At 46.2% G+C, this 72089-nt stretch overlaps 1 protein-coding gene across 1 annotated transcript; it reads right to left on the reverse strand.

Annotated features, from left to right (window-relative positions):
* Positions 1-17305: 17305 nt before the first annotated feature.
* LOC8042792 (cell division cycle protein 16 homolog) lies at positions 17306-50881 on the reverse strand. The gene is made up of 13 exons (XM_029968431.4): positions 50738-50881; positions 50368-50422; positions 50196-50293; positions 50093-50131; positions 49927-50025; positions 47783-47942; positions 42200-42294; positions 32344-32477; positions 32112-32191; positions 31982-32031; positions 30366-30436; positions 27471-27596; positions 17306-17484 (listed from the first exon to the last, which is right to left on the reverse strand). Exons 1-13 carry the CDS (start codon positions 50864-50866, stop codon positions 17328-17330), a joined length of 1293 nt encoding a protein of 430 aa, XP_029824291.3. The 5' UTR covers positions 50867-50881; the 3' UTR covers positions 17306-17327.
* Positions 50882-72089: the final 21208 nt, after the last annotated feature.

The raw sequence follows: 72089 nt of genomic DNA on the forward strand, positions 1-72089 counted from the left end.
GGCTTGAGCTCTGCAACGACTGAAGCCCTGATGACCTGTGCGCAGGCCTTCCAGCACATCGTCCTGCATGCTTAGCGGGGAGACGATGTGACTTCCCTTGAAGAGAAGTCCTTTGACTACCGTGAGCTCTTGAGACACATTGTCATATTTCTGTACCGCAAGTGGCAGTGACACGCCCTTGGGCCACGTCGTAGAACGGTAGTTCCTGACTGTCGCAATAGTTGGATCTTGCTTCTGTTCTTTGATCCTCTCAAGCATGTTGGTTCTACGCTGAGCAGCTCATATTCTGTCAAAGCAACTTCAAGACTTCTTGGGCCGCTGCTGTCCATTACTGCTTGCAGCTTCGTTGAGAGTATATCAGCTGTGTGGATCTCCTTTCCGGGAATGTAGGAGATAGTGTAGTCAAATTCCAGCAGTGTCATTCGCAGACGCTGCAATCATGGAGTTAATTCGTCTATGCGCTTTGATGACAACAGAGGCACGAGCGGCTTGTGGTCAGTTTCCATATGGAATTGCAGACTGAGTAAATACTGGCGGAAATGCTCACATGCCCATGTGATTCCCAGCGCCTCCTTTTCAATCTGTGCGTAGCGTCGTTCGGTTTCTGAGAGCGACCGTGATGCATGGGCGACAGGGAGTCATCTTCCGGATGTCTCCTGAAGAAGGACAGCCTTTAGGCTGTATAAGGATGCATCCACTGTGACTGTAAGATGACCTCGAGGATTGTATTGTACCAGTACCGGTCTGATCGTCAGTGCTTCTTTGACGGAGTTGAAGCTTTTAGGGGCAAAGCTCCTTAGGGTCTAGCCTTGTCCGGCGTCCGTGCTCACATCAATAGACTACTTCCATAAAGCCCTGCATGCAACACGGCGCGCGTTGCACTCTGGGAACTAGTTGGCCAGGGAGGAGGGTGGCATGGTTTCGGTTTCGATCGACACGTCGACAAGAGCTTGTTTTCTGGTCCCGAGAGCGCCATTTGTGGTCTCTAAACTAACCTAAATGGTCATACCTCGAAGCTTTAGCACAATCCCGAGACGTATAGCTTGTCTTAACACATGCTTGTCGTATTTTTGTACTTGAGCCTTCCTGTTAGCGTTCCAATCGAGGTATGTGGACGAGCCAGTGCTGGGAATCTCGACGCTGCGAAGCTCGGGTGCTCGGAGATCTTGCTTGTGTACGAATCAACAAGCTGTAGCAACCAATAGGTATCCATATATCGAGCTGGCACCTTTACATTAGTGTTGTTGACCGGGAAGTTTGCTTCGTGCATCCATAGGCGAAATATTACTTCTTGCAATTACTGTTTTTCTTAATGTGCTTGAGTACGCGAGGTAAAACTCGGAGGTGCCATTGAAAAGCTCAATTTTAACACACTTATCTCTTATCTGTACTGACCCGCAGCACTGCACGAAGTAAGTCCCCCCCACCCACTTGCATTCCACTAATATTCAACATCGCGTATGCGCATAAAGTTATCCTGCAATCATATAGGCAAATTCGCCGGTAGTGCGTCAGACGGGCATGAACCCCTATGCGCACCGCATTGGGGTTCATGCATGCCCGTCCGGCGCACGGTGCGACATTCTTCAGACAAGTGCTCGAACGGATTCAAAGCGCATTTGACGGCTGCTAATGGCCATAATATTTGTTATGTGTTTGCTTTCTTCCTGCCCGAGTATGCCGAGATAATTTCAGACACACCGTTCCCGGCACAGATCTCGGGCGTCAGTAAAAGCTCGTCCAAAAAGGCTTAGCGAGGAGTAGAGGACGCTTGTTAAGGGCCTCCGTCGCTAGCCGATCTCAGCGTTTGTGAAAAGTTAATTTTCTATCAGCATACAATTCTAGTGGGAGATATATGATGACACGAGGAAGACATCATAGTAACTTTTGTGCAGTAGTGAGGTCGAATTTATTGCGTTTTCTTAAAAGTTTATGCGTCAACGCTGGGTTCAGCTTTGATACTCCTGTGAGGATGCGGCTTGCTTTTCGCCCAATGAAGTAACGAGAAGCGGACATTTGGCAAACAAAATGCGTGTAAGGATCCAGACGAACAAATTTCAGTTGTAGTTCACTGGTACTAGACGGGATTACTGACATTGAGCTCAAAGATGCACTGGTGGGGTGAGGTGACTAAGCCACGACTTACTACGTTCGCATACACACGCACAATATCCGGTGTTTCGGGAACCAAGGAAAGTGCCCCGGTCTTCGTTTTGTATCGCTCGAGAATGAGTGTATTGTACGTTCGTGAAAAGTCAGATAACCGAAAACGCAAGCAGCGCGTTCTGTCGCGGCGTGATAGCATGAGATGAAGCTGCTCAGTCGAAACCGAAACTGAGTGGCCAACTAGTTCCCAGAGTGCACTGCGTAGTATTTCGCCGCGATGGGGCGCGTCGGTTTTGGAAGAAGTCCATTGCCACCCCACCTGTCTTCCTTAAAAAAGAAAAAATGTTTGCGCTGTCGACAGGATTCGAACCTGCGCGGGGAGACCCCAATGGATTTCTAGTCCATCGCCTTAACCACTCGGTCACGACTGTGTGACGAATAGGGGGCTCTGAGATGTGGTAGTAACTCAAGAACTGGGGATGTCATGGATGAAACGTTGCATGTAGCCGCTCAACATCTATATAGGAGAGGGCACTGCAGTCAAATGCGTATATAATCGCGTTAAACTTTGCATGCATTGGCTCAACGTTTATAGACGAGAGGGTGCTGCGGTCAAATGCTCAAATATGTATATAACCACGTTCCATAATACACATTCTGATATGTATTGCTAAGCGAAGAGGAAGAGAAAGTCGGAAAGGAGCTTCCATCGCGCGCTCAGAGAAAGACCATTCTTACCGATGCCATGAACTGTGGCGGACCTTCAGTTTAAACTTGTAAATAAACGTGTGTCTTTATCGGGAAGAATGTATCAAATTGGCGACGAGGATAGTTAGGCGAACCCCGAAGATGGACGATTACGGCATTCACGGACGTATTCCGGAGTATAACCCCGGAGGTAACTGGAGTTCGTGGCTCGAACGCTTAGAATTCTATTTTGAAGCCAAGGACATCACCAGCCCCGGGAAGAAACGAGCAGTGCTACTGACATTGTGCGGTGAGACGACCTTTGACATCGTACGGGCCTTACTTGCACCGAAAAGACCTTCGGAAGTCGAGTTCGAGGAAATCTTGAAACGCCTCAACGATCACTTTGACCCGAAGCCAGCGGAACTGCTCAGCCGTTTCAAATTCCACCAAAGAAATCAAGCGCCTACAGAGACCATTTCTGAGTACGTCGCCGCTCTCCGAAAGATAGCAATACACTGCAACTTCGGAACGGTGACAAACATCATGGCCACAACCACAACCACGGTGACGGCCACGACAAGTGCCAGTTCGTCAAGTGGGGAGGCACAGGCGGCCCAAACGCCACAAACGCCGCAAACTCCGGGGGCCGTTTCTTTTACGGTACTGCCTCTAGAGGTCATGCTACGCGATCGATTCATCTGTGGCATTAAGGACACGCACCTTCAGCAGCGCCTGTTAGTCGAGCGGAACATCACGTTCCGCTCGACTTCAGCCTACACGATGGCCTTGGCGACGGAGTCTGCCACCAGCCAGCAACGCCAAATACAGGCTAGCAAGGAAGGCAAGGTACAGAACTCCACGGCAGTGAAATCCGCAAAAGACGACAAGCAAGCGAAGAAACCCTGCTTTCGTTGTACAAGCATGCACTCACCGGATGACTGCAAGCACATAAAGGCAATATGCAACTTTTGCCACAAGAAGGGACATTTGGAAGAGGCGTGTTTCAAGCGTAAGGCCAAATTCCAAGAGACTTCAATAAGTCGTACGCATCACGTGACAGAACCGAAACACGAGACCCATGGTGACCTGTTCGCTGTTAACAGCGTTACACAGGGAGACTCCTCACGGATCATCGCGGAACTTCTCGTAAATGGTCGACCTCTCAGCATGGAAGTGGACTCCGGAGCCTCACACACAATAATCAGCTCCGACACGTTTGAGCATCTTCGGCAGGGACGGCCACCTAAGCTCGATCAGTGTGACCTCTCCTTGAGCGTCTGGGCGGGAGACCGCATGCGCCTGGCTGGGAAGTTGCCTGTGAATGTACGATTCAAGGACAAAGAAGCTCATTTGGAACTTTACGTGGTTAATGGAAAGGGGGCAAGTCTTCTTGGTCGAGACTGGTTTCCTGCGTTAAACATTAAGGTGTCCGGAGTATACGCAGTGTCTCCAAGAACTCTGGAAGATCTTCTGACAAAACATAAACAAGTGTTCCAGGGTCAGCTCGACGGTCATGTCGGCGAACCAATACACATAGACCTACGACAAGATACATCTCCAAAATTCTTGAAGTGTCGGCCGGTTCCCCTTGCCCTGCGTACCGCCGTACACGATGAGCTAAAAAAGCTACAAGCGCAAAACATTTTGGAGCCTGTGAAATCATCGCCCTGGGCAACACCGTTAGTGATCGTCCGCAAGAAGAACGGCTCACTACGGTTGTGTGGAGATTACCGGTGCACAGTCAACCCCGCACTTAAGCCAAACGCATATCCCCTTCCCACGGCACCGGACTTGCTGTCCATTGTACGAGGAGGGAAGATCTTCTCCAAAATAGACCTCCAGCAAGCGTATCAGCAATTGCGCGTCGACGAGACCACGGCGGAGCTACTGACTGTGACAACAACAATGGGGCTCTTCCGCGTAAAACGAGTTCCTTTCGGAATTTCGGTAGCGCCTCTGCTGTTCCAACAGTTTATGGATACGCTGTTGGCAGGTATCGAAGGCACCGGAGCATACCTTGATGACATTATGGTCACAGGGTCAACCGAAGAAGAACATCTACAGCGTTTGGAAGCCGTTCTTCAACGCCTCGAGGAAGCTGGACTCCGCGTCTCTCAATCTAAATGTAACTTCAAGGTTCTGGCGATAGAATTTCTAGGTTACCACGTTGACGACAAGGGCGTCAGACCAACAGCCGAAAAAGTCAAGGCCATCACCGAAGCACCGGAACCGAGCAACAAAAAGGAACTGCAAGCTTTCCTTGGCATGCTGAGCTTTTACAGCCGCTTTCTGCAGGACAGAGCATGCACCGCCGAAAGGTTGCATCGACTCCTTGACAAGGATGCCAGGTGGTGCTGGGGCGAGAAAGAGCGCATGGCGTTCAGACAGCTCAAGACACTCCTGAGCTCAGCACCAGTGCTTGCGCATTACGACGACAAACGACAACTTGTTTTGTCTTGCGACGCTTCGCCCTACGGCGTTGGGGCAGTATTGTCGCAGCTGAACGACGAAGGAGCGGAAGTTCCAATTGCCTATGCGTCGAGAACACTGGGCAAAAGTAAACGGAACTATTCACAACTAGACAAGGAAGGACTAGCCCTAATCTTTGGCACAAAGCACTTCAATCAGTACATCGCCGGGCAACACGTGACTATCTACACCGATCACAAGCCCCTCCTTGGAATAATGAGCCAAGGTCGGCAGATCCCTGCAATGCTCTCACCCCGCATGACCTGGTGGTGCCTGCTACTTGGAGGCTATGACTACGATTTGCGCTACCGGCAAGGCAAGTCACATCAAAATGCAGACGCACTCAGCCGTTTGCCGTTGCCAAGTAAGAAGGACGAAGCTGCACCTCCAGGAGATGTACTTCTCCTGGAAGCTATAGAGTGTCCACCACTAACAGGCCAACACAAAGCACGACTAACCAAAGAGGACCCGACGTTGTCGACGATCTACCAAGGTTTACAAGACGGTACCACCTCAAACTGGACTGGAGATGAGTTCATGCCATGCAGGCGTCGGGAACACGAGTTGTCAACACATAATGGCTGTGTAACGTGGGGAGCACGTGTAGTTATCCCGCGAGCGGCTCGCGAGCAAGCTCTGAAAACACTGCACGCCAATCATTCAGGTATTGTTGCTATGAAGAGCACTGCCCGAAGCCATTTCTGGTGGCCGAGACTGAACGCAGACATCGAAGCCACCGCAGCTGTGTGTTCCCCTTGTCAACAACACCATCGCTCCAAGCCGACAGCACCAGCACCTGACTGGTCAGCTGCTACTCGACCCTGGGAAACTATCCACATTGACTTCGCCGGACCAATCGAAGGAGTTTCTTATCTGATCGTCGTCGACGCATACTCTAAATGGCTGGAAGTCAAGCCAATGCAATCTACGACGTCCACGCGCGTCATCGATGCTTTGCGCACTGTAATTGCAACTTTTGGAGTGCCAAGGATCCTCGTCTCTGACAACGCACCGAATTTTGTGTCAAGCGAAATGAACGAGTTTTTAAAGAAAAACGGTATTAAACACTATACAAGCGCGCCATACCACCCGGCAACTAATGGTCAAGCAGAACGGATGGTGGGTGAAACAAAGAAAGCTCTGTTGAAGCTTACGGAGGGAACAGTGCAATGCAGGATCGCCAGATTCCTTTTCCGACAACATACGACAATTTCCTCTGCCACGGGGAAGACACCCACCGAGGCAATGTTCGGTCGACGAATTTACACACCCCTCGACCTCATGAGGCAATGGGAAACTGGAAACGAAGATCGAGAAGTTTCTACAGATGGAGTGACAGAAGATTATTCTACAGGACAAACTGTCTACATAAGGAACTTTAGTGGAAGTCCTGCATGGATCCCAGCAGTAATAGTGAAACCTATGGGGATTCGCTCATTCCAAACAAAGACAGTGAACTCAAAACTTCAGCGTCGACACGTGGATCACATTCGCCACCGACGAGAGATCACAGAAGCTGTGAATGTGGACACATCTCCGTTCATAGCGTACCCAAACGTCGAGGTCACTAACGAAGCATCCACGGTAAAACCACTGGAAGCACAGGAAGGCCACGGAGCCTCCATGGACAACACTACGGACGTCCAGGCGGACATCGGCCCCAGAGCTACAACTAGATGCGGTCGCAATATCAAGCAGCCAGCACGTTTGAAGGACTTTGTGTTGAGCATTAACCCAGAAGGGGGAAATTGATATGTATCGCTAAGCGAAGAGGAAGAGAAAGTCGGAAAGGAGCTTCCATCGCGCGCTCAGAGAAAGACCATTCTTACCGACGCCATGAACTGTGGCGGACCTTCAGTTTAGACTTATAAATAAACGTGTGTCTTTATCGGGAAGAATGCATCACATTCTCTTCCTGACATGGATAAAAACGAACGAAAAGCTCGGCATGCTGCGGCTCAGCGTATCAGCCCCACCAGAGCTTCACCCCAATCAACATCATTCACCACGTGGAGATGCGGTCATTTTTTCTTGTTGAGGCTCTCCCCAGCACCAATCAGCATCATGGTGAAGCAAAGGATGAAGCCATTTCGTGAGTTGAGAGAGTCTAGGGAAAAATTTGGGGATGGCGCCACGAGAACGCTCTACATGAGAGCGCCGACGGCCAAGCGCGCGACAGGAGAGAGCCGCAACACGAGAGCGTGCGACAGCGGAGCGCCGCAACAGGTAGTGCACGACACGAGAGCGCTGCAACACGAGAACGCATGTCATTAGAGCGCGCATCACGGGAGCACTGAGCAACAGCTGCAGTCACCAAAGTGCTTTTCTCCGTACCAGAACGTTCAAGTATCGAATCCCTTTCATCTTCTCAGCCCAGCACGTGCACGTTCGTCGCTTCAAGAAGAAAGCAAATCATGCACCATACACACAAACACTGAAAAGGGAACAGGCCTAAAGCCTTTTCTAGAAAGGTTGTAGTAACTACCGTATTTACTCGCATATTGGTCGATACGTCGTATAGGTCGACCCCCTAACTTCGGGACCCCCGAAAAAAAAAAAAAGTTGAAAAATATAATACCGGGATTCGCGTATTGGTCGACCCCTTAGTTTTGATGAGGCGATTTTTGAAAAACAGGTCGACCTATACGCGAGTAAATACGGTAGGTTCTTATAGATTAGATTATCTGTTACGCGACAACCAGCGCTGCACAATATATGAGTGCAGTTTTATATTTTGTCATCATTTATAGGAACAAAAAGATTGATTTCTAGTGTGTTCCAAATTTGACGTTTCCTCGAATGAAACATAATAATGATGTAACACCTGCACCGAAGCGCAGGTGTTACCATGCGCAGACGCGCACATGGTAGGCTCCTGTAGTTTTACTCTCAGTAAAGAACATGAATGTTTAATCACCCCAAAAAAGCTCGCTGCAAAACCAATTTTTGTTTTCACCAATATTGATATGTGGACCGAATTTTTGTTTCTGTAGGACAAAAATGACAAATAAAATAGCCTCGAGAGAAAAATTAATGACGCATTTCAAAAGGAGCATTCCATAAGCGGCAGCGATGACAACTGCGGGGTAATGTATTGTGTTACGACAGATAACCTGAACAAAATAAATTATCTTAAATGGTGTGACTGCAGACTGATGCAATCCACACGCTTGTACCACTTTGCCCTTAATTTACATACTCAGCCAATTAAATGACATTAAACATTCGAAATGCGATTCCATTTGGTGTCAATTTCAGCTCCATGAAAACGTGCTTGAAGGCCCCAATATCGATCATACCCAAAGCACACACACACGCGCTCTCGTGACGCAAGCTCTAATGACATGCGCTCTCCTGCCGTGCACTCTGGTGTCGTGGTGCTCTCGCACGCTCTCCCTTTGGCGCTATAGTGTCGCGTGCTCTCGTGTTATACAGCTTCAAATTTGGTATGTTCGGATGAGGCTGGCGAAAAAAAGGCGTTTAAATCAGGCCAAAGATAAGGTACGTTAGCAGTGAACCTGCATGTCATTCGGCATGCGTCTGTCGTGTCGGCATTCCGAGCAGAGACCCTCGCACTCAGTCCTCGCGCTGGCTTCCTCGTCGTCTGCCCTGTGGCACCCTCTTTGTGCTGTGGCTCTCATGAGAGCTCTCTCTCTCTCGCTTTCTCCAGGGAAGCCAAAAGCGCGCCCGTTTCATGGAGCAGAGCGCTGCTGCTTGTCTGAACACATGATATTTTACCCCTGCCGGGAGTAATACAGGGGCATTCGAGGAAGAGGTTTGGTTGGCACTGGTGTCCAGTCAGTGAGGAGACGAGCGCTGCATCAGTGTTCGGCTGCCAGTCGGCCTGTTGACTTCCTTCGCTAGCACCTAAGTGGATATGTTTAGCTGCCAGCTATGTAATACATTTTGTGTTAATAAGCTCAAAAAAAAAAAAAACTACCTCCCAATTTCACCAGAAGTAAACACTGAGAACACGAACCCCAGTAATAATATATTGGTGGAGTACATAAAAACTGTTTTTCATTGGCTGTTCCGATCTGGCATATCACGTTGGGACACCATGAATGTAACTTAGCCAATTGACTTTGTTCAGCCGATGTCAGGTGTGAGATGCCACACCGATAGCCCAACCTCTCTTCAAAAAGGGTGGAGACTCGGAGTAACATCCCACGAGCAGTTCATGACCCTGAGTTCTGAAGGATCGAGGACATCATGACTCAAAGTTTTGCCCCCTGTCAATTAACACTTATCAGGAAGACCACTGCCAGCAGCCAGGGTGCTAATCTGGGCCATACTTCTTGGTAAAAGTTCCACCAGGTAGGTTACTTTGCATGTTTTGTGGACCCAACTGCCGACGAGCATGGTCAGTTGGAGGCAATGGATAATTCAGATGAAATCATAACCTTAACAGTCCAAGCTCTAGGAGAAGGGCGGTTGACAAGCAATAAGGTAATGATGGAATCAGGTTGACAGTTTCACACCTTCTCGTACACACCGAAAACACTGTTCTATTATCGTTCTAACACTGTGATACGTTGAAACCATACCTTGTGGAAATAGTCCACAGCTTCTGACCAGTGGCACATGAGGCTGTGGACAAAACCAATGGCTGACAAAGTTGATGCATTCTTTGGGGACAAGACAAGAGCCTGCTGGTGGTACTCCAAAGCTTTGTTGTACTTCCTGAAATGGAAATTAACCAAAAAACATCATTCAGACTACTTATATATTTCTAAGCACTATTCAATATTAGTAAAATAGAATGCAAATCAAAAAGATGCACAGTGAAAAAAAGAATTTGAAGAAAGCATGAGTTACATGAAGAAACTCCTAATGAGCTTTTTTTTCTTCTTTCTTTTTTTTACATTATTACATTTACTATGCAGTCCTTGGAAAAAAAATCAACTGATATATTTTAATTTAAAAGGTATGAAAACAAGAGTCATATATGAAATAATATTTCTGGCTACAGAGTTGGTGGACCAGTATGAACAACCCCATCAATGATGCTATACACTGAGGTCTTGCAGTACTGTCTTCGCTATGTCTGCTCGGCGTCGTCAAAGCTACTTGTTTTAGTGCACCCAAATAAGATGCAAGATAAAGGCACATACTTAGATGAAAGACCAAAATCATAACCTTCACTGGCCAAGCTTTTGGAGAAAGGCAGTTGACAAGCATAAAAATAATGACAAGGCTGTGGAAATGAAGCTGGTCACAACAGTCTAGCACAAAAAGGTTGTTGTCGAGTATAGCTGAACTATTCAAGTCAGTACACACAATGGACTGATTCAACGCAAGGCACTTGCTCGCATCTATTTTCACTTTTGTTTTTGATGCACCACTGGCAATGCACTGTGTTCATTGGATTACATGGCCCTTCAACTGCAGTGACCACTTAATCCACAGAACCTGTCATAACTCTAGAGAGACATGTCACCCACTTTTGAAATATAATTCAAAGCAACAAACTACTTCAAAGTGACTGGGAAGCGGTTATAATTAGGGTTCTGAAATTTCGGTAAATACCGATGAACACCGAGAATTAACACCCGAACATGTTTCATCCAATTCAGGGAAAAACCGAAAAGCCCCGAATTCGAGCCATCCTCGAACGTGAAAAACTCAAGCTTCATGGAAAGAAACCTTCTTCTGAATCTATTCTGTGTTCATCCAGAATGCGGCCCACACCAAAATGACCGCGAGGCCGCTACGTCCTTTGGGAACTACGCTCGTTGACCCGTTTCCTTGTCTTATTGGTACCAAGACGTTTTCCCAGTATATTTTGGTCACGCAAATATTGTTCGGAGATTGGGGGATCACATGTCCGTGTTTCGTTTTTACAGCGTCAGCTGTTCTGGGCAAGTGTTGTGTTAGCGAAAATAAACGGAGCATGCGCGCGTTTGTCGCAGGTGGCTTGGTGCCGGGAGAGGGCAAGTTCGGCAGCGACACTTTCGCCCTTTCGCTGGTAAAAGTCGCGGTCGATGTTGAGGGTTTCCCCTTTGGGGGTACCACCTAGAAACACAGAAGGTTCCTTGGGTCCGGATAAAGATGTGTTTATTAGACTCGGATGACACATCCTTGCCCGAGGGCCAACAATGTTGGAGATGACGGCGCTATCTCTTTTGACAGGATCGCCAGTCGGAGTCCGCGCTGCCGCTATTGACAGTATCACGGAGGAGGAGGATCAGATAAGGATAGGAAGGCTCCATCGAGCAGAGCCTCCCCCAGCAAGAGTCCTGCCGGTTGGATTAGGGACGTCTTGTCTTATATAGCCTGCGGGAATGGACGCGCCCGGGGTGGGTCGGATGTAGGTTGGCCCCCCGAAGGGGCGGACGCGTCCAAGTCATGATCCTGAGGGGTGTGCCTTTGGCAAATCACCCGAGAAGGGCAAGGGAAAGTCGTCCACAAGGGAATACGGCTTCGCCTTCGCATCCAGGATGCGCCCTCACATGGCGACGTCCCACGGCCTGCCTGGGCTAGGCCTAGATAGAGATGCGGGGAACTCGTGGTTCCCACAAGGGAACCCCGTGTTCCCTTGTGGAATCGCAGTTAGCCAAAGGCTAACTGTAATTCCACTAAGGGTCATGTGATCGCACTCCTCGTCCCCCGCTCTTTCTTGCCTCCGGTTACTCGTTCCCTTGGTGCTTTAAGTCTGCGCATAAGAATGGGGAGGCTAAAGCGTACGCCAGAGCAGGCGGCAGCGGCTGCTTGACGGCAAAAACGTGCCTGTGAGAGAGAATGTCTGCGATGTGTAGGCGCCGACGGTCTCACCCTGGGTGTCAGAATGGAACGCATTTGATGTCAATATCATGCTGAGTGTTAAAAAAAGACACTACCCAGTAGAATAAAAAAATTTCTGCAAAAAAGGTTGATTTTGAAAAATGCCATATTTAAATCCACCAACATCTAGAGCAGGGGTGGCCAGGCTGGCCTGGCCTAAGAGCCGCAAACAAAACCACAGAACTTCAAAGAGCCGCGGGGGTGGGAGGAGGGGCAAACTTAACTTTTGTTCAGAGTCTGACTGTACGTATGGGGGCAGAAGGCTGTACGACTGTACGTATGGGAGTACAAGGCTGTCAAACTGCAAGCTTCAGTGTGGTTTATTCTAAAATCCTTTCTTTTTTTTGCTGGGGAAACGCGGAAAGGGGCGAAAAGGGGGTGGGGGGGGGGGTCCCCTTATGAGAGATCCGCGAGCCGCACTTGCACCCGCAAAGAGCCGCATGCGGCTCGCGAGCCGCGGTTTGGCCACCCCTGATCTAGAGAGTATTCCCAAGAAGTTTCATTAGTTCACACTGCATACCGTAGAATACCGTGCATCCGCCCCTTCCACATTAAGCGCCCATTTCCAAATTTCTAAGATCTGAGAAAATATGCACAGGTGATTGATATGTAAAATTGATAGGGACAAGCGCCCCCCCCATTTGTTTGCGATTATATCTAAATTTTGAGTGGGCGCTTGTCCGGTATTTTATTGTAGTTATTTTCTTGTAAATTATTTTTGGTCCACCGGTGCTGAAGAAAAGGTAGGGGTTGGAGCACCCCTAAATCTGTTTTTCCCAGTTCCTAATTTTTGGCATAAATTTCACTAAAACTATCGTTTAGTTAATGGGAAAAAAGGCAACGCTCGTTCACTGTTTCTCCTAACTGGAATTTAATGGGCAACGCAACTGCGGCTGTGGCTTCTACTTTTTTACTTTGTGGATGTGCTTTACAAAAGATGTTAAGAGTTTGTCAACATAAAAGGTAAAACATTTATTTCATTTTCACTGCAATGTTAGCATAAAATAAATTATTTTTTGGAAACTATGTTTTCACAGTTCACTTTCCAGGCATTTTTCTATGTATCTAGCAAACAAAAAAAGTTGGGTATTACGACAGTTTTCTAAAGATAGCTTTCCTAAACAAAGTCAGTGCGTTCCTGATCAAAACAACTATAATTTCTTTTACAGTTAATGTATGCAGATGAAACTTTGCACTACATTCTGCCATGCAACTGTCAATATATACTGTAAATTTCATTCATATTAAACTAAAGGTTTAAAAGTTGACCTTTTTGAGTAGTATCGTCATTAATCTGAAGCGGCACATAGAAGAGAATGTTACCCAGTGAAGAATGGACACGCCAATGATACCAAGCAATTTGTGCGGCGCGTCTGCGAGAACGTGCTCGGAGCTAGCCATTTTGTGTGATCGGTTGTGGTTTACGCAAGACCTGTTTTCTCTGCCGGCAGCTTGCAACGAGGTTCTTCGGTCGTCGTACCCAGTCAGTGACCCGACTGCCTTCAAGGTGTGTGTGCCAAGTGCCTATGCAGTGTTTGTGCATAAGCACATAGCACACATGTAACAATCCCCACACAACGCAAAAAGAAATAAATAAAAAAAATATAAATTGTGTCATTACTGCGCGATGCAACATTGTCAAAATTTCCACTCAATCACGACGTAATATCATTGAAATGTCGCACCAGCTGAATCTGTTCATTCGTATCACTTCACGTGATCGTCTGCGCAATTTTATTCAACAGAAGCCTCGATAAACGGCGATTTTTGTATGTCAGAAACTAATGCTGAAAAACCTGCGAAAAAAAAAAATGCCAAAAACATAGCGAATTTGAATAAAAATATACAGTAAAACCTCGTTATAACAAAATGGGATATAACAAACAAATGGATATAACAAAGCAATCATAATTCCCCTAGCTTGAATAGTTGGAAGAAATGGACATTGGCTATAACAAACTAATGGTTATAACAAAGTAATTACGACCGCTCCTTCAACTTCTTTATAACGAGGTTTTACTGTATTCCATAAACACGGAACCCTAGTTATAACTCATTTCCTCTAATGTAGATAACTATTCACCTTTACAATCCCAAATAGAGGTCCCACAGAACTCCCTTAGGTTGTATGAATCCCATTTGTCGCATTTGCCTTCCTGGTTTTTGGATCCAAAAGAAAAAGGGGCACCTGACGCAGCCGATGCACTGCGGCATGCCGCCTGGCCACGGCTGCCCTCTTCCTTTAGGCCTGATCCTTTTCGTTTTTGCCTCTGAGCCCGTCTGCTCCGGGCTTCATACCCAGGTGGGTAGCATTTAGAACAAGGCTTGAAAGAGATTCAGAATTTTGCGATCGTTTGTTCACCTTTTTATCTCTTTGTCCAATGTGCCTCTGTTGAGCTATATTCCCCTGATTCTGTAAGTTTCTTTCCGCGTATGAAGTTTGGGGCACACACGGATCAAACTTTACCATTGTACCTCCCAGACTTAGAACAAAAGAAGAAAAAAGGGGACAACACCTTTTTTTCTTTTGTCCTAAGTCTCGGGTTTTACAATGTTGAAAGTTCACCAGCTTCCTTGCATCTTTTCTGTAATTTCTAAACTTTACCAGTTTGCACCGGCATGTAAGGGACAGCGGCTGACATGGTGGATTGTCTGCGTTAGCTCAGAAGGCTTGGAAGTCTAGCTCACTCGTAAAAGATTAATCTCCAAATAAATTGAAACTTAACGCATATCATGCAATGCCAAGTTCAGTGAGGACTTATTGCGAAATGCAAAGTCCCACCTGAGCTTGCGGCATGTGTGTCCAAGGTTGTTGAGAAGTGGCTCCCATTTTTGGGAGAGCACAGCGCTGCTGTCCGTTTGGAGCACACCGAGGGCATTTTCAAAGAAGCGCTTGGCGTTTGCATACCTGCCAGAAAAGCAATAGATGTTTACTAGGTTGAAAGTATAAGCATGAAATTGTCAATCATAACATTCTAGCACTAACAACACAACAATCACAAGAATTTTTTTTTTATTTAATTATAAATACACCAGGGAGAATAATCCACAATGGTTTCTTGACGAACGAGTATGCGCTGCACATAGAAATAAGATGTGGATGTTAGATAATACTTGGCTGCGACAACAAAATCATCTGGGAAGAGAGTGAGTCCCAGATTTAGTGCACATGCTGGCAACGTAGAATTACTATGCACACTCAAGTAACAGTTCTGTCTGGTTTCTTGGTTATCATAGTAATGCAGAGCAATACTCGTCTACATTTTGTGGGTACCACATGTTCCCCGCATCCCCATCTCAGCCTAGGGAACTCTCGTCAAAAGAGGGCCTTGCTCCAAGGAGCTCTGTTCTTTTTAAGGCTCTTCCCCTTTCCGTGAACCTGCCTATTGCGGCTGCGCGGTGTCTGACCAGTGATCTTGTCACATTAAGGCAGCGAAAATAATAAAGGGCAAAGCATGTTGGCATTTGAATCAATAAAAGCGTCTTTCGGGCACTTACCATGTTTACTTGTAGAATGAACACACTTTTTTTTCCAAAAAATCGATGCAAAGTTGGGGGGGGGGGGCATTCATTACGCGAAGTAAACTTTTGCGTCCGTATTTACTCGCATAATTCTACTTTATCCTGAAAAATCGAGGCAACTTCCTATTTCTTTGCGCGCGGCGCGCGACCCAGTAACCAAACTGGGCTGTGCAAAAAGAAAAAAAAAAGCTTTGTTTTTTTTTTCTTCTCTTAGTTCCGTGGTTTCTTTTTTTTTTCTTTTTTGCCGCTTTTCGCAAGCTGTTTCGTTTGCTTAAGCGTTGCTTAGGCGAGGGCTTCTCCCCTTCTCTTTCTTACCTCCTTGCGCGCGGCCCGTGACGCGAGACCCTGTAACCAAAACGGGCTGTGCAAAAAGAAAAAAAAAAAGCTCTTGGTCTGTTTTTTTCTTTTAGTTCCCTGGTTTGTTTTTTTTTGCCGCCTTTGCAAGCTGTTTTGTTTGCTTAAGCGCGATCCAAACCAACGCTTCTTTTTGCGCCTGTAGGTCGTGCGGCTGCGGATGTGACGTATTTTCGTGACGTCGCGCCGCTTCTTCGCTCCTTCCGGGCGCGCATAAAAAAGTTGGTTGATTTCAACTTCTTTCTCAACGCGCACAAAAACGCGCGGTGACGTAGTAGGGCGCTCCTGTGTCCCGGCCAATCGGTGGAGGGCAAGCTAGTTCTTGCTCCGCGTTTCTTCGCCGTCTGGCTGCCCTCTCCTCCCTCCCTTTTATTCTCTTCCAACATAACAACGCGATCTCTCTCTCTCTCTTTCTCTCGCCGTCTGGCCGGCCAGTCTGTCGCAGTTGCACTTTGCTTGTGCGCTCGTGCCTGCGTGCGCGCGTGCCTGCGTGCGCGCGTGCGCGCTCGCCCGAAGTTTTACTCGTCCAAACCAAAGCGCACGGTTCTGACTCAGAAAGCGCGCCCGGAAACAGCAAAAACGCCACGAAATGCGTCACATCCGCAGCCGCACGACCTACAGGCGCAAAAAGAAGCGTTGGTTTGGATCGTGCTTTAGGCGTTGCTTCAGCGAGGGCTTCTCCACTTATCTTTCTTATCTCCTTGCGCGAGGGGCGCGACCCCAAAGTCCAGACTGCGCTGTGCAAAAAAAGAAAAACTCCTCTCCATGTTTTTTTTTCTTGCTTCTGTTGGGTCTTTTTATATTTTTTTAACGCCTGTTGCAAGGCGTTTTGTTTGTGACCTCGCTGCACCAGGATAGAAAGGTGCATTCATTTTGCGCGCTTGGGGGGAGGGGGTCAAAATTTTGACATCCGAGTTGGGGGTGCTGGGGGTGCGTTTAATACGCCAGTGAAAAAAAAAGTCGAAAATTTGAGAGCCAACTTGGGGGGTGCGTTCATTATGCGAGTAAATACGGTAATTTGTTTCTACATTGTATGTGGTTTGCGGCGAAATCCACAATTCTTGGGATTCTAGTTTTTTGTTCAGACAAACAAATGTATGGCCCATTGTTTCAGTGGATGTCCTGGTTCCCAACAAATATGCTGAGCAAGTGCCCACCAAAAATCATAAAATAAAGGTGCCAAAACTGAGTACCGGATGCTTCCTCGGAAATTGGAAATTTTCAGACTGCAAAGGCATTCGTGGTAACCATGTGATGCAAATATGCAGATCCTTAAAACAGATTAGCCACAGAAACATAGTACTAGACGGTACCAATCAAATATATCGCAACTGAGGCATCCGAAGAAAAGGCTCGTGCCTACAATAAGCCCCACAAGCACACCAAGCAGGAATCAAGCAAACCTACTCCTGATTCTGGAAGGCCACTACTCCAAGTTCGTGAAGAACGAAAGGGTCGTTCGGAGCGATTGCAAGGGCCTGGTTGAAGAAGCGTTCGGCCAGCTTCGTGTTGTTCGTCAGGCCATACTCAAGACCAATGTAGAGGAAGGGGAGGTGGCATCTGCAAGGAGAAGAAGAAAAAAAACTCTGCACCGAAGAACTCACGAATACTTGTTATAGATACCCCCACACTCTGAATGGAGTACTCAGCACTGCTTTTTATGGGAGCACTTTCCACAATCCTTTCATTTTCTGTCTCTCTCTACACACTTTACTAAGTCTGCTTTTAAACTATACACCAACTCAACCCTCTGATGTCACGCCACTGTGGTGGCACTGCTGCCGGCACTGCGCAAGTGCAAACGTTTCGTCTCATGCAGATCTGGTTTCTGCACACCCGCGGTGCTCACACCCGGTGTCGGCAAACGCAGGCTTGTTTGTAAGCAGCATATTGGTATATATGACACCTCGGTTGATCCACTGCAAGGTCAATTTAGCGTGCATTGAGCGAGCGCTAACCTAAGTAATTTTTTATATGTAAACTGGGCAACACAGTTTGACTGAGTAAAAAAAAGCGGCACTTTTTGCATTATATACTTAGTCAGGCGAGTGCCAAACATCAGATGTTAATTAACCTTTAGATTGGAGCACTACCGTATTATTCCAAGAGATACCCCACCCCCCAAAGATAACCCACCCTAATTTTTGGCTTGATTTGCTATTTTCTTTTATATACCGAAAGATAGTCCACTCCCAGTGCAGCAGCCCGCGCTAGCGTTGCTGAAAAACAACTAATTTTTTTATTTATGTTTACCTTTCGCTCGGAGTATGAGCACCACGCCGTGTGCTCGTGCTCTGGCAAGCACGTGATTAAAGAGCTTGATTCCCGATGCCGTAGTGGTCTGACATTCCTACACCTAGCAATCATAGTGTTCAGATCAATGATGACCTAGGCGTAAATGCAGCTAGTTACCGTATTAGCACGAATGTAGGTCGACCCTTTTTTTCAATTTTTAAAAATATGAAGTGGGTGGGTCGACTTATAATCAAACCAAAGCATTCCACCTTTGGAAAAAACGAAACAATCGCAATATCATAAACACACCTCGGCTTGTTAAGAGTTCAGCCGGCTGTACCTCTAGCATTGCACTATTATCTGCGCTCATTTTACAAATTAATTATTTTATTTGTGCGAATGAGTATTATCGATAGCGATTCGCAAATTAACCCGAATATACCGTATTTACTCGCAGAATGAACACACTTTTTTTCTGAAAAATTGATGCAAAGTTGGGGGGGGCGTTCATTACGCGAATAAAATTTTTGCGTCCGTATTTACTCGCATAATAAACGGACCTTTTATCCTGAAAAATCGAAGTACCTTCTTATCTCTTTGCGCACAGCGCGCGACCCCTGCACCAAACTAAGCGGTGCAAAAAAAAAAAGGGCTTCTCTGCTCCTCTTTCTTACCTCCTTGCGCGCGGCGCTTGACCCCCCATAACCAAACTGCGCTGTGCAAAAAGAAGAAAAAAAAGCTCCTCTTTGTTTTTGTTTTCTCTTAATTCCGTGGGTTTTTTTTTTTTTTGCCGCCTTTCGGAAGTTGTTTTGTTTGCTTAGAGCGCTTCTCTTTCTTAAGGTCCATACGCACATTCGCGTTTGAACGCATTTGAGTGCGTTGCAGAGCCCTTGCGGCCATGCGCAATCGCTTGCGGAGCAACGCGCGCCTTCCCGCAACGCTCGGTAGCGCGACGCAAGCGAGTAGAGACTCGCTCAACTTTCCGAAGCGTTGCGGTGCGTTCGGGTGCGTTCGACCAATCAGAAGCCGAAAGAGGAGAGGGGGTGACGTGTTTGCTGGCCCCACCCGGCCGACTCGGCGAGACGTATCCGGTTCGCCGGTCGCAGTGCTTGCTTTTTCGTTTTCGGGAGCGGTGGGGACTGTATTTTCCAAGGCTGCGATGGTTCAAGCTTGACAAAACGTCGGGGAAGCCAGCGAGATTGTCCCAAGATCGAACACTTCAACGCTGTCGCCGTGCGCCGCCATGTTGCCTTGGATCTCGCTTACTATTGGTGAGCCACTAGCGATGATAGCGCGTTCTTATTGGCTCTTGATTGCGGCTGTGCGTACAAGTTTGGCGCAAGCGGTCTTCGCAACGAAACGCGTCCGCTTGCCGCTACGGAACGCACCGCGCTCAAACGCGAATATGCGTATGGGCCTTTACCTCCTTGCGCGCGGCGGCGCGCGAACCCAAAATCCAGATTGGGCTGTGCAAAAAAAAAAAAAAAGCTCCTCTCCATGTTTTTTTTTTTGCTTCCCTTGGATCTTTGCAAATTTTTTTAACGCCTTTTGCAAGGCGTTTTGTTCGCCCACGCTGCCCATGCATTCGCGACCTCGCGGCACCACGATAAAAAAGTGCATTCATTTTGCGCGCGTGGGGGGAGGGGGTCAAAATTTTGACGTCCGAGTTGGGGGTGCGTTTATTACGCGAGTGTAAAAAAAAGTCGAAATTTTGAGAGCCGACTTGGGGGGTGCGTTCATTACGCGACTGCGTTCACTGTGCGAGTAAATACGGTAGACCTTTCCAGCGGCAGTCTCAAACGAAGCGATTTACAGCGCACGTCCCTGGTTTTGAGAGTGTACGGCAGTGTTGCCTGACTGCGCTGGGCTGTGGGTTCTCTCTCGTCAGTAGGCTGTGACAGCCTGCGTAGGCGCAATTCCGGATGCTGGTGGAGGCAAAATTGCCTCGTTTTCTTTTTTGTCTTGTGTTCTATGGCAAAAAGAATTTTTCGCAGCTTTTTAGAAAGGATTGCCTAATTTTTGGGAACAAAAACAAACAAATGAAAGCTATTTTTGGCGAGTCCGTGCGCGACAGATCAAATTCAACTGGAACATCTGTTTGATTTTATGTTCATATTTTTTAACAGCACCATGCATTCAGCCGTTTCGATATACAAAGGTCTTAACTGCCCAAAATATTTAACCCCATCACAGGATAGCCGACCTGCATGAGTATTCCCTGCGCTTACAACATGAAATTCAACGAGTCTCATCAATCGAACAACATATATTGTATGTACCCCACGGTGTCACGTCATCCAAAGAGGATTTGAGAAAGGAAGATACGGTGTCGATGATAGTCACTTCACGACGATTGGACGGAATCCGGCTCGTCTTGGGGTGCGTTTTGAAGAGTGATGTCTTTTCACACAGCATTAAAGGGACACTGACACCCCCCAAAATTTTTGTTTTTCATTTTTTGCCAGGCGCTTTATTATGGTGTTGGAGGACTACCCAATTAATATTTTGCAACAGAGTAGCATATTTTTTTAATAAAGCCAAAAGACGCAACTGCTCGAAACTGAAACCGAAACCCGACGGAGGTCGGAGAAGTGGAGAGAAGAGAGTGAGTGGTGGAAGTCACGTGGCTACACCCGACCGTGCGTTTTTTTTTTTTTTTTTCTCCTCTCCGTAGCAGACAACACGACATGCGGCGTAAGGGAACTGTTCGCCGTGCGATTCTTTTGCAGTTATGTTTGTTCCGCTCGTTGTTCTGTACTCCAAGATGAGTTGTTTTGTACATTGAGGAGTTGGAGATGAGTAGTGAGGGCCCGTGGTGAATTTCCATGATCGGCTCTGAAAAGAATACACCCAAGATGTTGCGAGAAGAGCTGGCTCACATGTCCTGCGTCCAAAAAAAAAGGGGCATTGTGCGACAGAGTTTCCGAAAGATCAACGGGATCGGGACCAATGGCTGGCTGCAATTCCTGTAGAACATATACAGGCACCTCGGAAAGCGGACGCTACCTGATTTATATGCTCCTTGCATTTTGTGGAAAGCGATTACATTGAGTTTGCAGGTGTCAAAAAGGAAATCCCATACCATTTAATTCAGCGAAATGTCGTCCACAACATTTGTTTGTTATTTTTTTTGTTTGTTTCTTTAGTGATAATTGTAAAAGAAAAAAAAGATATGTAAACATCGGAAAATGTTTGAAAAAGAAAAAAAAAAGTTTCACAGAGGATCGAACCCGGTCATACCGCGTGTGAAGCGGACGTCTTTCCCACTGAGCGACTGGGGCATTTCTTTACTGGAGGATCTCCTTCCTTAGTAATATTTCAGCCGGTAAACTGTAAGTTGGAAAGTTTGCTGCCGATTTTCCTCTAGCAAAAGCACTTTCGGGTCAAAGTCGGGAAGCACCACACATTGGCGACATTCGCACCTAGTAAAGAAATCATACGCGTGCATATTGAACTCGAAGTAGACACGTCGTGCTTGACGTTTGCGCGAGCGATGTCTTCAGCCACGAGAAGGGAGCGACGGCTCGGCAACGTTTTCGTGCAAATCGGCTTGGTGGTCGGGCGTGTCGTACGGTATGAATACCAATTCTTTTGATCAGTCCCAAATTTCTCTTTTAAAGGTAGACAGAATTCGCCGGTACCGCGAACGACAGTTCTGAAATAGAGGTCCCACACCAGTCTCGGCTGCCATCGCCGTCCCCGCGAGTCCCACGATACGCGAAATGACGAACGCACAGAATGCTTCCGGTTGTCTGTGGAATTTTTTTTTTTAATCAACGTATTTGCAGCTTTTTAGTCGCCCCGAAAAATGGGTTTCATATTTTTTTTCTATTTTTAATATTGAGTGTGTGCCTTCAGTGACCCACGACTTTGATTAAATTTGGTGGTCGCATCGATACCTTAGAAAACGGCCCGTGACCGCGGAAAAGAGAGTGAGCGAGACTCGAACCGGCCAGTTCTTGATCGGCGGTTTTTGGGCGGAAAGAAACCGAATTTCGAGCCGCAAATTGTGTTCTGGGTAGTTGAGCTCTCATATGTCACGTACAACTAAAAACCTCGGCGAGCATAAATACCCTGTCAGTGTCCCTTTAAGGCAAATGAACGAACGCGTCTATTCAGCCCCCATACCCCGGACGCCATCAGCTACTTCTCGCCAAGACTGGGAACATAGCCGGGAAGGTTTTTCGGAGATTATCTGAACGAAATTAATCCTCGAAGAACGTCGAACGACCCGCGTCGCGGGCTGCTTGACATTCGATCTCTTTGTTCATTTCCTGCGAAGGTCGAGCAGGCTACGAGCCCTGGTAATCCCTGGTTATCATGGTGGAAGATAACACAAAACACACCAGCACCCTGAACGGGCAAAGGAAGTAAAAACTTTCGAGGAAATCCGGCGAACTTCGAATGCACAATGCAGGTCGGGAGCTGCGCTGACAGGGTTTCCACAGCTCAGGCGGGTGGCAGGAAGTTTTGGCTGATAGGGGTCGCTCGAGTCGCACAATGGCGGCGGCCAGAGAGCTCTTTTTGCAAAGGTCTATACGGCGGTGAACAGCGCACGGCGCGCCCGACTCCCGGGGGGTGGCGGCATTTCTTGTAAGAGCCGCTCCGGAGGCCGCTGGAACAGCCTTCGCAGTTTTTCGCGTGATTCACGGTCGCACATCGTTTGATCGAGTGTCGAGATCATACTGGAGCGCTAACTAAGTTTATTTTGTATTGACAAGCTTGATCCGGGCAGTTTAGGTTTTCGATGCTCGTTTATGGCCATTCTTCACTCAGAAGCAATTAACAAGTGCGCTGGTGGACGCAAGTTCGACCCGTCAGAACGGGTGATGCTCCAGTGGAGTTTGCAATGGCGCAAGATCTTAAGCTGTGCCGACAAGCAGCTTTCAGGCCAAAGTCTAGATAGGTGAGAATGCCTTCCGGAGTTGGAGGTCAGGCTTGTAACGTACGGCGCAAAAGTGTGTAATCGGTCCCTACCCGTGACATCCAAAGTGATCGCCGAGCAAGTGCAGAAGATGCGGTTAATCCCGTCATTTGCGAAGTGCGAGATTTCGTTGGACGACTCCAACGACGTGCTTCGAGAACGTGGCAGTGATTATGACGGGACTGACATCACCAGTGCGGACGAGTCGTAGTCTAGTCGCGGACGAAGTGAGAATGACAGTGAGCAGCTTCAGTTGTCCCGCCTCCAGCGTGAACTTCCTAGTTTCGATAACACCTGGCCATCTCGCGCGCGTTCATGCGCAGCCAAAGCACGCCAGGAGGCATCGATCGCGTGTTGGAGGCTCGGCTTTTGAAACAGATAGTACTTTGCCGTCCTCTTGTGTTCGCAGTAAAATGCGCATCTAAAGATTTTTTTTTTTTTTGCTGATGTACAATGTGGGGGGGTCAACTTATAATCGAGTCGACTTACAATCGTGTAAATATGGTAGCTATAGTGGCATATAAGCGAACATTGCTGACTGGGAAGTACAGTCATCATTGCTTCATTGTACCTCGCCACGATAACAAGTTTGGCAGGAAAACATGATCTAAAAATAGTCTTTTTAACTTTTCTTGATTGTACGCCGAAAGTTAGCCCACTCCTTATTTTCACCCGAATTGCTCTAACTTTTAGATGGGATTATTACGGTACACACATATAAGCATATTCCACTAAAATGGTCATTTTGATTACGGCCGTCCAGCTATGTGACAGAAATAAATAGTAATCCTGTTAATCGCTTCTTTATTCCAACTGTTCCCACCCTCTGCACTAATATAGTCATGATTACTGTATTTATTGAAGGGGCCCTGCAATCATATTTAAGCGTCTACCTTTTTTGCGGTTTCCACTTCTTTTGGGCAAGCCAGCGGGCACGGAGAGAGTAACTAAATTTCAGTCCGTCATATTTTAACCAGACGACGCGGAAACCTCCTCCACCGACGAGGGCGACCCGCGGTGCCGAAAGCGCGCAAAATGTGACGTCTTTGGTCCTGGGCTTACTACTGGTCAGAGCCGCTAAAAGCTTCTTTTTAGTCGAAATACAAAACATAAGTGGCACGAATTGTTTCAATTATTTATAAAAGTAGTTTTTGTTCAGTATTTTAGATCAGAAAAGAAACTAATGCAGTTCATAAAGTACGGAAACAAGAAATGACCCGTCGACATACCCGGCACCAAGCAGTGGAAAAGGCGGCGCATACTAGAAAGGAGTAGTGGGATCAGACGCCAACACCGGAAAGGTCCCGGATGTACGCGGCGGCGCTGCGGTCGTATGGACAGGAGGATCCGACCGGCTCCGAGCGTTCCGAAGGCCTTCGGCGAGAAGCTTTGTCTTGTGGTTTGGGCGTTCCGCGGTATGGCACCGCAAAGTGGCTCCCATTCTGAACTGATCTTTACCCCGTGTTTGCTGTCGTTTGTGGCCAATGAAGTGTCATGCCGAATTAGTATTTAATCGCGCAGAAAATGCAATGAGAGCCGCTCTGGCTGCCCGCTGTATACAGCCTATCCAGAACACGCTTTAGTAGCGCCCTCTCGCGCCGTCGACACGGAGTGCGGCAGCCTTGAGCGCTCAATGAGCTCACTACCCCTCCTCTAGTTCACGGCTAGAGGAGGGGTAGTGAAAGAGAGCCTGCTAGATGAGAAGACACAGATAGCATTTGGATTTAAAAATCCAAGCAGCAGCAGGATGCAAAGTATAATATTTACATCTTCAGAATCTCAGGACAAAAAAAAAACATCTTTGAACCCCAATGATAATGGTGTCTTGTCACTCCACAGATCAGGCTCTCTGTAAGTGCTGCCATAAAGCATAAATATGAACCGTTCGTAAAAACGTCAAACAAGGTTCAAGAAAATATGATAAGTAAACGTCCAGTGCGACAAGCAAGATAAAAGGAAAGTCACTAGTTCAAATATGCTACCATAACCAAATATTATCTACCTCCGAGCACAACTGAAGCAATTATGCAGCACATGAAAATTCTGGCATGACGAAATGTAGAGTACTGCACTCGCCTGAAATATCTACATCAATTACGAATAAGGTAAGCACACCTACTTTTCAGTAGACGATGGGGATAGTCAATCATTATAACCCACGGAATAAGTTAAGTGAATGATGGGGCACAGAAAATGCTTGAACCCAAAAGTACAACCTGCACAGGACTCTTCGCATAAAAAATGGCACGTTCATTGTACAGCACAAATAGCAGCTCTGAAGAAGGATTGCACTTCTGCATTATTATTTCTCTATGCTGCTTTTGTGAATAACAATTAATCGGCCATCTGCGTGCCTTCTGCAGACCCAGTTCATAATTGCTGTAGCCCTGTGAAGCGAATATGGTATTTTAGAATAAGTCTGGACACAGCATGGACAACAAATATATTGCTAGACTGTATAAGATCCAAAAAAACTGCTAAGCCCAAAGGTTGATATGTCTGGCTACTAATTTCCCGAAATCAGGGAGCCGGGTCCGGCCCGCGGAAGTTTTCTGTCTGGGCCATGGCTGGCCGCGGTCCATCCAATGGAGCCCAGCCCACGGCCCACTTCCAAAAGACCTGCCACTCCTGGTACAAAATGAAGTGCGCGCAAAGAAATGGCGCTGCAGAGCACTCCAAATGCGCAAATGAAGATGCCAGAAAAAACGGGTGAAACTGCATTGTAACGCAGGTGATCTCGCCATTATAATTATTGAACATTGTCATCAGCATCACCAATTTTAGTCTCCTGCTTCATGTTTCTGTAACTTTGTAAATTTTTTTTTTGCATTCTCACATACAATGTGTTTACTGTCTTTGTCACACATATTGCATGCTGTCAGCATTATTTTGATTATTTTCATTAGTGTCTTGCACTGGGCGAATGTGCCACATTTCCCTAGCACTTTGATTCGTGCCTGGTGAATTTTCTTGGTCACAATTTTCATGCAAGGTCATTATTAGCTAAATATAAATTTCAAATTGAAGTACACACATTTATTAACCTTAGGAAGAGGTTTTTAGTACTTACTCTAACAATAGTGTTTGTGTTGAAATGCCTATCTGTTTGTTTATTTAGCTCTTTCTTTTCATAAGTACTACTCCTTTTTTCCGGCCCTCGGGGCTGCACCAGGACCCTAATCCGGCCCCTTAGCCAAAAGGTTTGGAGAACCCTGCCCTAAGCTATTGATTCTCTAACCATGCTCCTACTATCATCATTTTCCCTGAGTACCTCCAGGGGATACTAGGCCCAATTCAGAGGGGTACGGAAACAAAAATTGAAATATTCGAATTTCGTTCGGAAATGAGTCAAGCATGACGGATAATAGCCGTAAATGATAATCGCACGTTTGTATTTTGAACGACTGGCTTCATTTTTCGTTCCAAACGGTGCACTCGAGCAATCGCTCGAAAAGAAGCGAACGGAGAGCATGAGGCGTCATGGGATATCTGGCGCAAACAAAAACAGAAAGAAAAGATTTCCCGCCTTCGTGGAGTAGCAAGGCAGGCGTGGTTATGAGCTTTGCCCTTGGTGGCGTTGTCAGCGTTGTGGTGGTGTCAATAGCGTCAGCGCGTTACAACCGAGCCGTTTGAAGTACCCGTGGGGTGAGAGCGTGTGGCTGGCCCAAGGAGCACGTAGCTTCCACAACACTGTCAGCTTAGGGCTGAATGGGGTGGGGAAAGCAACTTTTGTTCGAGTTTTGAGCGACGGGCTAATTTTCTAGGGGGAGAGTGGCTGCGTCCGGTTGCACGAACCAGGGTCCGAGAAAAAGGGGAGTCCTTCCTTTCAGTCTTCTTGGACCGTTTGGTACAATGCATGACTGGTGAGTTGAGGAGGAAAGCTAAGAGGGAAAATGTTGAAATGTCAAAGAGCGGCGCTGCTCCGAAGGAATCTGCTACGTCATGACTACGTAGCAAATTCCACAACGTTGCTAGACTACCTCCCAAATAGGCTCTGCATGCATCCACCAGGTGCACATTGAAAGATTGTTTATTTAGCTTTAAAATTAGTTTTCTTGTGCCTTTCAACAGAAGACTGGTGTTTTTGAGGTTAGGGTGCAACATGCAACATATTCAAGCTAGAAAATGAGCGCTGGAATTTCGTTTCTCTATCCCTTTAAGCATAAGTGAGCCACGCACATTGGGGGAAAAAGGCATACTTGAGCTTTTCTTTTTCCGAATGTGTGTACTATTTATTTTTGTTGACAAACTTTTGAACAGCCAACTGTTTTTCTGCAACAATGCAGAGACTGCCGAGGTTCCTCAGCTGCCTTTCAAAGTGGCCACACATTTCTTGGGATCACGAAATTCGAGAATTTTTTTCCAAGTTACCAACAAGCCAGCTTACCCTTTCATCAACTGGAGGGCTTTGAAGTAGGCAGCCATGGCCTGGTCATGCTCACTCTCCACCGCAAAGGAGTGGCCATACATCAGCCATGCCGGACCAAACACTTGATCAAGTACGGTGGCCTTGCTGTTCCACAGGACAACAGAACACCTTGTCAGTCACTGGCACAAAATCCAATGCTCAGACATCAGAAACCATGCTAGTAGGCTCGCGATAACTCAAACTCGGATATTTCACACTTCTGGTTAATACAAACAAATTTTAAAATTTTGGTTGTCCCACCGTGTTTTTAATGTATTCATAAGCCCCTTGATTCAAATGTCATTTTCGTATAATTCATACTTTTTTTGTTCTCGCAGACCCGTTGAGTGCGCTTAATTCCGAGCACCGGTGCACTGCAGAGGTGACATGGCGACACCCACAGAGCTTGCTTCCACGGGTGTTGCTTCTCCGCAGTACACTCGTGCTCTCTGAGAAGCATACTGAACGGGTTCAAGCAGGGCACACATGAGATATGAAAACAAGCACCATGTGGAAATCTCCAAAGCAACCTCCGCGGATGCTGTGACGTGGCGGCATGGCATAGGTCCATGTGAAGCATCCGTGCAAGTTGCTATGAAAACTTCTTGGCCTGATGAACAAACTAGAGCCACTAAATGAGCTATGCTTAGAGTATCCGCAGTCCGTTTCCCAATCTGCTAGTGGGCGCCATCATCTTGGTGCTTAGAGCAGAGCAGATGCAACTGTCGATTGTCAGAATAAAAAAAAAATGTAACTTCCTTAGCTTTAGACACAGTGGTAGGAAGCTCAAGTGATATTGTTTTGCTCTGTCACAAACCCTTCCGACATTTCTGGAGGACGGAAAAACGTTTCCTGCGATTTCAGATATAGCTTCAGGTAACTGGCAACCATGGTTTTGCGCACCTAGGTGGCTGAAGTGTCATTACTCTGAAGCATAGTTTTTCTAGTGGCTCTAGAACAAACTTCATTCTGTTTTGAGTTGTCATGTACTGTCTAAACAGTCCACGATAAACAACATTAATGAGAGATAAATAATCTTATGTCATACATTTCACATATGTTTCATGTGTTAAGGCATACCTACTTATGATCAGTAGGCCTATGTAGAGTTGTTGTTGAAAACATTTCATTAAGGTACAGAAGGGTACGACGCGGCCAGTTGCATGCCTTGCCACAAAGGGGAAGGGGAGAGGGATATGGGGGCCTATGTAGAGGAAATGAATATCTGCTTTGCATGAACCATTAAAAAGGCAAATCAAAATTGTATCTTGCATCATATTTAGATGAATTTCTGATAATTCAAGCTTTTGATAAGTCAAACAAAATATGTGGCTTCCTGGAGTTTGAATTATTGAGAGTCTACATCAGGGGTGGCCAGGCTGACTCGGCCCAAGAGCTGCAAACAAAACCGTGAAACTTCCACTGTCGAGACCGGTTATAACAGAGTCAATGGGAATCAGAAATTGCTTCACTATATCTGCTTCTTTGTTATATGTGAACTCATACAAATAACATAAAAAAAAAAAGAAAAAAGATAACACGGGTTATCACGAGCACATGTTTATTGAGCCTGCAGAAAGCAGTTGAGGCTTCCCTGCAGTTGTCCTCTGCTAGACCGGATCCATGTCTCGCCTCGCCAACTGCGAGAAGCTCCGATTGAAAAAATATTCCGCTATGTACAGACCGTGTCGACAGCTACAATGGCTCTACGGAGGATGCCGGCAGTAGACAGCATTCTTTATGTTTATGCGTACTCCGTCGAAGATGGCACGCTTTTGATTCATGGAGATTGCCTTCGTCTTCCCGTCAAGGTCTCCATTGTTGAGTGGCAATGACTTTCCAAATCGGTGCCTGAGCGAAGTAGACTTTTGCACGAGAGTAATCTCACTGACCAGACGTCGACAAGAATCACGAAGCAAACAAAGAAGCGCGCACGGCACTACGTTTGCACTGAAGCTTGTCTGTCGCTGGTATAGAGAGACTAGATTTAAGAGATGGGGCAACTGCTTGATCGGGGTCACATGGTTTCTGGGCCGCATTTACAGAATGAGGTGCAGCATGCAAGGAGTGAAAACTCAAAAGCGTTCACCTTCTGCAAACCATGTCCACTTCTCCACCCAGTTTCCTCGTCACACTGGCCCCGCAACAATCAAATGCAGGCATACTTACTGCTCCCTCCTCTTAAACCTAGTCTCTCTCCATCATCTCCGCCGGTACGTTGTCGCTAGCGCTTCAAACACCCCTATCGGCATGCCACAACGGCTCCTCCGCGTGCGATGCAGTAAAGCCGCTTCCCAGATAAGGAACGAGGAGCAGACAACAATGCAGACTGCCGCCGGCGGCCTTTCCAGAACCTCTGTAGCCTGTTCTCGGTGACTTATTGGTCGCGACACCAAAGTGCAGCGGTCCAAGACTTAGTAAACTTTTAAAATTTTATTCTTTTTTTAAATTATCACAAAACTTCTCTTCGCTATAATGAGGGAGCCGCTCAATTTCCTTCGCTAAAAAAAGACACAAATGCATTGAAAAAGTGCAAACGGGAATGGGAAATCGTGATTGCTTCTCTGTAGCTGCTATTTCGTTATAACCGACCTCGTTACAGCCGGTCTCGACAGTACTTTAACCCTATCGGAGTCAAAAGCAGTCCAACTGTACGTAAGGCAGTAGTAACACAAGACTACCAAACCGCAACCTGTCTTTCGATTTAAAACACGTTCCATTTCTCTTTTTGGGGAAGTGCTCGTGTGACCGGAAGGGAGGCAGGGGAGTGAGGGGAGAAGTAGGGGGGTAGGGGAGGCAGCTGTGAGCCGCACTTTAACACGCGAAGAGCCACAGCTTGGCCACTCCTGGTGAACATACTCAAAAAAGTCATACCTGAGATAGCGACGCGCAGAATCCGCCTTTCCTACCAGGAAGTAGTAACACCCAACTGCGAACCAAGATATCTATGAAACAAGTAGAATAACATTGGCATTGAGTGGTTTTTATTCTAAAATATTCTATACTAGTGCCAACATAATAGCACTGAACACGTCACATTGCACAATGGTGACGTTACTGCAACTTCCAACTAGATAATGTAAACTGTCAAGTAAGTCAAGAAAAAGCTCTAAAACTGACGAAACTTCAGCAGGACAGTCACATTATTTGGCAAAGTGTCTTTCATTGATGATAATCAGAAAACACACCATGCAGACCAACTCAACTCCGTTACGTCACGCCACGGGGGTGGCAGTTTGGGTACGCTTCCAGTCAGGGGTGTGGGCGGAAGTCGCCATGCGGGACGGCCATTCCTGTGTTGTTTTAGAAGAAACCAGGCTAAAACCTGCCTGCTCGTCAAAACACCGTGACTGGGGCAATACCTAAACAGCTGGGAAAGATTAGTTTTCATGTGTTTTCTGTCTGCTCAGTTTGTCCGATAATGTGGATAGGTGCCGTGAAAGGGGAAAATCAGACACTGTCAGACCACGAGTTTTTGGGTTGAATTCAGGAATATGTGTGGTCATCAGATTTATTTGATCTGTTCCATTATGAATGTGGGAACACCAACAAGCTGTCCGGACCACCCGCAGACCATGTTCAGTGCATCTTCACATTCAAGCGGCTGCCTGATCGTTCATAATGTCGTCTGCTCTTTGAACTTGTTCAAACTGTCATCTGAACATTTTAATGGCAGTGGCCAGTAGACCAAACGTTGCGATAAGAAGTAAGTGCAGGCCTCAAAAATCTTTTAAGTTTGAAGGTTGTTCGGGGTAAGTAGGCTTGGTGTAAACTGTAGATACAAGGAGGTGTTGATCATTGTTACCAGTGGTCATCACCGACTTGTTATGCCCGATTCAGTGATGCGATTATCATGATTTTCAGTATAAACGTCAAGCATCGCAGCTACCGTCCATGCTTTTGCAGCCCGAGCGACGTCGCGACTGAAAATAGCGAGCAGAATCTCATCATGTGGATCAGGCTTTAGGTCCATTTTGCAGCGTTCATAGCGAATGGATCGCTGCTGATCTTATTTACACAAAGTTTTATGGTGTAATGAGCCTCGTTAATTTCGCTCAGGCCACTGAAGTAACACACTGTAAGGAAGATTATAGAATCAACACTTCAAACACGAAAAAGAGCATGGGGACTCACACCGACAACATTGTATTCCAATGGTTTGTTGACGTGGGATGCGCCACTTCTTACCCAACCCTCATTGCAGATGCGCAGCACCAGTGACATACCGCTAGGGGTACTCCGGTTTGTTTGTAAACATGAGTTGCTGTAAACTAGTGGTGTAGCCGGGGGGGGGGCTTATGGGGTTTCAGCCCCCTTGAAATCCAAGCGACCCTACAATTCACTCATGCATTTTACATGTTTACAACTGTGCTGCAGTCATTATAAAGTAAGATGCACTTTCAGGACATGACCCAGCAATTTTCCTAATGAGGTCGATGTTCATACGGGAATCTATAATGGAAAATTACCATCTTTTATGATCAACGTACCGCATTGTCTGGGAACAAGTCGACAAGCTTGTGGGCCAAATAAAAGAGAGCTGAAAATAGATGCATCATGTTGTCTTAAAGCAGCAATTTCTAGGAACATTTTGATTGGCCAATGTAAAGCTTTACATACCATTAGATTTCCCAAGTTCTAACAGGCACGATATGTGAACAGGTAGACAATCAGTGTGGTATGGGTCCTTGCTTAGTACGCTGGCCACAAAAAAAAGCAAACAAACAGATATTTCAATGCAAGTTTTACATAGAACAAAATGATGAAGTATCAAGGATGATTAAACTTTGCACACACTAACATGTTCAATAAAAATTACCAGAAATTTCGAATGAAATGAAAATCCACATACACTGAAGTAATTTCAAAACACTGCTTGTAATCGCAGTTGTAGAAGCATTTTTCTGCCATGGAGGTTGCAATGTCCAAGTTTCCTCGGAGCTCGTTGAGTCCGTCGGGTATTTCAGGTAGGACTGGCTTGTCATACTGAAAAAGAAATGACAAAGAAACATTGAAAATAACATTAAATGTAAATAAACAAATGAGTGAGATAAAAACAGGACGATGACACAGAATACCATGCACCAAACCTGAGCTGCGTCAAGGAGTAGTTTAGACAGAAGACTGGGAACTGGCTCAAATATCTTTAATAGCTAAAAACGAGAATTGCACAGCCAAGAGTATGAAGGTCTCACAGCCATAGGTGAAATCACTCTAAGATGCAGGAGCAACTGTGATGGTAGTCAAACAGAAAAAGGGTAAGCAACCTGGGAAATTTTTATTTTACAGTGAAAAACATAGCAGAAGCTATTTACCTAGACCCTGTTTAACATAAAGCTCACTGATAAAGAAAGTAAGGCTTCAGATTTCTCACAAGTATCGACAACCGGCGCCGCGAGCGAGGGCTACACTGCCATTTGCTTGCAAGAGCTACTCATTTCAGAGCTTCGCCTCCATATGCTCCCAAGGTTTGACAGGGCACGGACATCGTGAAGTGGTGCGTTTAACACAACTTGTAAAACAAACACACCAAGAAACTTTAGCTCGACAGTCCATAAAAAATCTGAACAAAAAAACTTCAACCTTGCTCAGCAGAACAGCAGCTTGATTGTACTGACAAATCCCGTATGTTCCTGCTCTGCAGAAGCATGTATGGCATCCTGTGAGCCTTTGGTTACATAGGGAGCTTTGGTTTCAGCGCTACTAGGCATGCAGGTCTACATCCTGCTAAGGTTAGGAGGACATAAGCCTGCTAAATTTAGCAGGTGAGCTTGCCTTTTGTCATCACACTTTGGATGGGGGGGGGGGGGGGGGCACAAGCTTAATCATGTATTCTACAAAAAAGGTTGTGCATTGTTGGTGGCTCTGTCTGTTTGACTGCCCCTTAGCTGGCTTTATGTGCCATCAGCACTTATTTCCAATCCACCGCAACTGAACTACAGCTTCTTGTCTTTGGTAATCATGCATTCACACTGCCAAGGAGCAACTGTAGACTGCGGTATCCATCCACTTCATGCTGTTCTGAATATCTACAGTAGACTCTCATTAATTAAAACTCCAGGAAGCGACAAAATTTATTTAATTATCCAAAGTTTGAATTATCACAAATTCATCTGAATGTGACACAAGGTAAAATTATGATTTGCCATAAAAATAGCTACACATGCAAAGCAGATATTTTATGATTTTCTCTAAATAGGCCTACTGATCATAACCACAAATGAAACATTCATACTTTTTCTTCTTCTACATAGGTCATGATCATACCAGGAATGAAACATTTGTGAAATGTATGACATAAGTATATCTCTCGAAAATGTTGTTGATCATGGAATGTTTAGACAGCACATGACAACACAAAACAAGAATTAAGTTTGTTTATCAGGTTGAGACGTTGTATACCGTGGACTTAACCCTTTGCGGACACAGGTCGGGCATGGCCCGACATGGGAGAAATATGTTACTGGTCAGTTGTCAGACGTCGCCTGACACGCGACTCCCACTCTCGTTTAAACTTATTCCTCCATTCTTTTTGGCTGGATTGGTGGCACGATCTTTCAGCACATTTCTTTGACACTTCATTGTTTCTATAGTTTGAAATTTTTTCCCATAGAAAGCAGAAGCGCTCGTGAGCGGCGAAGGCGCGGGTCGCTTCGAATTTCGCTGGCTGGAAAAAGCATGGCACTGTTTGCGCAACAATGTGCCTCCATCAGATGATGATGAAACACCCTCTGCTGATTGCAGTGACAGTAGCAACGAAGAAATGAGTGTACCAGACAACAACAGTGGACCCTCTTCTCCACGCGCGCCGGCGCTGTGCTCATGGACTACCTACACAGACGACCTCCCAGACTTCCCTGGTGTGGCATTCACCGTTAGCGACCCTGGACCATAGGTTGGATCGTCAAATCTTGGCTCTGAACTTGAGCTTTTTCAGTTATTTTTTACGGATGAACTCATCAGAGAAATCGTGCAAGAAACAAACCGGCATGCCCACGAGAAATTTTCATCCATGGATTCGCTCGCTGAGCAATCCATATGGAAAAGTTAGGAAGACGTTTCTGTAAAAGTATTCAAGGCTTTCCTCGGTGTTCTCATGAACATGGCCCTCAATCCCAAGCCGGACATCAAGGAGTATTTCAGCCAAGAAATATTGAAGATGATAGTTTTTCCCGCCGTGTTAACTCGCACAAAATTTCTTCAGATTTTTCGGATGCTGCACGTCTCTCCACCTCCGCAAGGTCCCTCACACCAGCCGACACGAGGTAGCAAGACAGCAACATCGTAAACTACAACGACACAAAATGACATGAGCATTTCAAGCCCGGCCCGAACATTTGTGTCGATGAGAGTACAGTTGGCTTCAAGGGCAGGGTCTCATTCAAATGCTACAACCCGCAGAAACCAACGAAGTGGGGCCTCCGTGTCTACGTACTCGCAGACTGTAGAACAGGCTACATGTCAGCATTTGAGCCCTACTACGGTAGCACAACAACAGAGAGCCTCTGCCTGCCAGACCTCCCCTTCATGAGTCGGATCGACCTGCACCTCCTCGGCAAGATGCAATGCACTTTACTCGGAAGCGGGTACCACCTCTATACGAACAGGTTTTATACGTCCCCACAACTTGCTGAGGAGTTGCTCTCTCAGGACGTTTTGCTCTCTCAGGACACGGCCAAGCTGTGAAACAGGATAAGCCGGTAGCCATTCGTGACTATACAAAGAACATGGAAGCTGTTGATCGAGCCGACCACTACTGCATAAGTTACGCATTCTGCCGCAAGTCCCTCAAATAATAGAGGAAGCTCTTCTCGTGGATCCTTGAGGTTGCCATCAACAATAGCTTCCTGCTAATGCAGATGCAACAGGATGCTCAGGGACTGAAGGGGCAAAGCCACCTCCAGTACTGCCGTAAGCTGATCGAACAGCTGGTCGGGGAGTTGCGAATGCGACCCAAGAAAAGAGGATCAACATCACTACAAGAACATACCAGAAAAGACTGCACAGTGTGCAGCCATCGAAAGACGAAAGGAGAACCCCAGTCCCCCCCCCCGGAGAATGCTTAGAAAAATATTACATGCAGTCAAAGTATTGCTAGAGAGCACGGAAATGCAGAACCACTGCAAAAATAGATATTTCTTGTTACCTCTGTACGCTGCACAATTTTTCTTTCTCCTGGCTGATGCACGCAAAATAATATCTGACCGGACCCACCACCAAGTTGGTCAGACTATCTGACCAACTTGCAAAGGGTTAAGCAGTTGTTATGAAAACTGCCGCACGGTGCCCCTTTTTATTGCTCATGTGTCCCAAATGAGCGATGACACATGAGCGATAAAAAGGGGCACCGCGAGGCAGTTTTTATAACAACTTGCAGGGGCGCTGTGACGTGGACCTATGCCATGCTGCCACGTCACAGCGTCTGCGCAAGTTTCTATGGAAATTTCCACGTGGTGCTTGTTTTCATAGCTCATGGTGCTCTGCTTCAGCCCCGCTGAGTACGCTTGTCACCGAGCACCGGTGCACTGCGGAGAGGCAACACCCGCAGGAGCAAGCTCGGCGGGTGTTCGCCTCTCTGCAGTGCACCGGTGCTCGGAAAGAAGCGCACTCAACGGGGCCGCAAAAATAAAAAGTATGAATTGCACGAAAACGCCATCCAAATTAAGCGGCCTATGAATACATTAAAAACATAGCGGGACAACCAAAATTTTGCAATTTGTTTGAATTAACCAAGAGTATGAAATATCCAAGTTTGAATTATCGCGAGCCTACTGTACTCCTATTAACATTGGCTGTGTGTAAGTAAACATAAAGAAAGAGCAAGGATTGACTTTGCCCTTTTCTAGGAACTAAATATTGCAAGCATCTCGAAACGTCTGGTAAATAATCATGGCCAAAATGAAACACAAAAAATTAACTCTTACTGATGATGGTTTAATGGGGACTAACTTGCTCATAACTAAAATGTAAAAAAAAAAAGATACTGCATGATTACTTGTTTTCACTTTCTTTGCAACTCTCACAACAAAGTTCCCATCTACTTCCTCACTTTCTTTCCTCCCTATTTTCTACTGTCAGTGATGGAAGCAGCACTTGAGCTTCTGTAGCGGTTCTTGTGGCAGGCAAAATATTGGTTGGGAGCAGCCACTGATGCTTTTGAAGCAGATGCCAACATCTGTTAGCATATATCACTTGAAATCAATAAATGAGTTTCAATCCTCAATGAGGGTTCCTCTTTGATATTGGAGAATATCAATTATTACCTGGTATAATAAAAATGTATAGGATGCAAAAGGAACATGACTTTCTTCTTAAAAATAAGTCTCAGGTCAGAGTAGGTTTCATTTACAATGGGTACTAAGAAAAAAACAATATTAAAATTAAATTATAACAGAACACATCCCCAGTTGAGATAAAGCCTCTTTCACTCTCATAGTTCATTTAGCCTGTAAATATAATATCTGTAAAATGCCTGCAAGAACAAGCGTACCTACTAAAATGTTGATCAATGAAAACATGTCCCCCCAAGTTTTATGAACCAATCAAACTCAAGATTCTAATATAATAAACTGTAAAAACAAGAAGGAAGAGTCAGTAAACAGGCAAGCTGGTTGATGTTACACATTTGTGAAAAAAATGAAAGACGTTTACAACATCCTGTAACGCCGAATTAGAACGCAGCTCTTGAGGAGGAGGAGGGGAGGGTATGCCCTTCCTCCTCATCCATACCCTTTCCTCCTCATCTCCTCCTCCATCCTCCTCCCTCCCGTGGGACCCTTGTGACATCACTCGTGACGTCACATCTGACGTCATGAGTCCCGCGCGTTTCATTATGGGACATTTCCCATAATACATCGCACGGTTACACCGACGGCGACAGCGACGGCGACAGCGACACCGCTCAAGCCAAAAACAGGTGCCTAAGAGCTGTGCTCTAGAAACTGGAAATGACAGATGAAGAAGGGGACAAACACAAAACGTCTCAATATATATGTATATTCATCTTGAGACATTCTGTGTTTGCCCTTTTCTTCGTCCGTCGTCTCAAGTTTATTTTAAAAAATGAGCAAAAATAACCATCTTTAAACATTAGAAAAACCTACAATTGTGCTTTAAAAGTGACACTGCGCTTTAGCAGCTTTGGGTTAGAGTTGAGTCAGAGTTTGCTGCCCTTTCGCCTTGACTATTGTATTTAATTAAATATAGATATGCATTTTCTCTTTTTTTTGGCACAGCTTTCTAAAATTGGAGATCAATCTATAATGGCGGTCAAAGGAGACCGACTTGTAATAGTACTGGCCATTATTTCCGAGCCCGTCGCGCTAACCCAGGCGCTTCCCCATGTTAGCCGCTGCTCCTAGCACCCTGGTGCAAAGCTGGGAAGGTTCATGCAAGTGGCACAAGTGCCACGGTACGCTCTATACTCCGTTTCACGATAACGTGGCGAACTGTGGAAGCTACGGCCCCCGCGCCCCAATGAGAGCGCCGGAGCGAGGCACGTGACAACACATCACAGGAGCGCGTGTCTTACTGCGCTAAGGAACCAACTGTCGCCTGGTGGGAAACCAACAAACTTCGGATGAACGTCCACTGCCGCAACGTCGTTGTCTGCTAAAGTAACAAGCTCTTCAGGAACAGTTCAGAGATAACCTTATGCTCAATTTACCACAAATCTGTGGTAGGTGTTAATGCCAGGACAACGTTTTCAGTGGAAGCAGAGTCAATTACACGGCTGCCATTGCCAATGGCCACGTCTTTACAAAAAGAAAAAAATTGGGAGTGGATATGGATGTAAAGTAAATATTTTATTAAAATACCTGTAACTGAAACTCATAAATTTGCCAATATTTAATCATTATTTTTAATTAATTTTAGTCAAGAATATATTAATTCACTCAATTTCCGTTAAAAGAGAAAGAACCAGAACTACTTTCTGTCGTGGATGGTGCTGTTACTGTGGTGGTAATGAGGCCTTCTTGACCTTGACCATGGGGTGTTATCACGTGGCTTACTCCAACGCTCTTATTGGATCGCAGGGCCACAGCCTCCACAGTTCACCAAGTCATCATGAAACAGAATATAGCCACGGCATGGAGGCATGTGGCAGACACGATAATCAAGCAATCTCATAAAAGACACTGGTTCTGTCTAACATCCCAGTAGCCGCCACACCAGTATCTTGCTCATTTTTCTCGCGACTACAAGCTCCTGACATCGCCGATATCGACTGGAAGTTCAGAAGATGACGTGGCCAGCGCAGTTGACAAGCCATCTCTATATTTCGTTTCACCTTGATTCAAAATGAAGTAAAATTATTTATACCAATTTCCTTCCCTTTTACTTTTATAAAGATATTAGGGTTGACCATTAATATATTTTTCTCTTCGCTAAAGCCCGTCTCAACATAGGTCTGACGCAATTCTTTGCAAAAAAGGCATTTTGGCATGAGATGTAGCAGACTCGTTGACGGTGCAATTTGGCACAAATGGTGCAACCCTTCCATCACTGTAGTGTTGAAGACAACCATTTTTTTTTTCTTTTTGTATGCATACCTCCCTCAATAGACAGAACTCACCAAAAAGCTGTAATCTCCCATGTTTTTTTTTAAAGGGGGAATAAAGTATTTTTTGAGAACCTCATTTTATGGTTATAACACAATGTATGTGCTCTAAGCATCCTAAAAAACCCGAATTACATTCCTGCACGGTCAATTTGCATATTAAAAATGTGGTTAAAGTTCCCGACTCTTACCGTTGGCGCAGAACTACAGATGGCGCTACCGAACCTTGCTAAATATGGTCGAATGACAGACGGCGCTTGTCAGCCACTCGCAAGCGGTGGGATCCCGTGTAGCCGAGCGGCCGACCAGTCCTGCTTGTCCACACAGCAACCCATTACTCGCAGGTGACTGATAAGCGCCATCCGTCGTTCAACCATATTCAGCAAGGTTCGGTGGTGCCATCTGTCGTTCTGCACCAACACTGATCATTGATTACCTTTTTAATATGCAAATCGGGCACAAATTAATGTAGTTGCAAGTTTTTTAGGACGCTTAGAAATCATAGATTGAATTATGACAATAAAACTACGATCTCAAAATGTCCTTTAGTGCATGTTTAAAAAGACATGCACCAGGGAAATTTTTTTTTAATGCAAAAGCATTAGCTTTTTTTTGGAGCGAAGCCAGCGTTGTCTGTCCACCAAAAACGGCACCTAAATTCCCATTGGCTGCAACGCGTCATGTGGCTCCATAGCAACAGCATCATTGTTGCTAAGGAGCCAGCCGAACTGCTGGCGGAACAGCGGGAGGGGGGGACGCAGCTATGCGCTGGCCTGACATTAGCACATGTTATCGTATGCTCAAGGATGACGCCATCCTTGGGTTTGCCCCAGAGATTGTCCTAGACATTGTCCTCTAGGCACTGTTATCGACGTCGTCCTAGACGTCATCCTTAAGGTCGTCCTAGACGTTCTTCTTGATGTCATCCTCGACGTCATCCTAGATGCTGTTTTCGACGTCATCCTTGAGGTCGTCCGAGAGGTTGCCCTCGGCGTTGTCCTAGACGCTGTCCTTGACGTCCTCCTAGATACTGTACTTGGCATCGATCTCTAGGACGTCGTTCAGTATGTCGTCCTAAAGGTCGTACTAGAGGTCATCCTAGACGTCGTTCTTGATGTCGTGCTTGACGTCGTCCTAAGCGCCATCCTTGATGTTGCCCTCGATATGTGCGCGGCAACGCAGATGCTTCGTCACGAAAGCCGTGAAGCCTTTAATACGTGTAGAAGCCTCACTCGAAAACATTTAACCCGAGGGACTTTAATGCTTTCGCATTCCTACACTTGAGCAGTCTTAAGTGTCCTCCTGTCATTTTTTCTTATTTACAAAATCGAAATGAAATTTTTAGTTTATGGTGCCTAATCTTCTCTTCATATATCTGGTGTTAGATTTGATATAGCTCTTTTTTTAGGTTTTCAATGCAATGTACATGCAGAAAAACCATGTTCTTATGCACACGTGAGGCATAAAAGCCTAGTAAAATAAACTAATTTGTTCCTTTTAAATTACTGAGTGCAATGAACAACAAAAATAATGTGTGTGATGCTTCTTTCATTTAAAAATAGCAAAAATTCTATTGCCAGGGGCTAACAAAAGTTTCTGAAATTTTTCAATAATCTAAAAATATACATTTTAACCAAACCTAGATAGTTGCATTCTAGCATTTTACGTATTCTGAAGTAGATGCATGCCAAATTCGGTTTTGATAGGACTATTAAGAACAGGAATTATTGTGCACAAACTGGGAAGATGCCCCAAAATTACACAAAAAGAAAAATGCATTTGAATGTTATCATAGATGTGCAGCTATACTCTTTCACGGTGCATAAAATAACATTGTTAATAAATTTTTGTAAAATATTTTGTTAATAAATTTTTGCGACAAATTGATACAGAAGGCTGAAATGGAAAGGAAACGGCTAGGCCCACTTGTCAACGTAAATCTGATGGCGGGCAATGTCACAAGTTGAAGACCACGCAGTAAAAATATGATCAAATTCATACCGTTCTGGGTTGCACGGAGGTCTTGAAATGCGTATTTGACTAATTATGCGATCATAACTGGCACTAATTATATTAGAGCGCAGCTCTTAGGTGCCCGTTTCTATGTTCTGCGGCGTCGGCGTTGTCGTAGCCAAGCTATATTTAGCGGGAAACTTGACGTCACATGACCTCAACACCAACTCAATTCCCCGTTAATTTAGCGGGGAAATGCAGTTTCTTCGCTAGATTTGCAGACAAATTCAGTTTCTCCGCTAGATTCAGCGGGAAAATTTCCCACTAAATTTTGGGAATTGAACTGGTGTTGAGGTCTCGTGACGTCAATTTTCCTGCTAAATCTAGCGGAGAAATTGAATTTGTTCGTAGGCGACATGACACAAAGTCACAGGACGTCATTTTCCCCGCTAAATTTAGCAGGGAAACTGAATTGGTGTTGAGGTCACATGGCGTCAATTTTTCAGCTAAATTTAGAGGGGAAACTGTGGGAGGAGGAGGATGGGAGGGTATGCAGTAGGAGGAGGGGAGGGTATAGGGGAGGAGGAGGAAAGGAGGTGGAGGAGGAAATGAGGAGGGGAGGGGAGAGGAGGAGGAGAAGGAAAAGAGGGTAGGGAGAAGGAGGGGGGCATACCCTCCCCCTGTACCCTGCCCTCCTCCTCCTCAAGAGCTGCACTCTAATTTCGCGTTACAAAGATCTGCAAACATCTTTCCTTTTTTATATATCACATATAAAGATTCAAAAATAATAAAACATCCTAACAACAAAAAATCAAATATTTTGCAAAATATTGCCGTTTTTCTACTTGCATCTCTCCTTAAGTGTCTTCCACTTACATACAGACATATTGCAACCCCTTGAAGAACCCACACCACCACAACCATATCTAAGCAAAAGGGATATCTCGAGTCAATGAGAATAAAACTGGCTTACATACATGCAAGACTATTTAATTATGCCCTTAAAATTTATACAATATATAAGCTGACATTCTTCGACCGCCAAGCGGTGGAAAATTAATGCCCACCACCGTCAGAACTCACTGTAGTTCCAGCCAGCGACCAGGAGCCAATACCCATGAATTTTAAAGCCCCCGAATATGCTCGCTACCCCAAATACATAAACCGTAAAAATAAGGTGGCTTCCGAAGCTTACTTTCTTGACCTTGGTCTCATAGAGTAGCCTGACAAATTCATTGTCCTCCGCAGAGATGGTTAGTGTCATGGTGAGTAGATTCAGGAGGCTTTCCTCTGAAAGACAAAGAGGAGTTAACTGCCAGGAGCACACCAAACGCACAGGTACGCTGGCATGGTATTGTGAGCAGCATAAGAGTCAATGCAGGAGCACATGGCAAATAACCCTTAAGCTTGTTAAGATGAAAGCATGGGCAAGTAGGTAGTTTGTAACAGCAGCAACAGTGTAAAAAAGAAAAGGACAGAAAAGGGGGAGACACACAGAAGGAGGACAAATAAGAGCACATGTTTTTCCTTCCATGTGTCTCCTCCTTTCTTGTCCTTGTCTATTTGTGCCGTTGCTACTACTAGCCTCAAGCCTGGCTTGTGGCAGTAGACGGGGGTGGCTTTCGGAAGCAAGGCGGAGAGAGCGGCATGGACCCGTCTGCTGCCGGCACTCTGGCCACAGGCAACTTGCTTCTTGTGTGGGGCATCTAATCGCCAACTGCTAACGATGGCAATGGCACGATACCGCCGTGATTCAAAATGCGCTTGGCAACAGTGATAAATACTCAAATAGCTTTTACTTCTTTGTTCTATTTTTATGTATGGATCAATCAAACGAGGCAGTTATCGCCAAGCAATAGACACATTTTCTTTGTTTGTTCTATTTCGAACTCTGTCACACTGCATGCCACCACACCATTATCAGGTGCCGTGAAAGAAGTAAGCCGTCAGTGGCAAGGGTGCCGGCAGCAGATGGAACCACGCCGCTCTCTCCACCTTGTTTTTGTGATGTATCTACTGGCACACGGCCGGCGGGCAAGTCTGCTAGCGCTGCGCACGAGCGCGTGCTTTTGCCTCGAGAGCTGGCTGCACTCTCGTGATCATATAAAAGAAACCCCGACCGTTTTGGATGCTTTGAATGGCTGTCTCGTCATTAGCCCAGCTAAGGCTATTTTACACTGGCGACGAAGTAGTGAGCGAACGACCACGCATCTTCAGACGTCTTCACGATGCCAGCTACCCAGGATAAGCTGGAAGAATTCGACGGCACCGGGTGGTCATTGTGGGCGGAATGACTGAATTTCTACTTTGAAGCGAATGGGGTAACTGTCGTTACGAAGAAGAGGGCACTTCTCCTCACCTTGTGCGATGCCAAGACCTATGAAATGGTGCGAGCATTGGTGGCACCTAAGAAGCCTGGTGAAGTGGCTTACGACGACATAATGAAGATGCTGCACACCCATTTCGACCCGCAACCGTCCGAGCTCTTTAGCAAAAGCAAGTTTCAGTGGAGAGACCAGGAGACAAGCGAGTACATCAGTGATTATGTCGCGGCACTAAGGAAGCTCGCCGTCGACTGCAACTTTGGAGTTCTGACAACCGCACTAGCGCAAACAACAGCCAGCACCAGCGCCAGCCCCAGCACAAGCACCAGCACCAGCACCAGCACCTGTGCGAGCGGCGGTGAGCCTGTCACCGTATCGTCCACAACAATGCTACCACTGGAGGTGATGCTCCGGGATAGGTTCATATGCGGGACTGCGGACGAACACCTTCAGCAAAGTCTATTTGCAAAGCCGGAACTAACATACCAGAAAGCGTATGATTTAGCATTGAGAGCAGGGAATGCTGCAAGACAACAAAAAGATGTCAAAGCTCGAAAGACCACCATTAGACAACCAAGGGTCGAAGATGAACAGCACGTGAAAACCGGAACTGCAAGTAAGAGAAACAGGACTTCGTATCAAGTGAACAACGATGTCATCGCTGCCAGGAAAAACACGTCGCAGCTACATGCAGATTCTGCACAGCACGCTGCAATTTTTCCCGAAAGACCGGACAGATTGAAAGGGCGTGTTACCAGAAGACCGAAACAAATCAACAGCAGCGATCAACACAAGTGGTTAGTCATGATGAGTCGGCACGTTCAAGTGAGGACAAGGATACCCAAGACTTATACGAGCTTAACAGTGCAAGTTACACTACGTCGGTTAAGAAGTATATGGTCGCACTCAACCCACGGAGTTCCAAGTGGACACCGGAGCTGCATATTCCATCCTCAGTGAGGACACATACAGAAAAACCTGGCCAAAGAATGCCCCTCCACTGAACAAGGAACATATGCTCCAACCATGAGCAAGAAAAGAACTAGTAAAAGTTCTCGGGTTAGCAGAAGTCCGTGTCCGACGCAAGTCAAAAGACTATCTGCTCCCACTAATTGTGGCCTCAGGTTCGGGCGGCAATCTGCTTGGAAGAAACTGGTTCCCGGCACTCAATATCAGAGTCAGCGGAATATACCAGTTTGACCAGGGCAAGACCCTTTATGACGTGTTGCTGACACACGAGGAATTTTTTTGATCCAGAGATAAATGGGCACAAGGGCCATGCGGTACATCTGGAGCTGAAGAAAAATGTGACACCGCGCTTTTTAAAGGCTCGACCGGATCGCTTCGCGATGCGCACCGCAGCGGAGGCAGAACTGCAGATGCTCCGAAACCAAGGCATAATCGAGCCGACGCAGCACTCTGACTGGGTAATACCAGTGGTGATCGTACAAAAGAAGGACGGCACTATACGGATGTGCGGAGACTTTAGAAGCACGGTGAATGCAGCTGCAAAACCGACGATGTATCCAATGCCAACTGTAACAGACCTGCTGGCAAGTGTGCAGGGAGGCACCATATTTTCGACGCTGGATCACACTCAGGCATATCAACAGCTCCACATGACAGCAAAGACAGCAGATGTGCTCTACCGGCAAACGGCCGGCAGGGAAGTCAGTGAGCGCTGTGCACGAGCGCATGCTTTTGCCTCGAGAGCTGGCTGCGCTTTCGTGATGATATAAAAGAAACCTCGACTGTTTCGGACGCTTCGAATGGCTGTCTTGTCATTAGCCCAGTTAAGGCCATATACCTAGCTAAGGCTATTTTACAGTTTTCAGAAAAGTTGCTACCACGCTTCGCTACAAGCAGGGTTTAAGGCTAATGGCCCAGTGCTCCCGTGTTCCCTATCACAGTGCTCATGATAGCACTTTCAGCAAAACAAGAACCCGAGACAATTGAGTGTCTTATTTCTGTTCCATGCTTTCCCGATCTTCAGCTTTTGCAATCATGAACATAATTTTAAGCTACATTATGAAGCATTCAACTATACAACAGGAGGTAATATTAATACTTAGTCAATAGCTTGAACTGCAGCTAAAGTCACTGAAGGAATAAAAACTTTGACAGCGTAAAATGCATTAGTGGAAGCTCGTTATCGGCATACTGTGGATTCTCAGTAGTTTTGCGATTGCAATGCGTGTCACAAGAGGAAGAAAGAAGAAGTTGGTAGGAGAAAGCAAGATTGCGAGGATACACCATCGAACAGACCTTCCCCGTGTATTCTGTAAATATCCCGCAGTCTTTATTAAATAGAAGTGTTTAGTTTTGAGAACGATTCCAGAATTAAGCAACAAACGGTGCCGAAACTCGGGACAGAAGACAGAGAAAGCACACGGTAGGCAGAATTCTGAATGTTGCAGACCAAAATAACACGGCACACACTCACCAACAATATACATGACTAAAGAAGTGAGGGAGAGAACCTTATTCACTGGTATTTTTTTCGTAAACAAGCTCTCCACCACTCCCTATCAGCAGATCTGTGCACTTCCGGTTTTTATCTCCTTTCATTTTTGTTCCATGTCCCTTGTTGAGATGCTTCGTTGAGATACATGCAGATTACCTCAAATGTATTCAAATTATTCATTTGTCGGTTAAAGATTCTCTTTCTCGATCGCAATGCATTTTAGGACAAATATACATACTGGGATGCGAAGAACTGTGGCACCCTCGTCCTATCAGCTCGCACCAAACGCAGCAAATACATTTGTATTCACAAAGGTTAGCACAGCGTCGGCCATCCTATATTTTTGTTTTACCTAGTCAATGCTAGCATAGTTCTCTTTATATCTACCGTAAAATATCAGGCAAGCGCCCACTCATACTTTGGAGATAATTGAAAAAAAAAAAGGGGGATAGGCACTTCTCCGTCATCAATTTTACATATAAATATACTATGCGTTTTTTCTCAGATCTTACAAATTTGGTGATGGGCGCTTAATGCGGAATGGGCGGGTGCGCAGTATTCTACGGTAGGTTAACTGCACTGGAAGCAACCAAGCTCGCAAAAAAAAGGATGTCATATGCTTATTTATTGCTATTGAGTTCTGGGAGCAGTCAGTTAGCATGCAGCTTGGAATGAACAAAGATCAAATTTCAACAGTTAACCAAATTTTCAGGCATGCACTATGCCAGTGGTTCTCAACCATTGATCTTTCGCGGACCCCTTGTGGATCGGCGGAGAAGATGGAGGACCCCGTTCATGGTGCGGGGAAGGGAAGTTATAGGTTAATTATGATAGTGATTTAATAAAGGGATCTAACTAAGGGCTAGTGCGAAGCAAACTGCTCTTATTGTTGTATACACGAGAAAAGGCACCCGAAAATTGGAATGTTTCTTCTCAGTCTGAGAAAAGACAACTTTTATTTCCGAGCTCTACTGATGAGGCTGGGCTTCACAGACCCCTAGAATGCCTTCGCCGACCGTTTGGGGTATGCGGAACCCCATTTGAGAACCACTGCACTACGCTGCTCAGCACTCTACAACCATTATTTGCTTTCATTTGTTTTAAGCATGGCCTCATATATATGGCATTGGCACGAAAGCAGCTTTTAGTAGAAAGGAAGACTAACAGGAGGGCATTGATCCTGTGAGCAAGGCATGAACCGTACGAGCGTTATTGACTATGACTCATCTCTTCTGGAACTGCAAGGGCTCAAGGACTTTCGACAGAATGCGCGGGACTCACTATCAAGCAAGACAAAGCCAAAGCAGCTGGAAGATCAGACCCATCCCAAGGGACAGGCCCAGCACAAAAAGCAAATCCTATATTTTCTCATATATTATATAAGGGACTCAGGGGTCCATCATTTTATGTATTAAAAGTATAATCACAACATCCCCCCTCCCTTTCCTTTCAGCTCTTAACCCCAATCTCTCCCATTTCAGGACAACCAAGCCATAAGCAGGCGAACCTTTTCACAAAAATATATGCGTGTTCAATCTATCAATCAATTATATATGAGAACTAAAAAAGCAAAAAGTTGGGCACAGAGCCCTGTAGGAGAGAATGTTCAAGAATATGATTTGTCCAGGAAAACTTGCTCTAATAATAAATTAAGGCAGTGGTTCTCAAAGGGGTCCGCAAAGCCCTGTCTCTTTACAATAAAAGTTGTCTTTTATCGGATTAAGAATAAACGTTCCAATTTTTGGGTACGTTTTTTCGTATATATGTGACTAAGAGAAATCTACTTCATACTAGCCCTTAGTTATATCCATTTAATAAATCACTATCATAATTAACCAATAACTTTACCTTCCCCTCACCACGACCGGGGTCCTCCATCATCTCCGCCGATCCACAAGGGGTCTGCCAAATATCAGTGGTTGAGAAACGCTGAGTTAAGGCATCAAGCAGCTTCTCATTAACAAAACTTGCAAAAGGTTAGCATCTCTACCTTCCTCTTTTGAAAGCATTTGGTGCTTTACCAATGCTTCAAAGGCTTCATAGCAGTGAATGTCCAACCTAAGTGCCTTCTTGTAGCACTCAGCAGCGAGCATCCTGTTGTCAATAGCTTCATAAGTTTTCCCTTTCAGGAGTTGCAGAGAGGCTTCCAGCTGGAAAGGAATCAAAACATATGTTTTCTTAGTGCTATCACCAGACTGCAACTTCAATGACAACTCACAGCCAAGCAACAAAGCAAAGAAGAGAAGAAACTTAGATAAACATTGATAAAAACTCAACAACTAGACTTTTTCAATATTTCAACGGCCCCACAGGAGCTAAAAATCTGAGCTCTTAAAGACAATCCCTTCGTAGCATGCCAAGTTTGTGCCGGGTTCCAAATTAAAAATGTGTAAATATTAATAATTTGTCAAGTGTGCTGCCACACTTATTGAAAAAATATACACAAAACATGCCTGTCTTTACTTCATTTTTATCTTCCCTTCATTTTCTCTATTTATAGGCTAGGCATCTGTTTTTGCTTATTGTCCAGTGATCACAAGTAAAGACCAACCATTCACACAGTCATGAGCACAAGCTCTCAGCATCAAAAGTCGCCGCCAGTGCCCAAGCAAGCATGTGGAAGTAATGCTTTGCTCCCCAAGCGCTTTCTTGAAGCAGCCTATGGCATTCTCTGTGCTCCAAGTTAGAGCGAAACAAAGTGTAGTTCTGCCCAGGGCCGTACCCCGGGGAGGGAGGGAAGGGGAGGGAGGGGGGGGGGGGTTTAGGGGTTTTGACGTTCTGACTTTCATAAAACATTCCGATATCTTTGGCAGATTTGTTATTTGAGGAACAAGTGCTTACTCTTCTCATCCAAGGGATCAGGAGGGGGTGTCGATCCAGCATAAGTAAATTTCTTAAGGTACTGCAGCTGGACTTCGGCACCTAGACTAAAGTATGCGCTGCTCACTGTGGGTCCTCAAAAACAAGCAAAAATAATGGCCAACCAGGTGCAATATACTGACCCCAGAAGTTTGTTAAGTTTGCTTTTGTTTACCGTTAAAAGGCGTAGGAAATGCATGGCCGTCGTTTTTTCTCTATTTTTTTTGTTAATTTCACCAGCTCTGAGTAGAGCTCTCAGAAAAAGATACAAAACTTTGTAAGTGGATATATCACTGGCAACTGGAACAGCAGCTCTGGAGCAATACTGACAGCAGTGTCCTATCATTGGCTGGCAGCAATCACGTTACTTTGGTGCCTCCGTGCAGTTTGTGGTGTATTGATATCACTGGTCTGCCAGTGAGTGAGAGGGGCGGGGGAAGGGGGTGAAGTTGCTGCGAAGCAGGCATGTGCAGTTGGGCCAGGTGGGTTAACATTTTTGTAATCAGCTGCTGCAAACCGTCGCCGCAAAGCATATGAAGGGTGGGTCGGGAAGGTTAACACGTGCCCCAGTGATAGACGCAGGTTTCGTCGACACAAACGTTTCATTGACACATGTTACTCAAATTGTTTGCTGTAAAGACATTTCATTGCGTATGCATCATTGGGGACATTTAGCAAACCAATAACCCTGCTCCACGTACCACACTACCGAAGCCTATGAAGCATGCTTTTAAGCGTGCACCCCACAGTCATGGTACCACCTGGGCGTGCACTTAAAAGCATACTGCGAAGACTTCAATAGTGTAGGCAGCGGGAACGGTTTGCTAAAAGCCTCTATTAGGGTGGATTATAAATAATTCCAGCTACAGGCACGCTATCCCCCACAAAAATATGCTGGCAGTATAGTCACATGGTTGCAGCTAGCCATGGGAGGAAACTGCCGGCATTTTTTAGCACGGACTGCTCTGCCAGCTGCCGGCAAAATAGGCTCACTTTTGGTGAAATGACATCTGTGTGCCCAGTTTCAGGTATCTACATTTGGAATGAATATGATATGATATGATGATGTTTATTGCACTTGGGAGGTAAAATGTAAAGGAGTGCCGGTGTTGGGGGAAGGCTGACGCCCATGCAACTAGTGTGCCCACAACACCGACCCGTGCTCTCTTACAACATATATACAGGGTGTGGCCGCAAGGGCCGCACCCTGTATAATCATAACATTTAGTGTGTGAGCACCACCTCAGAGAATGATATTTAAGAGACCATGCTTACCTGTCTTTGCTCCAGGTCTCCCTCATCAGGAATGACGACACGTTCTGGAATAGGTGCTTCCAAGATTTCCAGAGCCTCCCTGTATTCTTTGCCGGCAAACTGAAATATTAACTTCTAAGTAAATTCTCAGTTTTCAAAATGTACCCAGTATAATAAGATAACTCACGCGGCTCGAAACGGCCAAGAACTTGCACCTGAGGTCTTTCTGTTGGACAGGAACGAGTATGTTAGTAAATCGGCAAATGCAGTACACAAAATGTGTTTCATACCATGTGCAAATTTCGACTTTGGATGCAGTGTGCGGCCCTGTGGTACTGCTTCGTCAGGTAGAGACACTGCGCTAGGCAGTAAATGTCTTGCGTGTTCTCTGAAACGATGCATCGATGTCAGGAGACAGTTTATTCGGTAGTGTTGGACGTCTTTGACGCAAGGTTTGTTTACCTTTGGATAGCGTGGCTACCTTGTCCGCCCAGAACAAAGCGCTCGAGTACTGGTGCTGGACGATACATGTCAGAGAGAATCGGAGTATTTGTTACTAACATAGCAGGCGTCCAGGTTTTATTACTGATAAAACTGCGTCAGCAAGCAGTTACAAGTAGAAGCCGAAGTAAAACACGCAATACAAAGTTGCTAGTGAGCACTGTGTGAGAGGAGTGTTCTTTGGGTGTGTGAATGCTTGAGTGACAGTTTTTCGAGTGCGCTAAACGTCGACAAACTCGCCCAATCTCAGGTTCTTACAAGCAGTTACAAGTGTTTACCAAAGTCGCGCATGCAGAGTGGAACATTCTGCGGCTTTCTAAAGGCTCCTTACCTTGTCTATATACCATCTGATCATTCCGCGATACTTTTCGAACTCCATCAAGTTGCTACTTGCACACAGAGCTTGGTTAGCTTGACGATTATTGCCCGATAAGCGCTTAGAACTTAGTTCTTCCGCCATTTTTAAAAATGACGCCGTGCCAACAATTAATTGATGATGATGATCATAGACGGCGAATGCAGCGCTGCCCGTGCCGCCCAGCCTGATGATGTCCGATCAGCTCGATTAACTAGTTTGTTCGTTAAAACTAATCAAATTTTAAGTTCTAATCATTTTTCAAATATATCCGCAACAATGGGTTAGTTGTACATAAACCACTGACATAGATCTATGAGCAGAGTAACGCAATAATTTGATCCGCGTGCTATGCTCACAAAGGACTAAACACTTTATCAAAGTTTTCATAATATTAAATGCGTGTGAAAATTTTGAGAAGGCAATTTCCAAGGCAATGGCGTTTGAAGCGGATGATTTTTTTACGCAGCGGAGATGGACTTTTTGGGTTGGCCGGAGCAGGTCACGTGGATGGTGTGACGTCTTTTTCGCGCGTTTTCCGAACAGCGTGAGGGATCGTCGACGCACGTAGCTTCCGAGCGACCGTCCTCCACTGCGCGGCGTCGTCTGCTGCATGATGCCGCTCAAACAATTAAAAAAAAAAAAAAAAAAAATTATGTTGTTACGTGGCACACAACTTCGCGCAAATTATTGTAACATGTCCATTTATTATATCAAAAACTATCAAATTATATCAAGCCTATAGTACACTAAGGTTTGAAAAAAAAAAACGACGACGACGATCGGATCAAGAAGCACCGATTTCTCGCTCCTCCTGTAAGCTTTAATTATTTCACCCTATTCCGATCGTTTTGGCTACCGCGAGCAATCACTTAGTCACTGGACCCTGCAGAGGTACACTGTCGGCTAAGAAGCGACAACTAGAGACCGAGTCGCTCCGCCTCGATGACGCGGTTCTTGAAACCTTGACCCCGGACACTAACATGAATGCCGTGGCTACCACAAGCCAAGTTCCAGGGGTGCTATGTTGCGCTTTTTTGACTCCCAGGAGACTAGAGAGAAGGAAGTGACGTCAACGATACAGCAAACACAGATTGGATGGTGACAGAAGAAAACAAAATCAACATCCAATCAACGAGCTTGAGTCTTACCTTAGAGCGGTAAACCGGAACCCACTGCCTGCAGCGGAAATGGCACCCCCCCCCCCCCCCCCCCCGGTTTCTGCCATCTTGCCGGTTTGCCACATTAGTGATCACGTGACGTTACGATGGCTGCGCCCAGAGGTGGGCCAGATCAGATTGGCCAGATCACGGTCAGCAAACGGGCACTCTGAGGCTGCGTTCCATTCGTACTCGAATGGATCCGAGTTTTTCCGGCGGATCAAGTCATGTGACGAGAGAGATGCAGCAATGCTGGACGCGAGTACGTTTTCGAATGCAACGGGTACGAGACCTTCACCCAGGAGTGAGATAAAGTTGCGTTCGATTTACTCTCACCTCCTTCACCGGTGCAGAAAAGGGTAGGGCAGTCGCCCTACACTTTTCTACACCGGTGCAGAAGGTGCAGGTAAATGGAACGCAGCTTCTATGTGACTTTTGGGTGAAGGTCTCGTACCCATTGCGTTCGAAAACCTACCCGCGTCCAGCAATTGCTGTATCTGTCTCGTCACGTGACTTGATCCGCCGGAACAGCGGACCCATTCGAGTAAGATTGGAACGCAGCCCCAGAGTGCCCATCTCGCCCACCTGCTGACCGTGATCTGGCCAATCTGATCTGGCCCACCACTGGGCGCAGCCATCTTAACGTCACGTGATCACTAATGTGGCAAACAGGCAAGATGGCGGCAACCGGGGGGGTGCCATTTTTGGCCGCTGGTTTACCGCTCTAAGTTTACTCAAGCTCGTTGCATCCAATCTGCATTTGCTGCGTTGTTGACGTCACTTCCCTCTCCCTAGTCTCCTGGGAGTCCAAAAAGCGCAACATAGCACCCCAGGCATGGAACTACATTTACCATTACAAGGCCAGCCAACGGCGAATGAAGACTCCAATAATGATATCCCATTGAAGAAACAATGCTCGCAACTCCCTCAAGAAAATATGGATGCAAGAACATCAACCTACTCAATTAATGACGAAAATAATGACATTCAGGACGGGACTGATTTCACACAAGTCACCGTGCGAAAAAACCGCCCAGCTGGAACCCCTTGATTATCAAGCCAAAGCAACCCGGGGCTTCTTTCTGGAAAAGCAATCCAAACAAGATTGCAAAAGAAATTGTAGCAGTATCACAAGAGAAGGTACTCGCCCCACGCATAAGAAAGGATGGCACCATCACCGTCAATGCGGCATCACTAAACGCGACAAACAGACTACTTGCGATGAAATCCCTGGTCGAAATAGACGTGTCGGTGACCGTCTCCGAGTCGTACACCCGTAATGTTGGGAAGATCAACAATATCCCAATCTAATATTCAGACTTCGAACTACTCGACTACTTAAAAGATGCTGGTATCATCGTGGTCCAGCGGCAAATTTCATACTCAAGGAAAGAAGACGGCTCCATGGAGCAAGAGCCAACGGAAAGTGTCCTGCTTCAGTTCCCGCAGGATCAGCCGATGCCCTCCCGGGTTTTCCTGGGATTCACAAGCCACCCGGTGATGGAATACTTCGGCATCCCGACACAATGTTTCCGCTGCCAACGGCACGGACACATTGCAAGACATTGTCGTGGCCAACAGAGATGCAAGGTGTGTGCAAGGCCGCACAGCTACAAGGAGTGCATGAACAAAACCAACCCAAAATGTGCGAATTGCGGAGAAAAACACTGTGCTTCGTATTCAGGCTGTCCACATGAAAAAGCAGCCGCTGCAGCCAGAAAACATGAGATCCTGAACGGACCGATAAAAAACAATCGCTCCCCGTCCCCAAACCTAGAAATTATACGCCCACCACCTGTCCCTTTGCCTCCTCCCCACTCACCTCCACTCCCTCCTCGACCTCCTCGATCAACACAGCAAGTCCAGATGTCTCAACAACCTCCCAGGCCATTGTACTCGGACGCACTAAAGCGTCGGCAACAACACGGCCAGATATCACACCAACGCACGTCTACTTCTGGTCAGGCTGCTGGAGGAAACAGGCAAGCAGCGATCACACCAGTACCAGCTTTCCGAACTCTAAAAAAAGGCATTCATCGACATGAACACCATCCGCAATACTCGGAGACCCGAAGATCGAGTGATGTTGAACATTTACTGGTACCCATGTTTTTTACAGCTCTCCGTGCTATACTTGATGCTGTACCATCAGCCAACAACCTACCGGAAGTAACAGCGCTATTTACTCTAAAAAGGTTAGTTATGTAGTCACGTGCAACTATGATTGAGGATTATTCCAATGCCTGACATATACAGTCATACAGGAATATTTCAATAAAACACGAATGGATTACGGAAAAAGTCAGGCGATTTTCGTCAGTTTGTTACTCAAATTATGTACTATATAAGTCATCTCGCCAACACGGCCAAAGCCGAGCGTTATTGGCGGTACGGAGAGATATAATATCTGTGCCCGTGTTTTCGTCAACTACAGAAGTTCCAGAATGTGTTGCTTGCAAGGTAAGATGTGGTGAGACAATGGTGCATATAGTGAGTGTCTGCATTGAACCTCGGACTCCGCTAACCCATTCGGAATTCTCTGCAATTTTCAGCCACATTTCTACTCCTTACATAATATGTGGAGATTTTAATGGCCACCACACTATGTGGGGGAGGGATCACTGTGATCAACGTGGAAATCTAATGGGAAAATATGTGGACGAGAACAACATCTGTGTCCTCAACGACGGGTCCCCAACGTTCGTCCGGGGTCATACCTATTGCAGCTATTTGGATCTGACACTATGTTCTCCAGACATTTCACCTCAAGCGACATGGACGACTGATAGAGAAACCCGAGGCAGTGACCACTTCCCAATTCTCATTCAACACCCAATTTTCGATGTTCGTGGACAACATTATCGAGTTCGGATTACAAATTGGGAAATGTTCAGGCACTTCAACACTCAGAATCTTCTCAGTGTAAAGGAACCCGAGGAATTTGCAATCTCCGTTTTAAACAATTGTGAACGAGCAACGCGTCTTGTGACCGTACCTAGTGGACACGTCGGCGTCAATGGCGAATACGAAAAATTAAGGGCAATAAGGCGCAGAGCAGAACGTCGTTATCGAAGATCTGGTCGTGTTGAGGACTACAATGAGGCCCAACACGTTCACGAACTAATACGACGAGAGCTACACAATCTCTCCATTAGCCGATGGAAGCAGTTCAGCAGTACTCTAACTCCATTCACTCCGATACCGAAGGTATGGAAGATACTTCGTTCTCTCCGTACACCAGTAATACAAAAACAACCTTTCCGGGCTCTAGCTCTCCTTCGAGGTACATCGGAGGTAGTAATTGCGAATGAATATTGTGCTTTGCTAACGCAACGAAGTTATACGGTGTACTCTATAGAATACGGTTCTTCTCACGAGAAAGCGACTCGTGCATTCAAGAAAGAGCTGCACTCAGTGCAAACAGACCTAGACTATGAATTTAACACCCGTGAAATGGAGTGCGCGCTACAAAATATTCTAAAATCAACAGCTCCTGGTATTGATAAAGTCACTTATGACGCTCTTTCAAACCTTGGCCCTGCTGCTACTACCGCACTTCTTGAAATATATAATGAAATATGCAGAACAGAAAAGATATCTGAATCATGGAAGCTGGCTAAGGTAGTTCCACTACTAAAGCCTGGAAAATCGCCGTTAAATTTAGATTCATTACGTCCTGTAAGCTTAACAAGTTGCGTCAGTAAACTACTTGAGAAGATGATACATAATCGCATACAGTGGTGGCTCGAAACAAGTGAAGCGTTCCCCGAAGAGATAACAGGATTTCGCCCTCGAAGGTGCACAATGAATGGCATTTTAGATCTCACCACATCCGTTGAACACGAAAGCAACAATGGAAACATTACAGTTGCACTCTTCCTAGATATTCGTCGAGCATTCGACACTGTTAGCCATGCTCACGTTCTTGGACTCGTACAGCTAGGTGTACGTGGACGGATGCTTCGGTGGATAAAATAATTTCTTTATTGTAGGAACATAATAGTAAAAACCAACGATGGAGACAGCATGAGACATGAAATACACCATGGAGTACCCCAAGGCAGCGTGCTGAGCCCTACTCTTTTCAATGCAGTAATGGCACAGCTACCGCAGAAACTTGAATCACCTTTAAAAATATCCATCTATGCGGATGACATATGTATATGGATCTCTGGTTCATCTCGCGATATCCTAAAGAATAAGTTACAAACGGGCTTAGACACTACTTTTAGATTTCTAAAAGAACGAGGAATGGAACTCTCTGCCGCGAAATCAGCATTTCTGCCATTTACAAGAAAGAAACTCTCTGGGCTTAGGCTAGATCTCAACGGAGCATCAATTCAAACGGTTAAGTCCTATAGATTTCTTGGTGTAATATTAGATCCATCTCTGACTTGGTCCAAACATTTAGACATGTTAGAGAGTAGAATTAATTGTGTGATTAATGTATTTCGCTGCATAGCGGGGGCAAGATGGGGAGCATCAATAGATGCGATGCTCTCATTCCACACGATGCTAATACGACAAGCGATTGTACATTCTATCCCGGTGTTAAACGGACTTTCCCGCACGTCAGAGTCCCGCCTTACCTAGTGCCACTAAATAAGCTACGCTTCAGAGTAACGTCACTTGGCCATATTGTGTCTTAAAATCATGGTTGCCAGTTATCTGAAGCTTTATCTGAAATCACAGGAAGCGCTTTTTCGCCCTCCACAAATGTTCAAACAGTTCGCGGCAGAGCAAAGCAATGTTACATAACCTTTCTAACACCGAACCGAATGCCGAGGAAGTCGCACTTTTGAATCATGACGATCGGCAGTTGCGTCTGCTCTGCATACGAGCCAAAATGGCGGCGCCCACAACAATGTCGGGGAACGGAGTGCCGATACTCTAAGCGTAGCTCATTTAGTGGCTCTAGCCTTACCTACATGCTAGCGCCTAGGTTTACCGCGATCAACATCCAGCGCGCTTGTACTCGTAACGGCAAGAGAGCCGACTATACATATTCTAAGAACACAGGAGATATGTCGTAATTTCTTTCGACTCTCCACACGGCCTCTGTTCAATATTTTTACTCGCAAAGGAACAAACTTTCTTTCCACACTGAATTCTCTTCCATTATGGATTCCCGAACAACCTAACTGGATTCAAGAGATTTGTAAACCACCCTGGACGCTACCATTACTGGAGATCAACATGGACATTCCAGGCATGCAAACAAAAACATCTGTTAACACACAGATTGCAAGAACATTGACTCTTTCACATCTGGAAGAAAAATATAAAGGCGACATCCACGTGTATACTGATGGATCAACCACTGAAGACGGATCGACATCAGCCTTTGTTGTACCTGATTTTAACCATTGGTCATTCTTTCGACTATCGCATCCTACTTCCTCAACCACTGCGGAATTACATGCTTTACTCGCGGCTGCAACGTACATAAAAAACAACTCGGCAGTGAATTCTTGGGTAATATGTACTGATTCAAAGGCAGCTTTGCAATCTATTAAGACTATCAATAGTCGTAGTGAACATAACTCCCTTGTACACAAAATTTACTTAGAACTCTCTGATGCCATCGAATTTGGCAACACTGTACATCTACAGTGGGTCCCCGGGCATACCGGAGTTTCAGGAAATCACCAAGCTGACCAATTGGCTACTGCAGCCCATACAAGTAACAACGTCCACCTTACACCTTTCACAAAAAGCGACGCCAAAAGATACATCCGTCGACTACGGGAGCGAATGTCTCACGATGAATGGATTAGCAGCATCCCACAAAACAGCCTGATCCATCTAATCGATCCGGACCTCCGTTGCCCAGTGTACACCTATTCAGCCAGATCAATCGACACTCTTATTCATCGCCCGACTTGAGGTAGCATACACGGGAAGCTTCCTTCACCGGATAAAACAAGTAGAAACACCGAGTTGCGCGTGCGACAACCCGGTCAAAGACGTCGAACATTTAATCATGGACTGCCCGAGATATGATCAGTGGCGCGCTCGCTTACGGATTAGTCTCGGGATACTCGACAATCGTCCATTATCTCTCGCCAAAGTTCTAGGTCCTTGGCCCGACTTAAAGAAACAAAAGCGTGCATTAGCCTCACTAACTGCATTTCTGAAGGACTCAAAGATAGAAGCCAAATATTAAGTTCAATGAATATGAGTTACTGATATAGCAGGATTTAATTGCACATATTTTGTACCACTGTAGCCTACTGTACATGTCGTACTCCTCAAAGTGCACTTGCTTGTGATATTAACGCAGCACGTTCATTGTTTACTTTGTTACTCATTATGCCCAGATTTCATAATTATTGAACATATCATATCATACTTTACCCCATTACTAGCATTGAAGTAGCCGGCCCCAAAATTATGGGGCTAAACTCTTCATCTCATTAAATAAACATTGAATTGAATTGACACTAAGGTATGGCATAAGCGTATTCTTTAACTGTCCATTCTTTTGGCACTCAAGAATTGATCGTACGTTAAAGGGAATTCTGAAGAGTGTAGCATACAACACACACATGTCATCTAGTACGAGCTTGTTTGCTTCACTTAAGTTACCGTGTTTTCATTCACTCTTTCTTCAAACAGTAATTTGGCGACACTTCTGGGAGAGTGAGTCGGCCAGTCCATCTCGCGAGCTTAGATCTGTTCTGCGTTTTCAATCTCCTCGAGTGAGAACTCACTATGGTGAAAGCATGCGTTCCTTTTATGTGCCAAAAGTTTTTAACGACGTTCCAGCTGCTCTGCTTGCCATTACCTCAAAAGAAAAAAAAAAAATGCTGAAGACCTCTTTGAGAAACATGTTCGCCGATGTGGCTCGATAGTGACTTTTTCCCATGTCGTTATTTTCCTTTTTTTTGTAGTACGGTGCTGTACGTGCTTTTTGTGGTAATCGCTGGACATGTCAAATGACGACTGCATTTATTGCGTGAAGTTTTTTTGTCTTCGACCCGTTGACTGAATGATTTTCTTTCTACTAATAAGTGTTTTTTTTTTTACTGAACATATGAAATATTTGAGAGAAAGACTCATGAATTCAAGGACTGTGTCTTCGAATGTACTCTTGCAGTGTTTAAAAATACTCATGCCTGAGTGTTTTTTTTTTTACTTTAATGATTTTAATGATTGTAATTGACACAGTGATCAAGACAACGTTTGCTATAGTTTTCATCTCACAGCTTCACCCAAGTCACTGACACAAACATTCCGACTACATCCTGTCAAGTGAATCATCTGTATGTTATTTGCTTTTTTCCCTGCACGTGATGTTATTCCGTGCGAACTTCCTTTTTTTGTATTTTCCAGTGAAGGGTCTGGTCCCACAAGCCCTGATGGCTTTGATCGGACCCGATACTCAACTGGCTATACCTGCACTACTGAATAAATTTTATTATTATTATTAGTATTATTATCGTTCCGTACATCCCCAAAATATTGAAGGGGGGTAAAACTCCTCTGCAAATAAAAATTATTATTATTATTATTATTATTATTATTATTATTTTGAAGTGAGCCTGGTAATGAAAGAAGAGGGACGACGATCAAGGCTGGCCAGGGAGGAGTAGAAAGAAGTAAGATAGAATAAACGGGTCTGATTAACTTCCCCAGTGTGTCAATAATTTGTAGACGACTACCATTTGGCACAGCCGACAGGATCAGCAAAATGTGGATAACCTTCAACCAGGCACGTAGCCAAGATTTTGTAATTTCGGGGGGGGGGGGGGGGGGGGCACGAGAAAATGTTGAATGAGAAGGAGGGGTAGAGGGAGGCCCCAGCAAAATGGAAGATTTCAGGGGGGCGGGGGAGGGGTGGGGGGGGCGAACCTCATGCCCCTACCCCCCTTCCCCCCACCCTCCCCCTGGCTACGTGTCTGCCTTCAACATAGATCCAGGTTCTCCTAAAGAAATTGTATTTTCAAGTTACAATGTTCAAGACGATTGTCACGACAGATGTTCCTCGACATGTCACCACGCCACAGTTGGTTGAGCTGATGGCAAAGAAGTCAACCACGGAACTTTTCAGCTCCAAGATACGTCTAGGTAAACCTTCAAATGTCAGTTGTTCGAAGAGAATGTGCTACGGCCATGTCGGAGAGTATCGGAAGAACTTCGATATCTATCTGGAGTACGGCAATGATGCTACAAGCCCTTCAGCTACAGCAACAGCACAAAACCCAGAAAAATGAGCTGATGCAGGCTATCGTATCTTCCATGAAAGAAAAGGAGAAACCTAGATTTGAAACAGTGAAGCCAGGCATGTTTGATGGATATTCATCGAGTAAGGAAGGATGGATTGACTTCTGTGAGTATGCTTCAGAGAAGAACTTCTGGAACTCAGAGCAGGACCGCATCAAGAACATGCGCCTTTTTTTGACGGGCGTCGCAAAGAAGTGGTTTGAACTTTCTCTTGTAGACCACCCGGAAGTAAGCTAAAATGATTGGAAAGCAAGTTTTCTCACCAGTTTGAAGAGGAATCCCGTAGACTGATGGGATCAGGCTATCTTCTACAAGTACAAGACAGGTCTGACCCTCGAATATTTTTTTTAGAAGAGAAAGCTACTTCAACCTGCCGAACCCCACCCGCCAGAGTCGGCGATGGAATCATTGATACTTCATAGACAAGAAAATTACTGAGAAGGCCGCAGCACCACCTTTCCACATTCTCAGTCTTAACTGAAAGCATGAGCAGAGCTTGTAGCTCGCCCCCCCCCCCCCCCCCCCCCCCCCTTAATCACTTCTAGTTCACTGTCCTGAGATACCGAGCCACTGATGCGGCCGTTGACGAGCCTCCACAAATGTCTATATGGTGAGGAGAAGGACACACAAACGGAGTAAGTGGAAACAAAAACTGAAAGTCGGTTATGGCGGCACTGAAGCACAGATGCCTGAAAGCGTTTATAAACATGGCACAATATCTTTACATTTAATCTGCTTCAGTACTAAGAGTGATGACATATAACACAAAACTTGCCTTTATTTTGTGACAGGGATCAAGATACTCGTGTTGGATTGGGTCTAACAGCGGTTAGTGGCCGCAAACTATACGCAAACAAGTTTAGCTGCCTGTTTTGATAGGCGACTCGGACGCTGCAAAGTCATGCAGAGAGCCTCGATGCTTGGCAACCTCACATTCTGCGCGCTGATTACCTCGGCGGGCATCTCCAAACGACGCATTAGCTTGTCCAGGTCGTATTTATCGAAGCGGTAGAGTCATGAACGTTCTCACTTGCGTTCTGGTGATGTTCAATGGACCACTGTCACTGACCGAGCGTTTTGCCTCCTCTTATCCATGTAAGAAATGCAGTTCCTCAAATGCTTGCCATGACAGCGCGTCGAGCAGTAACGGGTCGTATAGCACGCTATAAGTCATCAACAACTTACAACACTTGAAGAAAAAAAAGTTTGGGTGTGTGTATGTATATACAGTCTAGAACTTAGTCTGCCTCAAGGGGTGACTTGTCTCCCAGCTGTAGATGAGAAATTTAGCCAGAGCAGTACAACCGCTAGCCTAAGATCTTTAAAAAAAAAAAAAAAAAGGGGGGGGGGGGGGAGGGGTGCAACGATTTTAAGATTAAACGAATTTGCATCTTGTCATTTTTACGTTGTTTGTCGTGTCCCGGAGGATAGAGAACACATTTTATTCATTAAAAGAGGTCGCGATTCCGCTGCATACTTGCAAAGCAAAAGTCGAGCTTTTTCCCTCATTTGCAGCCACGAGCGGTAGCCCAAAGAACTACGGCCAGGAGCTTACGTGACCTCGCTCCGCTCTAAGCTGCAGCATAATCCCCGCTAATATCAGCAGGGAGAAGGAGAGGAAGCGTCCTCCGAGAGAGCGCACGGGAACCTACATAGCACCCTGAATTACGTCACTGGGGACCGGGTGCAGTGGCGTATCAACTTACATTTGAGTGGGGGGGTGCGGTGCTTTTGGTATCCCTTGGGCGCCGCCGGCTAGTATTTGCCCTGCCCAGTGGCGGCTGTTTGAGAGGGGGGGGGGGGGCAAAACACATGCCTTGCCCCCCACTCTGAAAACTGGGAGAGCAAGCGCCCCCCTAGCCCCCCCCCCCCCCCCCCCCTACCCCCCCGGTTGGTACGCCCCCATGACGTGTTACCCTGAAGACTGGGAGTTGAGGGTTACCAGTAATGCCAATATTTATCTTTTATTTTTTTTTTCACACAACTAGGACACGCGGGCTAAATCGGTTTTCTGTTCTTTACTTCTGAAATGTAATAGGGCAATTTCCACAAATTTTTGACCGAAGCCCACGCGCTTCAAATATTTTAAAAATCGGATCTAGTGGCTTTAGAAGACACCCAGCAAGTTTGTAATTGGAAGCATATCTTGATTTTCGCTAATTAAAATGTTAATTAACAATTTAGTTAATAATTCGACTTATCGTGACAAGTAACTCCATATATTATGTTCCCTCTCCCGGGCGTTCACCTGCACAAACCTCATTATTCTAACATTCACGTTTTTTTTTTTCTCGTTTTTTTTCAAAAGAAATAGTTTGAGTTAAAATAACTGAACCTTCTTTTTCTAAATTTTGACATCGTAGGTGGCGTGCATACTTGTCCGCCATCGCTTATTATCACCCAGGAGAAATATAGTACATTCAATGGGCTTTGTGCTCATGCTCGCTGTACAATATTTCACAGAAGAAAGTTATACCTTATGCACAAAAAACAATCCGCAATCCAGTAGGAAAAAAAAATGGTTGTAAAATAACTTTTAAGGGGTGGGGTTCTTCGACTTGTCCATGTGCTCTGGCAGCGCGCTCTTGAGGCTAGCAAGACGCCGAAGCGCAAGACGCCGAAGCTCGCGCTGGAGGCGGGACAAATGAAGCTCCTCCCTGCCGTTCTCATCCTGGAGGAGAAGAGAGCGCACGGGGACGTCTGAACACCGAGCTCTGGTTGGAATCATCGGCGGGCATTCGCGACTCCAACGACCCATTGAGAACGCCCCTATCGGACAGATATGGCGGTTTAGACCGGTCGTGCCGTGCCGTCAGCCAGCTCAACGCACAACGCTGGGGCATCAGCGAGCAATCATTGGACTCAAAATGGTTTGCCCCGATTTTCATCCTCGACGTTTCGAACCTGCGGCGATGTGTTGGCGTAAGCAAGCTTCCAGAGGCTTGACTTTTTCCGAGGGAAAAAGTCAAGCCTCTGGAAGATTATCCATTATAAGCATTATCCTTCCACGGTGATAATGAATGCCGATAAACGCGGAACGTATGGTTCACGCGGTTACGTAGTTTGCGTTCAGAGCAACCTGGGTAAAAAGCTGATACTACAGTTACGACAGTCAAAGGGACCACTGTTCCATCGCGTAAACCACCGACAGCATGCAATTACGGAAGCCAAAGGAGACAAGCAGAAATCGCGAAAGGACCTGTTCCGGCAAGTTCAGTGTTTTCCCGCTAGGTGCCGTCCGTTTTGCTGGAGTCGTGAATAGACGCAACGAGGGCTGCCCTTTGTTTCTATACTCACTCTTCTAACGCGTTCGAACGCCAAACGCTGGTGTCTGGCGTTCGGCGAGCCATCGGAGTCGATTCAAGGCCGTTCGAGTGTTACGTGGCCTTGTAGAGGGGGTACAGTGACGGGCGGAGAGCGTACCACGTGCTACGTTCACAGGGCTGGATTGGCGGCTAGTAGCGCCCGCAGCGGTGCAACGTTCCCAACTCAAGTGCCAGCCAGTTTGAAAGCGCGGGATGATTGATCCAACGGCGTTTTCGTCGCCTGTGCACCAGATCGAATAAAGGCCCGAAGCGGCTCGGCCGGAAGGACGCCGCGTTTCGAAGATTCCCATGGGCACGTTGCGTACGCTCACGATTTCATTTGGAGCGCCGGTGGATTTAATCTCCATCGACCCGACAGTATAACGAGCCTCCGCGGTGAAGGTCAACCGGTGACCCAGTCGCCTTATCTCATAGTTAAAGCGCGTGCTCTACCTCGCGGAGAGAAAAAATAAAATAAAATAAATAATCGCTTCTATTGTCGAGTTTCATTGTTTGCTAACGCGCGGAACAGCCCTATCAACCTCACGATCGAAAGGAGCATCACCTCTGGCTTCCTCGGGTCGGGAGGCTCTGGGTCGGACATGTTGGGAATACTCCCGATGCTCCGGGGTTACCCAATAGACTGATGCGCCTCTTGTTGGCGGGTAATATACCATGTAAGACGTTTGGTGCACACTTACGTTCATCGTGACAAGAAATAACAGCGACGCTATGTGTTTTGCTGCTTGCACTAACGTAACATCGCGTACTTTTGACCACCATGAAAGAGAGATAAGAAGGCTTCTTTTGTAGGAAGTTTGAGTGACGGATTAATGTTCTATAATCTACAGGGAGGAGAAAAGCGACGTCCGGGCAAATAGATACAAAAGAGGGCACTGGCAAGAGGGGAGCTCGTTCTTTCCTTTTTCCCTGGTGGCCATCGGAGCGCTCTTTGGATGTCGTCATGTGCAAGCAATGATTGCATACGTTGGGAAATTGCGCCATGAAACTACATTGCGTGTGTTCCGTCATCAAATACGTTAAAACGAGATGTTTACGCATCCGAACTATCATCCAATCATAACACACCGTGCGACGCGACCGGCGCGCCGCCGCGCGGCCGTTACCAAAGGTAGGCAGTGAGAACCCCAGCGAAACGAAACCATGCACGCCAAGTACACTGGTAGTCATTGAATTCGGAGCGGCGCGGTTGCGCTGGGCTGATGAACTGCTGCGTCGTCAAGTGCTCCAATAGTTATGCGTCGTGTATCGCGGGGATAAAGTTTCATAGTTTTTCAACTGGCCGATGATTTGTGGGACAGCGACAACGATAGAACCGGCCGTGCCGTACGACGCCAGAAATTTGGTTTCCCTGATCATGTGTGCTACCGTGTCGGCGCGGCTGACATATTCTACATCGCCGCTTTGCGCTCTGTAATTGCGTTAATGCGTTGGCATTTAAACGCACGTTTTGAAGAAAACCCGATGTGTATTTCATTGGTCAGCGCCGCGGAGTGGGGGAGAGAGCTTCGAGGAAGCTTTATTTGCTGCAATTCTTCAGCAAAACAAAATAATTCCCAGGAAACAGCTCGTTGCCACATTTTTTCTCAGCTTCGTGCACTCGGTGCAGCTATTGCCATTGCTTCTGAGGCCGGCGTGGCGGTAATTTCATGAAAAAGCGGGCAAGCTTGTGTAAGACGAAACGTATATATACTGACCGATGTAAGATCAACCTTACATGTACAATTATATCTGTATGTGCCTGTCTCAGTGATGTGATTGGCCAAAGCCATTTTGGCGCACGTTTTGGAGCAACCAAAACAGTCTTTTGGAGCAGCAAATGTGGCCTTTAAAGCAACCAAAACAGTGCTTTGGAGCAGCAAAAGCGGCTTTTGGAGTAGCCAGGACAGTGTTTGGAGCAGCTAAAGTGGATTTTGGAGCAGATATTCTTAGGAAAATAAAAATATTCGTTTTAAGTGCTGTACAAACGAAGGGCACTTTGTGTTGTGTTGTGTTCTGGTGTGACGCGTTGTGACGTGTTGTGACGGATCTCGCTGCTTTTGTTTTTACTGCTCAGACATCCCACCAGTGTACAGTGCTGTAGGCATTGCCAAGCAATTTTTGTTTTAATATTACTTCTATTCGCCTTTTTCCGTGACTGACGATTTATGTCTGAAGAGTGATTGTTTTCATGTTAAATTCGTGTGTGCTTATTTTTACGTTGCATTTACTACGTATTGCATTTAGATATTTTTCGCGTTTATTGTGCTAGCCTTCTATATCTGAGGTTTAGTGTTTCGCTTTTTTTCCTATGTTTACTTGCCCGGCATTGGCTTTTGCGGCATTCTTTTTATACTGTTTCTTTTTTATATGCTACGCATTTATAGCGCATATTTTTATTTTTTTCGTGACTCTTTATATTTATGCTCTTTACAGCTCTTTTTAGATATTATAGTACTTTTTAGAAAGTAGACGTTGCAATTCATTTTTTATTTAGTTATCATGACTTTTTTGTGTGTCTGATTGCCCTGTGAATTTGTAGGTCACCAATGTCCTAGTGTGATTAGCTTGTAAGGTGACATCCATCTTTCTGCATTTCTCAATCAGTGACTCGATTTATGTACAACTGCAAAAACCTTTTCACTGAACCACTGTCTGTAGGGGGTTGAGGACACGTCAAGCTGCTCTATAGCAGCTTTTTTCCTCCACCTCCCCCATCTTCGATGGAAAATAAAGGAATTATTATTATTATTATTATTAAAAACGCTTGCCACCATTTTACTGGTTACCGACGTGCCAGATTTTTGTAAAAAGTAAGCAAACGTAAAACAATAAATTGCAAGCGTCCCAGGTGGTGCCTTAGTCACGCAATCATGTTCGCATGCACGTGAGGCCAACTTCGGAAGGCTTGCTGTTGGGCATGCTTCGTCGCGCGAGCGCAGATAACGGCTGTCCGATCGAAACCGAAACCATGCCCCTCAGCTCCATCGCTAATTTATCCCCAAAAACTGTACGCAAAATGTAACTTTCGAGCATGCGACAAAAACAGTGCAGTGGCACGTGCTTGCCAGGCCGGCAAACAAGGTACAAGCTAAACACACAAAAATAAAGAATTTGAGAGCATCGATGCAAGACATTGCGAGCCAGACTCAAAAAGTTCTTCGCTTTGCGCAACGACTGAACTCGAGACAAACAAGCACGCTGTGCGGGTTCAGCGTGCAGACGTCGCCTTCTTTGCTTTAGCTCACTTCACCAACTTTATTTCACGGCAGATTTTTTACGTACCGGGGTCCCTCTCGAAAGAAAGCCCACCGAGAGAAACCTAGGTAATCAATACTTTGACAGAGCAGTCTTTGAATTAAAAATGGATTTTTGTAGTAACGTATGATTTAAACAAGAACAGGAATGTTGATGAGCATTAGGGTGACCACCGTCCCGCGACTCGCGGGACTGTCCCGCATCGAAGGCAACCCCATCCCCCTCCCCCCCAGGATAGTGGTCACCCTAATGAACATGCGGCGGTACATAGTTTCATTTTAGAAAGTACCATATCTGCAGTGATGTGGGGACGGCAACATTCGACGTCGTGCGACCACGGTGACTGAAAGGCAGTGATCAAATATAGTTTTCCCACGGCCGTTGCTTTAGCTCACAAAGTAACTCCTGCCGCGCAAAAACGTTGTTTCGTTTCACAGCATGACGGCATGGTACCCGGCACGCTAGCGTCGGAGCGTCTGCATACATCCGCGTCTATCGCTGAAAATATATATATATAAAAAAAAAAAAAGAGACGAGAGACGAGACCCACAAGACGAGAGCGCGAAACGCGAGACGACGGGAAGACCATGCAAGACCGGGTGGACAATTGATGTACGTTACTTTGTGTCAGGCGGCCGCTTGCGCCACATACCACACGCCTGCTCAATTACAGTACTCAGTTTAGTTTCGGTTTTGAAAGACGACCTAAATTGGTCTTTTGGCGCAGGCTTGGCGCAGATTACCCATATCTTGGCGAAATGTAGCAGGATGTAACAGGGTTAGCCCCTTGGCGCAGTTTGGCGCAATTGGCGCAGCAATCCCATCACTGCTGTCTCGCTTAGTTAACCCTGTGTCTGTCTGTGTGCGTGTGCGCGCACGCATTCAAAGTTTTATTTGTTTGCTTCGCATTATGATATGCTTGCATGAGATGCCACGTAATTAACGAAAGAAGTGACAAATAGATACAAAGCTCACCTCTCCGACTAGCGCAGAAGAGCACCGCATTTGGCTCGTGTTCAGTGTGCTAGACATTTTTATTTGCCTCATGATTTTTTTTATTAAAAGCAAAATAAATTTACATGGACGGCATAAAATTACGAACAAACAATGATAAACAAGTATTTGTGGTATTAGTTTTGCGAAAAATTATTTTTGTCAAAAAGGTGTTTTTATGAAAAATGATCATAGTGACATTGGTGTGGCTTAAATCACGACTTAAATCATCTTTATTTTTTTTCTACACCGTGCACTCAATAAATTTCGGGTAGATTAATTTGAGGATATAAATGTTTCATACATTTTGTAAAAAAATGCAGCGATTGCACCTTCTAGAAACCGGGAAGGTTTCTCATCGGAAGATAGCATGCAGTGTGATTGATAGAAGGTGTAAAATATATATGTGTATATATATATATATATATATATATATAAGAGGCGGAGAACAGCTAAACGACCTTCTTTGCTCTGACCTAGCCCTCATGCAACGTCACCCTTAACGTATGGGCTCAAAAAGCCAAAGTTCCGTCCGTAACCGCTACCGCCGCCACACCTTCGCGCGCGAAAAGGCGCCGCAGGCTGCTAAACGCGTCTCACTGTCGAACGCCAGCTCCTCCGCTAGCGGCGCTGCGCGCGTTTTTCAAAGCGCCCCCTATAGCTCCCGGAGCGTATACACCATGGCCTCCGAGATTCTTGGCGCACAGAACTATCCTCCGGTTTTTACAAACACTTGTTTGCCCAGCAAAAGTCTCCAGAGCTCCGCAAAGTGGAGGCAGTTCGTGGCCACACCAACATCACAAAGGTGAAATTCGTGCACGCGGCAGGAAACAGCATAAAAAAGAAAAAAAAAAGAAGTATTTTTCTCCCATAATATGCGTAGAAGCGAAAGCGATAGCTGTATCACGGTCGCGCAATGCGGGTGGAACGGTGCCGTCGCATACCTGAGGGCCGAGGTGCGACGTGATTAAATCTCCATAGCCGTCGTGGGTGGCGTCGTGGATGCCACTGACGACCGCCACCAGTGCTCGGTGATCCGTGAAGTGGGTAAGAGCGGTGGAAGTTTATAAAAGCATCCAACATTACGCGTAGCAACTGGTTACTGCCAAAGTGGGATATCGCATGACCGGATGTTTGGAAACAACTGTTTCGAGCAGACGACAGGAAGATGCTCTTTTCGTCGTTCCATTCTTGGCAGGACGTCGGGGCTGCCCTCTTCGCTTTCTCGCTGCACGGCCTACGTGAAGTCCCAACTTCCTTCTTCTCGCACCAAGAGGGGAAGAGACGAAGGGCTTTTCCATAGCGGCGACGACAGCCCCCGAGCTCAAAATCTCTGCAAAATGTTGCCCGTAAAACTTTCGTTAAAAAAATAAAAAAGAACTGTTAAAGCTTTAGGGCACGAGCGGTTTGGCATCTGGACTCGAGTCTAACCGCCGAATCACTCAAACTGAAGGGCCCCTCCACTTCCTCGAGGAAGGCGCGAGGGCCGGCGCTGGCCAATCGCGATGACGGATCCGCCGTCGCGATTGGCCATCGCCAGCCCTCGCGCCTTCCTCGAGGAAGTGGAGGGGCCCTTCAGTTTGAGTGTAGTTTGAGTGAGGTTTCTGAATTCGGCGGTGAAACTCTGGCGCGTTCTGGCTTGGTGGGTTTTTGTTTCAGCTTCTAGTAAGCCGGCCCTGGTCATCTGCAGCAAGGTCATCTGCCGCAAGCAACGACTATAATTCCTGCAAACGAGCGCATTTTCACTGTCCACCCAGCAGACACAATATTCCCACCGTGCCAGCAGGCCCAAGCTACCCAAGCAAGCTAGCAGGCCAGATGAAGTGCGTGATTAGAGACGCGAAAAGTTGTCTTCTCGTACATCCATTTTCCAACATTCCCCTACCTAACAAAGTCCGACCTGTGTTGACGCAGGCACTCTCATCTTTACTCCCTCCCATTTCAAGCCGAACAGTAAAGCGAATAGTGCAAGTGCAAACTCTACAGTTTCTACCGATAAAAGCCTAGGGTGATCGGTGGCCGAGTGGGCTTGCGCACACCAGCTCGGAGCACATGGAGCGAAAGCTCTCGCTGCAGAACCCACCCCTGCCCGTTTCGATCTGGATGAACATCGTACCGGTGTGCGGTTGTGTATCACCACTGCGGTGATGAAAGTTAAAGACCCCAGGCTAGCGGTTGTACTGCACTGGCTAAATCTCTCATCTACAGTTGGGAGACAAGTCGCCCGTTGAGGCAGATAAGTTCTAGGCTGTATAAATATGCACACACCCCCATCCTTTTACACTCTAGTGTTTGTGTGGGAGTAACTTGGCTAGACTTGGCAATGGTGCGCTACAATAACTTGGCTGGAACTTGGCGGTTGAAATGAGCCATCCCCTTGACTCCTCGAAAGAACGAGGACGATGTCGGTGGGGTGTTCTGATTCCAAAGCCGGGCAAAGACAAGGGCTCACTCTCCAGCTACAGGCCACGCAATCTCTCTAACGTCATGCACATGCAAGTTGATGGAACGAATGGTACTGGCAAGAATCGCATGGCATCTGCGGAATCTATGGACGCCTTCTATTCCGCCCGAACAGGATTTAGACCGCGCCTCGGAACGCAAGGAAGCCTGGCCCTCATATCAGCTGACGTAACACTGAACATCAACCCCAGCCGGGTAACCATCAGAAAAATTGTTTCGGAAGGCCGCTGAACTTTGTCAATAATTTTCTGAAAGGAAGAACGTTCAAGGTACGCTGCGGCTCGCACGACAGCGAACCGAGAGTGAACCGAGTAGGAGCCCCACAAGGCTCCGTTCTTTCACAGACGCTCTTTAATATCGCAATGGCAGCCCTGCCTCACGAACTTGCCAAGATCCCCAACTTGGGCTTCACCGTGTACGCGGACGACGTCTCAATATGGGCCAAGATCAACGACATTGTAAGACAGGAAGACACTCATACAATCGAAGCCCACATATTCAGGGTAAGAATGCAAGCCCCTCCGGAGAAAACCAGCTACACCGTAATTGAACCGAAAAGGCACCATCTCGCCAAGATTGCACAACAACTAAACCTAGTTCTTGCAGGCAAGCGAATCGAGCCATCCATGCCAGTCAAGATTTTAGAGATTACGATCGAGGAGACCGGCAAGGCACACACCTGGCTCCAGGACATAATAAAACATAGCAAATCTGCTCGAGCGGAGCGACAGAAGAAATTGCCAGATGAATGATCAAAGCCTTAGTAGTTACGCGCGTCTGCTACGGGGTCTCGACACTACTGGTTAACCAAGGCGCAAAGACAAAAACTCGAAGCCTTGATCAATGAAGCAAAAAGAATAATCACGGGCCTACCCAAGTTCTACCCCCTGGGCAAACTGAACGAACACGCTCAGATTCACTCCCTACACGAAACCGTTGTGACCCGCACGTTCGCACACGGCGAAAGACTCAAGCACACAGGGCAAGGGAGAAGGATCCTGGAACACTTATTGAGATCTATGGAAGCACCCTATACGGAAGATCTTCCCGCCTCGGGAAGATCATGAAGAAATTACTGAAAACAAACCAAGCTCGCGAAAGGATGACAAAAAAAAAAAGAAAAACAAGCAACAGGTTCGCCTCGCCATGGCACATATCAAGATGACGGAAGCGTGGGAAGAAGGAATGAGCGGGATCGTGGCTGCATACACGGACACTGCTTCAATAGACGGCCCAGACACTCTAAAGAATGCAGCCGTTATCTTTCCAACACTAGGCACAAGCGCAACCAAGAACCTTCCAGCCCTCGCCTCGGTGAAAGGGGGAGAATTCGCAGCAGTCCGCCTTGCCCTCGAGACGGCCCTTGCATTATTTGAACCACCACCTGGTGGTTGAAGTTCTCTGGGTACTTACGGACTCTCAGGGACTGGTAAAAGAATGCAAGAAACCAAGAAGCACCAGCGTAGAACTACGTAATATCAAGAAACTCGCCTCACTGCTACTAGCAAGAGGGACGACTACGAGAATAGCCTGGGTTCCAGCGCACGCAGGAATTCCAGCAACGAAGAGGTGCATTGACTCGCCCGCGCGTCCCTTCTCGTTCCCCGTGACCAAGACGATTACCAATCAACACTCCGGGAGAAACTCCCCCAACACCAAACCCTCCTCTGCCATCAGGATTCGGAAGAAGGGCCAATGTTCTCCTGACCAGAATTAGAACAGACACAACGTTAACACCAACGCGCATAGCATCTTGGAGCCACGGGAAGAGATCAGTCACCTGCCCCAAGTGCGATATGGGCACCAAGGTGGACACTTTTCACTTGTTGTAGGAATGCCCCACAAACACCAGGTTGAAGCATCGACCGAGTAACATCGCTTCTCTGGAAGGTTGGACACACCCGCCAAGCGAAGAGGACAACA

Source organism: Ixodes scapularis, unplaced genomic scaffold, assembly GCF_016920785.2.
Source record: "Ixodes scapularis isolate PalLabHiFi unplaced genomic scaffold, ASM1692078v2 PGA_scaffold0__279_contigs__length_252992795, whole genome shotgun sequence".
In the NCBI taxonomy this organism is placed as follows: Eukaryota; Metazoa; Arthropoda; class Arachnida; order Ixodida; family Ixodidae; genus Ixodes; species Ixodes scapularis.

Bases quoted from the DNA above. Each gene is read 5' to 3' on its own strand.
- LOC8042792 (XM_029968431.4), bottom strand. From the start codon at position 50,866: ATGGCGGAAGAACTAAGTTCTAAGCGCTTATCGGGCAATAATCGTCAA. The intron at 32,192-32,343 runs GTATGTGGATTT...TTTTGTGGCCAG, and splicing joins TGTTTTGAAATTACTTCAGT to CGTACTAAGCAAGGACCCAT. The intron at 32,032-32,111 runs GTATGTAAAGCT...ATCTATTTTCAG, and splicing joins AGAACTTGGGAAATCTAATG to CTCTCTTTTATTTGGCCCAC.